The sequence below is a fragment of the Parasteatoda tepidariorum genome, chromosome 6 (genome assembly GCF_982258835.1).
Source record: "Parasteatoda tepidariorum strain Cologne lab strain chromosome 6, Ptep-v5.0, whole genome shotgun sequence".
Taxonomy (NCBI): domain Eukaryota; kingdom Metazoa; phylum Arthropoda; class Arachnida; order Araneae; family Theridiidae; genus Parasteatoda; species Parasteatoda tepidariorum.
This window is the reverse complement of record NC_141760.1, coordinates 23,427,464-23,499,552: the sequence shown is the minus strand read 5'-3', so window position 1 is coordinate 23,499,552 and position 72,089 is coordinate 23,427,464. Positions and strand designations below refer to the sequence as shown.

General features: G+C 28.7%; 1 protein-coding gene and 1 long non-coding RNA gene across 3 annotated transcripts; both read left to right on the top strand.

Moving 5' to 3' along the window:
• Positions 1 to 11,444: 11,444 nt before the first annotated feature.
• LOC107449640 (protein SSUH2 homolog) lies at positions 11,445 to 70,422 on the top strand. Of its 2 annotated transcripts, none has more exons than XM_071178906.2 (13): positions 11,445 to 11,585; positions 27,233 to 27,441; positions 29,535 to 29,711; positions 31,791 to 31,877; positions 33,363 to 33,429; positions 36,879 to 37,008; positions 37,081 to 37,141; positions 39,060 to 39,247; positions 45,916 to 46,007; positions 62,164 to 62,256; positions 64,856 to 64,958; positions 65,046 to 65,150; positions 68,145 to 70,422. In XM_071178906.2, exons 2-13 carry the CDS (start codon positions 27,234 to 27,236, stop codon positions 68,283 to 68,285), a joined length of 1,452 nt encoding a protein of 483 aa, XP_071035007.2. In that variant the 5' UTR covers positions 11,445 to 11,585; position 27,233; the 3' UTR covers positions 68,286 to 70,422. The 2 variants fall into 2 exon arrangements, with proteins under 2 accessions (XP_071035007.2, XP_071035006.2); XM_071178905.2 differs by lacking the exon at positions 11,445 to 11,585 and adding an exon at positions 24,135 to 24,329.
• On the top strand, positions 52,862 to 59,753 carry LOC107445884 (uncharacterized). The gene is made up of 4 exons (XR_006227059.3): positions 52,862 to 52,981; positions 54,163 to 54,242; positions 56,734 to 56,823; positions 59,632 to 59,753. It is a non-coding gene; the product is annotated as an uncharacterized LOC107445884 (long non-coding RNA).
• Positions 70,423 to 72,089: the final 1,667 nt, after the last annotated feature.

The window sequence follows — 72,089 nt, the reverse complement described above, 5'->3', positions numbered from 1 at the left end:
GAAAACGAAGTTAATTACCCGAAACCTGATGAATTTTTACAAGATCTTTTACTTTCATCCAGCAATCAAACTGATTTTCATATTTTTTTAATTTTCCTTTCTCAATAGTTTCGAACTCAAAATCTGAACTTGTGAACTGAATGGTTTTGATTTTTTCTTCCTCTCTGAAATAATAATTTGCGACCTCTCTTAATGTTTACGTTTGTTTTACTTCACTTCAATTTCAAAAGTATTTTGAAAATACATTTATGGATAACGATGTAGAAATGCTGAAGATCCGTGTAGAAAACACCTAAATTAAGTTAGGTAAGAAAAAATAAGTTTGGTAAAAATAAAATTTTAAAAAATTGAATTTCTAATTAAAAGTTTTAAATTAAAAATTTATACACTGCGTTCGTATTATTAGAGGAACATCTTATAAACTATAACTACAGCCATTGAAATTGGATAACTACTTTCAATTACTGGACAATCATCAGAAAAAAACAATGAAAACAAATAATGACAAAGACAATAACATATTTCATAGTAGTCTAAAATTTTCTTAAAAAGATCAAAGAAATATTTCTAATCTAACTAATTAATTTTCTGTAGTTATTAGTTGCATATACAGTACGTTTTGAAAGATTGAAATATTTAAAAATATCTGCACAAACTGGGAACATAATGAATTATTACTAAAATAATGCCCTTGTAAATAATTGATCTATCTATTTTAGGGAGAAAATTAAACACTGAAATCATTATTTAAAAAAGTTCCCTTTTATGGGGCATAATTTAAATATACTAGTTTTTCATTTTATTTCCAGTTTTTCTTTTAAATAGTTAATGTATTTTATTTTATTAAAAACAATTTTATTCTTATAATCTTATTTTAAATTATATTATTATTTAAGAATTATATTTTTGCTACCAATAAAAAATTACTGAAATAATAAAATAGCATGTATTTTAGATATTTAAGGTGAACAAAGTTTTATACTTAATTCAAAAATAATAATAAAATTAAACAACAGCTATAAATAATTACTTTTCCATTTAAGTGATAAAATAACTTCAAACATGAAATATCGTGAACAGTAAGAAACGTCAAAAATTTAACGAGTTCTTCTATTCAAATAAAAAGAATTTCGAAAATTTTGTCTTAACTTTCAAATTTTAAATAAATGTCTGGGATAAAAATAATTAATTCTCATTAATCAAGTCAATATTAAAAATATTAATTAATTTTTTTAACATAAACAACCTATCCATATTTTTTTAACATAAGCAAAATTTTATAGAAATATGTAATGCCAGTACACTTTTTTCTTTCCTTTATAAACATTTCTGAAAATATGGAATGTGAAAACAAATCTGAAAATTGTTTATTTTTGGGGGGGAAAAGTCCCTTTCGGAAGTTTTATTTATTTGTTTACAATTTATTGCTTAAGTCTAAAATTTGCCCAAAATACTATTTAATTTTTTAAACAGGAAAACAAAAAAAAAATTATTATTGATTGCGAAATGGTTATGTCAGATAACTATTAATTAGATTTATCGAAATCAATTTAAAAAATGCAGCAATTCCTTTTAAGAGAAACAATATTTTAACCTAAGCCTTTTTTTAAATATAATAATACCTGTTAAAAAATTCCACTTTTTTGAAATTTCCATGATATCTTATAGTTATTAAAATTGATTTTAGCTGTTAAAATTTCTTATTTGATTCCAAAATGTACTCAAAATACGATTTTTTTTTTACTAAAGAGAAATAATAACAATAACACATTTTTAAAACTGCAATTTCAGATATCTGATAAATTTTTAACTTTAGCACATAATGTAAACATTGGTTTACAATTTGTATCATTGAGTTTAACAAATCGTGACTTTTACAATTTATAAAAAAATTATTTTTGCTAGCTTTCTTGTAAAATGAATAGGTTATAAAATTATCAACAAAAAAAATTTAAATTCCATTATTTGTGTATTCAAAACATGTTCTAAGTTCTAACATGTCATGACTAAAAGTAATAGTACAGTTTTCGATATTTTCTTATTTCTTCTGATATTAACAGCTTATTTTCACTGTTACGTTTAAATTAAGCGTGGCAAATTCAAAATCCATCATCATCACCCATCCTTCTAAATAAATCCAATCACAACATCAAAAATCTTTCAAGGTCATACTTTCCCTTATTAACTAATCATAAGGTCCATTAAAAAAATATTAAAAATCAAAATGAACAAAAAAATTTTAAGCATAAAGAGAAAAGACCATTCCAAGAAAAAGTTATACATTTCTGTGAAATAAATACTAATATTTAATCGGCTTTTTTTAAAATGATGCAGTGAAAGTTTTTTTTTTAAAGTTTTACTCGTATTACAAACCTTTGTTTTGACAAACTTCTTACTTAATTTATAGTAATAAAACAATGTTATACAAGCCATGAAATAAATTGTAATTGTGAAAAAGACAGGAATACTTATAAATTATATATTTTAATCATCATTATATAAAGGATTAATATTCATCATCAAAGATAAAAAAAAAAGGTATGTTTGCACGGTTTAGGATCTAACTACAAAGTATTAAGTTTTACGGCCTTAATCAATTTTGCAAACGTTTCAAGATATATTCTTACATTTTTGCAATTTCAAATGCATGCAATAATACCACCGACATTTACTACCTGTCCACAGTGTGCCCGATAAAGTGGCAAAAAATAAAGATATTGTAATGAATTTATATTTTCTCTAGCTTCAAGCAATGCAATTATTATAGCCATAAGGGCTTTAATAATTGCACATGAGGCCTAATTTCAGATTTTTAGCTTTTTTGTTTTTTATTATGTAACGATCTATGAATTCTTTTAAAAATGGCTAAAAATTCATCCTATACAAAAGTTCCCTGCAGCCGATTTGTGCTTACTTTTAAAGCAAAGATATTAATCTTTTTCTTACTGTGCTTGGACATGATGAAGCCATTCTGGTCCACTTATACACCTAGATAAGAAAATACACCCAGATAACAGCTTTGATTTTCCTAAAACTTAATGGGGTGTTCCGTAATTATCACCCTTAACCTATGTATTAAAGTTCTGTGAAAGATAATGTAAAAAAAAAAACTTAGCTCTTTAGAGCAACGATATGCAAAAAAGGGGTGGGTAAAAAGGGGTAACAATCCCAGGCATCCAGAAAAATGGGGCATGAGGCACCCAATCGACAACAAAAGGCCTATTTTTACTATGAAATCAGACTTTTAATTCGTTGAATGTTTGACCTGAGCAAATATTCTATAAAGAATAAAATATGGTTTTCGAAAAAAATTAATTATGTAGTTAGAAGTTATTAAAATTCAAGAAAAAAAATTTTATTTAAAAAACTTTTAAGATATTCCAATGGAAATAAGAAATTATTTGACATATAATAACTTCCTCATACATTTCCTTAAAAAGGAATTTAAAACATGGATACAGATTTTTATAATTATATATCGCTCCATTGCTCTTTTCCTTTTAATTTTATAACAGTCGTTGAACAGCCACCTAATTCTGGGTTTACAGCTACTAATGTTCAACTCCGTAGCCTTGTTATTTTGAACCCAATCCAGAAGACAAGGGAACTCCTAGATCAAATATTGAGAGAAATTTGCGTTCGAGAAGGAGTTTTTGATGGAACTAACCCGCATTTGCGGTACATGGAGAGGAAAATCTCGAAAACCTCCCACGGATAGGATATTTTACGTCAGCACTGTGGTGGGTGAGATCCGGGTGTGGAATTCGTATCAACCAGCCTTCGCTGGGAATCGAACCCGGTTTCCTCAGTGGAAGGTGAACGCTCTATCCCTGAGCCACCACTGTGTTGTTATGTATTATTTCAGTACATATTAAATAAATGAGCAGGATCTAGCATCTCGCAAACACGTTTAATATCAACTTAACGAGATACACAAACACAAACTGAAACTAAACATAAATGCAAACTGAAACTAAAACTAAACAATTAGTACACAGTTACAGTTAATCTGGCTGATGCCACAACCACGGTTCTTTCCTTTTAATTAAATTATCTTTTATTGTCTGTCCCCTTTATGATTATATTATTACTTTCCTCTTCTCAGGAGCAAACATCCTCTCTCTGCACGGCAACAAATTCGTATCGCAAATTAATATTTAAAAGATGGCATAAATCGTTTTAAATCACTTTTTTTTCTCTTTTTATTTAACTTTTGAATAATGCCATGAACTGTCTCACCTTCTTTGTAAAAATCCTTGATTGCATTAAGAAATCACTAATTACGTTTCAAAAAACGAATGGAAAATAAATAAAATTATTTGCAGTGAGATATTTTCCATTAAACTCATTCCCTCTGAACTTATTAATTGACACTAATTGAAAATTTTATTTGCGTTAAGATTAACTATTATTTTAAAGTGAATAACTTAAAACTGAAGCTTAGCTGATAGTTATTTGACAGTTAAATATTATAAAATAAAATTAGTGTCATAAGTGACATTAAAAAAAAAAACTACCAATCATTTCATGAGACTACTTAACTACCATAAGGAATTTAAAAAATGAAATTATAATTGCAGATAGTTAAATAAAGTGATTGGAGCCTTAAAAAGATTGGCTATTAAGACTTCCAGTGTTCAAAGTGTTCAAACCTTTCAAGTTTCCTTTCAAAGTGTTCAAACAAAAAAAAATCCATCCTATTAAAAAACCGCATTAAAATTAAATACGCTCTATCTTTATTAAAAATGAATTAAATCTCTCAACAAAAAAGAACCTTTAACTCTGAGTTATTAAACCAAGCAAGACTAATTTTTTTATCTCTGAAGACAATTTCATTTTTAAGAAAATACACGATTTATGCGAAAGAAAACTATTAAGTTGTTCGAATTGAATAGATTTTGAAAAGAGCTAAAGTGAAGCAATTACAGTTTATATGCCTGTCCGATCACCGAAAATAAAAATTAGTTTCACAAAAATATACCATCTAAGAAGTTTTTCTAATGCTTTCTTAACACCATTTTTCTATGAAACTTTTTTTTGTCTTAAAAACTCGTTGATGTCGAGCATATTCTTTTTAAGATTTTTATTGTCGGATTATATTTCAACGCTGGGAATGATCAAGCTTAATATTTCCTGTAAAATTTTATATTTTATTGGTCATAACTAAACCAGATTCAATGTTTGAGAGATATAAAATCACTTACCTTTGTGTCTCTGCAAAACTTTTAAAAAGTCGATTCTTTTATGTATTTTAACAGAATGCACATTTCAGAGTATTGTTTTAGTATTATTTTATTTTATAAGTATCGTTGAACAGCCGACCCAACATAGAGTTCACGGCAACCAATGTTCAGATTCATAGCCCTGTAATTTTGAATCCATTCCAGAACACAAGAGAACTCTTGAATCAAGTATTGGGAGAAATGTGCCTTCCTGGAGGACTTTTTAACGGAACTAAACCGTATTTGCGTTACATGGGGAGGAATAACCACGAAAACCTCCCACGGTTAGCCTGACACCAAGAAGACTAACCCATGATCAGTCTATCACTGAGGATATTTTTCGTCAGCCCTGTGGTTGGTGCTAGCCGGATGCGGAATTCGTATCGAGCAGCCATGACTAAGATTTGAACCCGATTCACCTCATTGAGAGGCGAACACTATGCCCCTGAGCCACCACGGCTCATTGTTTTAGTCTTATTTAATTTTATAACCGTTGTTGAACAGCCGACAAAATTTTAGGTTTGCGACTACTAATGTTCAACTCCATAGCCTTACAATTTTGAACCAATCCAGAAAGCAAGAAAACTCCTGGACCATTACCCTCAGAGGTATGATTTGTTATGGGAACAGAGAGGACTTTGCGACCCGGCGGATTTAACGTGCATCAGCCACCATTTACTGTACGGGGAGTCCTGGCCCGGCGGGGATCAGACCCACGACCTCTTGGACATGGGCCCAGTGTCCTACCAATCACGATATCCCAACCTTTGTTTTAGTATTGGTATAATTTGAGATTTATAAACATGAGAAAAAATTTTTTTAAATTTAAACGTGCATGAAATAATTGCACATTTGAGGTTAGTTTCTCCCCCCCCCCCTTCCTAAAAAAACAATTTTAGACAGTTTTTCATCCTGTTTTCATACATATTTTTACAATATGTGCAGGTGATCCACTTAATTCTCTCAAAGTATTTGTATGCTAACAAAGGCCCAAAATTAAAATGCTAGAGTCTAATAATTTATAGCACAACGTTTTATAAAGTACTAGAAACTTGTACAAATTGATAAAACTCTTTAAAATAGAAAAAAAAAAGGCTCGAAATATCATAAAAAGGAGAAGGATAGAAGGAAGTGACAAAATTCACATGGAGACGAGTTTGTCTTCGTCGATAATAAACTTTTTGTTGTGAGACAACCCGACAACTCTCAGCAGCTTTAATTGGGGTCATTATCGATTTAAGAACCACAAGATAAAATAAAAAATAATAAAATGAATCAATAAAAAATCAGTGCCTGTGGCTAATTTTCAAAATGCATCATTGCTAATAGTTAGGAAACTTTTTTAAAGATGAGTTTCCCATTGATTTTCGTTAATAAGGTAGTTAAAATGTGTGCATAAGTATTTAAAAAAGAGACTTCAGAGAAAGTAATTTTGCCTTATCTCAAACTTATGTACAGACATAAATATTATTGCTAATAGAAAGATGTTTCGCTCACACTGCAATTGTTCAATATTTGTCCAACATTTGTGCATTGACCATCATTTATCCAACAAATGTGTATTGCTCAACATTTGTTCATAGACAGTCTGGTTGATTTTCTGCTAAAACATCCATGACAGTAAATACATCTCCAAGCTCTCTTCCCAAATCTTACTGAATCTTAACTTATTGAATTTGTACGAGTATAGTACCGAAACTTTTTTTTCCAATGCATACCTGGGTTGAAATTTCGTCAATTCAGGCGTATTAGGGCAGATTTGTTGGACGCTCTTTCAGGGGCACCATATTAACTGGGCCAACGTTGCTTCCTCAGTAAGGACAGATGGTACAGAAAATGAAAGAACATTCATGCTTTGTCCGGGACTCGAACCCAAAACTTTTCTGATGCAAGGCCAGTTTCCTGACCCCTAAACAATCCTGTCGGCCAGTATCAAATTGATATGCATATGATACAAATTGTATAAATCTGAGCTAAGTGCGGAGCATTAAAGAACGAGTAAGGATACTCTATTTCTGCTGTGCATGATTCCTCCACTAATTAAGAGAAAAGACTAAAGCATGTACATAAACTAAAAGTTGGTATCACACTAAAATGAATTTGTTCAGATTGTTTCCAGGCTATGAATAAAATTATAATGATAATAATCCCTCATCTAATTTTTTTATTGAAACTGTGTGAGAAATTTTCGTACACCCTGTATATAACCAATGCCGTTTTCCGTTGCATAAATATGTTTTTTAAATGTTTATGATTTTTTTTAATATCTTAATCATTAACTCACATTTTAAGTATTTTTATCAAAGACTGCATTCATTGAGTATTTATCGGTAAAAACTGCAAAAATCTTTAGATATTTCTCTATGCAGCGATTATATTAGTAACGTGGGAGCTATTAAATCTTAAAGTGAATCGGTAAAATATTACTGAAGGTTTCATGTCTGCGAGTATGTAGAAGCAAAATTTACTTTTTAAATTTTAACCCCATGAACGCCGTTTTTATGTATGTCTACTTCTATAGCACTGGTATCAAATTAGAAACTTCTAAAATTATTTTTATAATAAAAATAAGTTTAATAATTATCGCCAAATTTATTTTAAATATATTTATGCCATAAAATAAATAATTTATAAGGGTTCGTATCCATTTTATTCCATTTTTTCTTATTTTTGACTGAAAACAAATTGAACATTTCTTATGGAGCATTACTTTATACTTTTCACACCACAGGAGAATATTTTTTTGGATTGCCCTGTGGCTAGAAGTTGTGGCAAATTCAAAAAAGACTTTTAATTAATGAGTGATTGATATACATTTATTGGCAAAAAGCCTTTTAATAATTTACATTTTAACCAAAATTCTTTCAAAAGAATATTAGAAAAAAAATTTAATTTATTAGTTTTCTTTTCTAAAATAATTTTAATGTATTTGATAATAATAATTATTAAAGGAAATTTTATATTATTTTAACAGTACATTTCAATCTATTGTATATTGTTTTAAAAGTCAATTCAAACCCAACTGTCAGATGCATTAAGTTCCGTAAGCTACTTCCCCACTAAAAAGAATCTCAAGAGTTTCTTAAGAAAAATCCTGGGAATATATTAAGTTATTTGGCCCACTTATTCTTAGGATTTTATTAAGAATATAATCTGATGAAAATCTTAAGATAATCTGAAGAAATATTTGAAATATAATCTGAAGATGTTTTTAAAATATAGGTTTAAATAGGTCAAATAACTTAAGCTATTCAACAGATTTTTTTTTTTCAGATTTTCTAGAGAATATATATTTTAGAAATTAATTTTTTTTTTTAATATTTTCCATCAAAATGTGAGCCAAATAGCTTAAATTTTAAAAAATTTTCTTACGGAATTTTATTTTAACTTCATGTATATATATATCTCAGATAAACATAGAAAATAAACTAGTTTATTATATTCTCTTTAAAAGCTATTCATATTCATTGAATATTCGTTAATTCAAAATCTATCACCCGAAATACTGGTTCAGCAAAATAAATAAACTAACTTTTTATAAAAGTTTTATCAGCCACGCAAATTAAACATAAAAAAAAGTGTCAAAGGAGGTGCATAACTTTCTTCGATATTTGTGAAAGAAAATCGATCACGTGACGTACGTAAGCCTTAAGTCCAAGGGCGCCGGCAGGGAGGTGCATTTGCACTTCCCTGGCTTTTTTTTAAGCAATTAGAGATACAGAAAAACAATTTTGTTATAAATTTTTTTATTAATAATACTTTTATTCAAAAACAAATAATTAAGTAATTATTGATACATAACAATTAAAAATTTGTTCAAACAAAAATTGTAATCGTCTTGTTTGCTGATCAGTTTATAACTTTTTCAATGAATTCTGAGTTATCTTTTATTATTTTCTTATGCACAAACTTGGCAGATATCTAAGCTATATTTTTAAATTTCATTTCATAAAATATAAATAATATTATATTTTCTATTAATTATTTTTTTTAAGAAAGGTGTATAATACAAACTGACTTCTCACAACTGTAAAACTTCATCAACACAATAATTACCAATGTTAAGCGTGCACAAACACGTTAGTATACGAAACTACTGTTCGTAGTTATTTATGTTTCAATGCCAGCACCATCAATACAGTTTTTCGTGGCAACATTTGCAAGTACAAGAAATTTGTACTTTTTTTTAAATATCTTGTTAACAATGAAGAAATGTATCTTGAAAAAAAATTAAGAGATGAAAGTATATGTAATAGCAAAACAAAATGTAATAAAAAAGTATTTAAAAATGGGGGGGGTTGTTTGTTAGAGGGTTGCACCCCCTTTCATATTATTCTCCCGGCGCCCTTGCTTAAGTCATTAGTCTTACAATGTACTTCGAGAGCAAATCCGCACTCAGAAGTTCTCAAATGGAAGTTATAAATTCTATCAAATGTAGGAGTATACAAGGGAGGAAATAAGATAAATTAAATAACAAATAAAAGAATCTGATAAATCAGCTGATTAGTTATCTTAAACACCGGATTTCAGAATTGCAACTATTATTTTCTTTTCTTACAATTTCCTGCGGTTTTCCTTCTCGAAAAGACGAACAGATTTTTATAAAGCGAAGTATTTCACATACATAATTAAATCTGATAATACCTTAATGCCATGTAATAATTTTTGCCATTTTATATGATTCAAAATAAAAAATAATTCTGCATCTTTAAGTAAAAATTTGTTGTTGTTGTTGTAATTCATTTACGTCGCACTAGAGCTTCACAATGGGCTATTGGCGACGGTCTGGGAGACATCCCTGAGGATGATTCGAAGACAAGCCATCACAATTTTGATCCTCTACAGAGGGGATGGCACCCCCGCTTCGGGAGCCCGACGACCTGCAAGCGTAGTCGAGCACTTTACGGTCGAACTGTTTAACGAGGACCAATGCCGCACACCCTCGGTCCCTACGCAGACTAAACCAAGTGGTCTCCCACCCGCACACTGACCGCAGCCAGTGATGCTTGACTTCAGTGATCTGCTGGGAACCATGTCTTAACGATTAGTCCACTGAGGGAAGAGTAAAAATTTGTTATTGAAATTGATTCCATGAATTTGAAGCAAATATTTTATTTCTTTTCAGGAACGATTACAGAAGTGTTTTTGTTCCAGAGACGAACAAAGATGATATTCAATTATTAGGAAATGGGAAACTAAAAAGAACTTAAACTCGAAAATAAATTGGAATAAACATTTGCAAACTGACTTTAAGTGTAAGAAATAAACAAACACAAAGCATTATTGTAAAAATCAATTGAATAAATTACTGACAGCTGTTCTTCACTTTCTGAGATTGTTCAAAATGACATCATCAGGGGTAGAGGAAAGAAATTGCTGTTTAAAACAGCTCATAATTTTATAAGAGGACCTACCTGACCGAGCTGTAGCACCCGCCGAACGCTGTGCAAGGATGGAGGTAGCGGGTTCGAATCCCGCTGTTACCCTGGATGTATCTTCGTGCTGTCCTTCTCTTTATTGTGCTATCTGTCTTTCAATTTGACAAAGGTTTATAAGAGCAAATTGAACACACAAGTATGCATGTAAATGTATGTAACTCCAATAAACCATTATAATTTTATAATTATGAGGCCTCCATGATCGAGGGATATTATCCTGCAAAACCCGCGAAATGTGAAGGTAGCGAACTCGAATTCCTCTATAATTCTGTGTGGATCTGTTCTACCGTAAAGTGCTCGATTTCGCGTGCAGGTCGTCGGGCTACAGAAGCGGGAGTGCCATCCGCTCTGCAGAGAATCAAAATTATAATGGCATGCCTTCGGATCATCCTCAGGGATGTTTCCCAGACCGTCGCCAATAGCCCATCGTTCAGCTCTAATGCGACGTAAATGAACTACAACAACAACATTTTTTGAAAATGCTTCATAAGCGTTGTTTGTATTGAGAATACAAATTTAAAGGTTTCTCAACAAATTATTAGAAAAATTAATAAACCTATCATATGTAGAATCATATTCATATTCTGAAAATAAAAATAAAGATTTAAACAATAATTTTGGTTAGAAATAAAAATTTAAACACTTTTAATGGGAATTTATATTTTAAAAAATTCTGCTTTAAGAACTTCACCTGACAATGTTGAATTTGATGTCTTAAAAAAAGCGTTATCATAGTTTTTATAAAATGTTATCTTTTGATAAAAAAGAAATAAAAAAAATTACCTGCTGGTTTAGGAGGTGTATTAATAGAGATAAAAAAAAATATCAATTCGAGCTTCGAGATAAGATTTTCTATCGATTTTTTGCTGATCTCAAAGAAATTCTCTTCCTTGAAAATGGTTTGCTGTTGAGTAGGCAAATAATGGTAAGTTTGCTTTTCTCATAATTTTCAAAATTATTACATCAACTTATTATCTAACCTTTATTAAAGCAAAAAGCCTATATTTCATTGTCTTATAAATATATTAACTGTCATATATTATTTTCACATGATTATTCTTGTTAAGTTCTAAATTTAGAAAGCATACTGGCAATTCGACGTATGAAGTATTGTTCTGATTGTAGTTTTTTATTTTAATTAAATGAGGTTAATTCCGAGACATTAATTATAATAGTTTAAAAAAATTATACGGATATATTTATATTAAAAGTACAATATGTACTTACACTTTTCTACGTATCTAATAAATGAGCTATCGTTACCTATTTGTTTATTTTTTCACTCTGATTCGACTAACTTTTGTTTTAATTCTAAACGCTACAGAATAAGAAAAATATTTCAAAAGTTGCAAGGCTTTTTATATATAGTAAATATTCTGTTTGGCTTTTCTTAAATATTATTTCTTAAGTATCTATAAAAGTACATTGTTTATTCAAACTCATTTCTTTACGTACATTCGCACTGAACACGAGATGATCGATACAAATTTTGTTATAACTATAAGCATAAAAAGTACTAATTTTGTTATTTTACCCACTTTACAATACTATGAACAAGCAAAACATAGTGATAATTGTATTTTTCATACTTAATCAAGTTAGAGCAAGCTCGAGTCGGAAAAAAAATTAACATTTTAGAAGTTGCAATAGTTCTTTTTTTACACATAAAAAGTATTATTTCTGGATTTCACTTCGTATGAATAAAACCATTATAACTTTTACGCTATTTATCGTATCTACCCGAGATGTGTTTTATTAACTCAGCATAAAAAATACACGTAGAAAAATGTGCTGTGCTCCAAAAAAATGGACCAACCTGAATAATTTTTGATCTAAGGATCGGATTTTCGCGCATTATGACTGAATCTTAGTAGTTTGAGGGAGTGCTAATGATAACTTTGTGCTAATTATTTAGTGGAGACGATGTTTTAAATTACGAAATCAGGCACAAAAACGGACTTTTTCTGAATAAACATACCTCCTTTTTCAATGGATTCGGATTTCAACTCCCAAAGAGGTAGCCGCTATTTGAGAAATATGGACACCGTATTTTAGACTGGAAAGCGAGCCAAAGTTAAAGCCTTTTAATGTTAATTTTACTTTTTACGTATTTCGCATAGTGAGATAATTTTTTAAGTGAATTGGAAATTATTTGCGCACAATTTTAAAATTCGTTAATCCAAAGATAATCTCATGCAAAAAATAAATTTTATAAAATATTTATTATTTTTTATCATTTCATTTAATTCCAGTAATGCAATGTAAAAAATATGTAATTAAAAGGTACACATTTTTTAACTTCATTTGAAAGTATGTAGTCTTACATGGCAAAATTCAAAATTTGAGCCAAATCGGTTGAATAGCTCCTGAGAAATCGAATTTTATTTATACGACTTCTTTAAAATTCGATTTCTCAAAAACTTTCCTCTAAATTCCTCTCCAATACTTCCTCAAAAGAACTATCGTCTTCTTCAATATACTTTTCTTTGTTTGCCTTTTCTACGAGTGGACTCGGATCGTTTTCTCCCGGCATGGTCCATCTTCAAAGTGCAATAACTACCGGGCGGTACTGATTTTCAGCGTCATTGATTTGCCAATTCTAGAAAAATCTTCAAAGGCAGCAGGTGGTGATCCAATCGTTATTTTCGTGAAAAATGAACATAAATTGTTCTCCCCCCTTTGCTTTCATATCTAATAAGGTGATCAATAAGGCACGCCCGACATTTATTATCTAAGTTTGAAATTTTTTGTGTCTGAATTCTGATTTTCATATCTGAATTCGGATTTAAATTAAGAAAAATAGTAATTTACTTATAATTTGCGTGTAATTCAATTCCTTTCTCTTTATAGTTATTTGTAAACTAAAGCTTTCCTTTACCTTCTAAAAATTATTTTACTTTCTCCTCCAAGAGAACAAAAAAGTGTCTCATGATTCTATACTAATGTTTCCCCCCGTCAAACTTATCGCCATTTGATTGATTATAATAACGTTTGCTTCGTGCGCAACATAGTTTCTTTCATCTATTTTGCCATAAAGCGTTTACCTGATACCTATGTTCCAAGAATGGAATATGGACTTTGTGTTTGAACTTGGCGAGCAAATAAATTCCGAAAAAAATGTTTGACATACATTTAAAAATTTATTTAATTAAGTATTTTTTTGTTTTTAGTTTTATCTCGTTTCTATAATTGCTTGATATTTTTTTTTATGAATTTAAGATGTTAGACATTATCTGTTAATTTCATTTTACTTTTATTTCGATTTAAAGGAAGTCCTAAGTTTGGAAAACTCAATCTAATACTAACCATTTTTTAAAAGTGTAATCTAAACAGTGCCGAATTTGAAATATTATTTTAAAACCAAATGTTCCATTTCTAAGAAATTAGCGCTTCAGGAGTTCGATTTTTAGATCTCATATGATACGTTGAGTTACATTTCACTTAATTCCCAAGTAGCACATAATATTAGATAACATGGGAAAATCAGTAAAATCGAACGTTATCTTGCATAACTTCTAATATTAGAACGATACAAAAGGTCGCTGTTTGTTCTGCATTACATAATATTAAATGCTATGCAAACTGATATTATCTAGCGTTCGCCGTAATATGATTTTGAATTAGTTTTGACGCATTACAACTTTCTTACGTAAGCATAGTAGGGAATTTGGAATTTGATTAATTGTGCTGACAAAGTGGAAGGGGAGTCCAAAATTGTCAAAAATGTGTTTGCATTATATTTGAACAGTCCCAAAAGTATTTTTCAAAGTGTTGGCTACAATGTTTTTTTTTTCTTCTTTTTTTTTTGTCACTGGCATTGCACATTCTTATGTATACTACTATCAATGTCAACAACTGCGTAAATTTGTAATTCTGAACCCAATCCAGAAGACAAGGGAATTGAGACAAACAAGCCTTCAAAGACTACTTTTTGGTGGAATTAACCCGCAATCGCGTTATCTGGAGAGAAAAGCCACGAAAATTCCCCACGATTCGGTATGAGGATTCTAACCCATGATTTCTCTACCATTTTTGGGAATAATTAACGTCTATACTTTGTTAGGTGCTAGTCGAAAGCAAAATTCGTATCTCTGGGATTCGAACTTGAGTGTCCCTTTAAGTTTGTTACAATGATATTGAATAGATTTTTGGTATAGATAACTCAGGAGGAATTTCCATTTCTCAAAATGTATATTATTTCCAAGATACATTTGTTGTTAACAATTAAGTTTTAAAACATATGAATTTTTTTTTTTTTTATTAACAATTTTGCTTGCTCTCTTAGCAATTTTATGCCTAATAGGTGTCGAACGAGACGAGAAATAAGGTTCTTTTTAGAAACTATTTCTGACAAAAATTTGAAAGATAGATGTAGATACTCTAGTATCAGGAGGAAATATTTCATGAAAATAATTCTGAGCCTCATATTCCGCCAGATGTCTGTAAAATGATGGATATTGTTTTTAAAATTCGCCGAATCTCAGGCCCAAGTGCGAATAAAAATGAAAAAAAAAATGCAAGCCCAAAAATATTGAGGAATAAGACAATGGAATTCGATAAGCCGATAGGACAGAAAAAAAGCCGGAAACAGTTTTGCAAAAATGCACCGAACTCGTTAGTTGTACTTCTTTTGACGGATTTCATAAACTTTCTCCCGAAGAATAAGTAGAATTGTTTGTCGATATGGCATCATTCTTTACGAAAAGGGGAAGCTATTTGTATTTCAAAAAAGGACATTTTTCAACTTCGAAGTGAATATCTTAGTCTGCTCCGTCCGAAGATATGTACTGAAGTACAAGTAAAGATGTATCTGTAATACCCACATTATGCCACTGAATCGTTTCAGTAAAAAAAAAACTGTTAGAAGCCAATGTTCTAAGAATGAAACTTTAAAAATACGCCTACATTTTTTTCGCTGAATATTTTTGTTTTTATTGTCTCAACATAATTTTCATTAACACGTCATGGGGGTCACCAGTGACCGGCGAAGCCAAGATAATTCGCATAATTCGAGTAAACACATAATTCGAGTAAATTTTAATTCTTTTAATTTCTTTATATTATTACCGTTACTAAAATGGTTTAAATAAATTAATGCAATACATACTGAGAAAATCATTTTGGCCAGACGGTCAAGCCATGTAAAATTAGCATGGCATTCAACGTGTTAATAGTGTACTTATAATATTTCAAATTCTTTGGATATTCCTAACTAAATTCGTATTTAAACAGTTCACATACTCGCACTCCACATTCAGTATTTACGCAATTATTAATTTTTACACATTTTCAAATTAACGATATAATTAATCAATTTTTTTTTAATTTAAGCATATCTTGGCAATTTTGTTAGTATAAAAGAGGAATGTTTAGATTCTTGTTAAAAATATTTAAAAAATATTTTTGAAAAGTTAAAAAATGCTATTTATTTTGAAACAATATGGTCACTCTTTTCAATTCCTACTATTCCTTCCTTCCTCAATGGCACGACAGCCCCGGGTGGGCCCTGGCCTTCTCAATCAACTTCCTCCAGGCCTGTCTCTGCCTGGCAGTTGTCTTCCAGTTTGAGACTTTTAAGACTGAAAAGTCTCTTTCCACGCAGTCGGCCCATCTCAGCTTTGGTCGACCTCTGGGCCTTGATCCGATGGGCTGAGCCGAAAAGATTGTTTGTCGGACGCTCTCTGTTCATCCGAATGATGTGACCAGCCCATTTAATTCTTTGAATTTTTACGTACTTGACAACTTCAGGCTCTCTAAGGGCCCGATAGAGTTGTGAGTTTGAACGTCTGTACCAAGTACCATCAACTTGTTTGCCCCCAAAAATGGATCTTAGGATCCGACGTTCGAAGATTCCCAAGGAATTCTCATCTTTCTGTGTTGTTGTCCAAGTTTCTGAGGCATATGTTAGGATAGGTCTGATCAAGCATTTATAAATTAACAGTTTAGTATCTCTTTTTAGTAGGTTTGAGTTTAAATATTTTTTTAATCCATAGAAACATTTACTTGCACTATTGATTCTTCTTTGTATTTCGGGTGCGATATTGCCATTAACGTTGACTTCAGAACCAAGATAAACAAAACTGTTTACTTTTTCAAACTTGTATTCACCAATTTGCAAGTGAGTTGTAGAATCAGTTATTTTGGTGCATAGCATGTACTTGGTTTTCTCCTGGTTAATAGTGAGATGCATTTTTTCTGCCTCTTTTTCCATGGATAGAAAGGCTTGCTTTAAGTCAGATTGTGTTCGAGCTATGATGTCAATGTCATCGGCAAAAGCGAAAATTTGGACAGACTTATGAAAGATATGTCCTCTGGTATTGATTCCTGAATCTCTGATAATTTTTTCTAATGCCAAATTGAAGAGTAGGCATGCCAAAGCATCGCCTTGCCTTACACCATTTTTTACCTCCATTGGTTCCGAGAAGTCATTTTGGATTTTAACTTTCTGCATGGTCTTACACAGTGTAAGTGTGGTGAGTCGTACAAGCTTGTCCGGGATATTGAATTCTCGCATAGCTTCAATGAGTCGCCTCCGGTTTACACTGTCGTAAGCAGTTTTGAAATCCACAAATAGGTGGTGGGTACCAATTCCAAATTCCCTGGTCTTTTCCAGAATCTGTCTTATGCAAAATATTTGGTCAGTTGTAGACCTGCCCCTCCTAAAGCCGCACTGGTATTCACCAATGATGTTTTCTACATAGGGGCTAAGTCTGTTAAATAGAATTTTTGAAAAGACTTTATATGCAGTGCAGAGCATGCTGATACCCCGGTAGTTTGAACATTCAAGAATGTCTCCTTTTTTGTGTATAAGACAAACAGTGCTGTGTTTCCATTCTTCCGGGAGTATCTCTTTTTCCCATACTGATGTTAGAATATTATGTATGGCCTTTAACCCATCTGGTCCTGAGTTTTTTAAGAATTCTGGTGATATCAAATCTGGGCCAGGAGCCTTGTTGTTCTTAAGTTTTTGAACTGCTTCTTCAACCTCAATCATTGAAAGAGGTGCTATACACTCTTGGTTAACGTTTGGTGAACAGGACTCTGTCTGAACGCACTCTACATTAAGTAGGTTGTCGAAGTGTTCATTCCACCTATTGAGAATGTCTGTTTTATCGCTTAAAATATCTCCATCTTTATTTCTGCAAAGGTTGGTTCTAGGTTTGAACTCTTGACGACCAAAGTTAATGCCACGAAAGAAAGCTCTGCTCTCATTAGACCCTCGGAGATGTTCAACATCCTTAAAGAGGTCTTCGTGAAAAAACTTTTTCTTCGACCTATGAACTTTCTTTTCTTCTCTTCTTGCAGTTTTGTATTTCTCTACTGATGCTCTTGAGTGTTTTTTACTGAGCATCATATTATATGCATCGTTTTTTCTTTGGGTCGCGTTGCGACATTCTGTATCAAACCAATCCTTTTTCTCAGCTCTTTTTATTTTGCTTATTACATTATCACATGTGTCCAATAGGGCTTCTTTGAAAGAAGTCCACTTTCCATCTATGCAATCAATATTAATTCCTACTATTAGTTCACCCTATATTTATATATCTTGTTCAAATTTTCAATCGTTAATAAAATATTTCTTTTTTCATCCACTCAAGTTCAAAAACATTTTTTTAAACTTGTAATGGACGACACTTGATGTTAAAACGGTTTCTTTTTCAGATATTAATTCATTAAATAAAAATAATTCATTTTAAATAGGAGAAAAAAATTTCTCTTACATAAGATATTTGGCGGGATATGAATTTAGGAATAAAGTCAGTGGAGAAGCGTGTAGATCGCTAGAAAAAAAAATTGTCTTTTTCAGATTCTAGTTTGAATCAAGGTGGGAACAAAATGGAAAATGAATAAATTAGTGAGATTGAGAGAAAGTGTGTGTGAGAGAGAATTTTGCTTCACAAACGGACAATGCGAAAGGAAAGCGAAAAGAAATTACTACAACAAGCGACGATTAGAGAAAGAAAAAACAAAAGCGCCAAGAAAAGCTTGCAAATGAAAAATAATTGAAACGTTATTTAAAACAAGTAACTGAAATAAAAAGTTTATTGTTGACCTACGTAGGAATTGACTTGAAACAAACTCATTAATTCCGACCACAAGGAATAAATAGTTTTATTGCATACGATTGACAGAAATAGAATAGAAAGATGGATAGATCTAACAGTAATACAGAGAAAGTTTTAAACATTGTCTTCTAAGTGTATTAGAGAATCTATACGCTGCAAAATTTTCTGCATTAATGAATATAAATAAACGATTCCAAACTATTCGAATAGATGAGTCACATTAGAGGTCACCAGTTTGATATTTTTTTTTTTTTTTTTTTTTTTTTTATAATTTTGAGTATATTATTTCTCAGAAGTCTGACTTGTTGAATTTATGACTTACAAACACTCGAACTTATCGGAATATTCCATTTAAATACTGAACTTATTTGAATTTGATCTTTCCCTCTAAAAGGTTGTGAAGCTTGTAAGTTTTTTTTTTTTTTTTATAAAAAAAAATAAACAATTTTGCATGATATAATTTATGTACTTTAATTCGCTTTTATAGAAATTTCAGAGCCCAAATTACAGCGACATTAGCCGAAGTCAGCAAATAGTAACATGGTTTTATTATTTATTTTTTCCTAAAACCATTTCTTACTAAAACTATTTATAAGTGAATGAAACAAAAATGCAAAATTCTTTTTTACTTTCCTAAATTTTTGAAAAGGACTTTATTTTGTTTGTTTTATTTATTATTTTTACATTTTCAAGTTTTATCTATCCTCCGTTCGATACAGAATTGGCAAAGAAATGTAATGCTTCTATTTGTATCGAAATTTTTTTTTTTGTTGCCACATTTAATGTTTTTAAATGCATTTCACGTAACATTTTTTCCAAACTGTATTTGTAACCAAAATTTCGACAAAATTTTTTTTCGAATAAATAATTAAATAATTATTACGAAGAATTATCGAGGAAAGTAAAACATTTTCATAATTCCATAAATTCAGCTAATACTATCCTCATTATTTTATAACTACATAGTTGGCACAAAAAAAAATATTTATGATGCACTGGTGGTAAAAGGAAAAAACAATGTTTAAACTTATAATAGTTCACTTAGTTCTTTTTTTTTTTTTTTTTTTGTTTTTACGTTATTTTACTTCTTTTTGTGGTTAATTTTCAAATTCTTTTTGCACCGAAGTGTATATCACTTTATTTTTAACATCATATTTTATGTTTCGATATATTATCTAGGAGCATAATGATAATATGTTCATAGATAAAAACATCGCATTTAGTGAGATTATTGTTCAGTCTTAAGTATCAACCAACGAAGGGCAATTTCATAGTTGTCCGATTAAAACATTTTTATTTTTTGAAGTTATTGGAAGAATGTTTTTCTTCATTTTTTTTTTCTTTATTTAAGTAATATTGATGCTTATAACTTGATGTTTTATTGCAGTTTGATTTCTACATTGTAATTTAACGTTCAACTTTTTAAAAAAATCGGTTCTATTACATTTTAAAGAGATTACCTAGTGATTTTCCCTTAGTTTTTTTTTTTTCTAAATGAATCAGCATAATAAATAACAACATATTTGCTTCCACATTCCACATTATTCTTAATTTTGAATAAAATTTTAATATTAAGGTAATTATTGGAATTTATAAGCACGTCATACCAAAAAAATATTCATGACTGCTATATTTTTTTTTATTATGTCTCAATACTTAAAAAAGAAAATTTAAAAAAAGGCTAGGAAGCTCAACCCCCTGCTCGTTCCTTTTCACCTCATTCTCATTTCATCATTATTAATTTCTTCTTAAACGTAAATATTTTCTACAAAAACACAAAATATTTTGGTTTTAAAATATGAATTATTTTAGCTTCATGTAAAGTAAATTTCGTTCGCATGTTAATCATAATGACATGGTCAACCTGGATTTGAAAAATAATAATCTAAACCTGAAAAAAAAAAAAAAAAAAAGGTTTAATTCTAAAAACACAGACTGTGTGATTCAGTAAAAAGAAATTGAGAATTCTACTCGTTGACCTAAACTTATAACAATTTTTAGAGGAAACGGTTCTTATATCTCTTTATAATTTTTTTTATTTAATTTCACTGTAAATGTTAAGCTTTATGACTGGCAATACATAATCCCCCTCTTTTTTTTTGGGGGGGGGAGCTTTTTGGTTGACATCTACTCGAGAGCTTGTTTGTAAAGAAATAAGAATCTCGTGAAGTAAAAATTAATTTTCTACAATAAATAGTCAATTTTTAAGCAAAGAAAAAATAAATAAATAAAAATCATAGAAAAACACTTAAATTTTCAATAAGTTTTTAACAAATGAGAATTTCAAAAAATATATATATATTGTTAAAATTATAATACAAAATGGTCCTATCTGTAAAATTTTAACACTGTAGTTGCATTGCAATAGACAGAAGATAAATGTGCATGTTTTTTTAATAAAAGTTTAACAATTGATAATTAACTATCAATCGAATTGCCTTTTTTATTTTTATTTTTTTATTTATTCCATCGAATTCTTTCTACACTTTTCTACACACATTCGCAATTTCAAGTCTTACAGATTTTGATCAGCAACGGATCAGCAGCAGATTTGATTAACGTAAAAAGCTAGTTAAAATTAGCAAAAAGTACTTAAAATTACAACAACTTTCGAACGAATTGGAATTTTGAAAACAACTCTGTGTTAAGTTCATCAGGCCAGAGGCCCTTTCAGCATGCTAAATTTTATCTTAGTTAGTTCCATTCCCACGGTCCATATAGTATTTTTTTTAAAAGAAATTTAATAGTTGACAGTTCTCGAGCAATTTATATCGTATATTATTATTTTTTATATATCATCGTAATTCCTGTTCACTTTTCTACTCACATTAGTTATTTCAAGTTTTCGACGCTTTGTAATTTTTCAGCAGCGAAGCAAAATGCAATGGAAAGTTAAACAACCAACGCAGCGACTGACAGCCACTGGTCGGTGGCTTACATTTTTTTAACATAGTGAAAAAAGAAAAAAAAATATTGTTATTGCCGTCGTCACTGTTTTTGAAAATTTTCAACGAGTGCGTTTCTCTTTCCTACTATCAAAAACTACAAGATGATGAAATTTTCAATGTCTCTGTAGAAATGTTGTTATTGTATGAGATCACTAAATTTTGCGTAATTTTACACCGCAGTTTTTTTCCCCTTTGACATATACTGAGCACCTAGGATAGCAAACGTAACCTCCAATATCATTTAAATAAGAGAACATTATAGTCTGTATCAGTGGCGTACGCAGAATTTTTTCAAGGGGGGTGTTCTTAATTTTCTGAAACTACTAAATGAAATTCGAGTATGTAATAAAGCACTATTATTTCCCTAATTTAGACAGCTAGACAATTTTTACTTTTTATTTAGACAACATTGTTTAGTTAAATTTTGTTTTGATTTTTTAAATTTAAGAACATAATGTAATATCTTCTGAAAAAAGTCATATGGGTGGGAAGTAACACTTTGAGGGCCACTTTCACATTATCAGATTTTGTTATGCTAGAAACATTTTCTTCAACGGAAATATCACATTTCCGTACAACAGAAAAACTTACATTGGTACTAGATGCTGTCACCTCACTAATTTCAGGTCGTGATTTTTTCTCAAAGTAATTAAAAATTGTTAAATTCTTGCGTTTTGACATCCTAAAGATCCAAGAACAGCAAATATATATATATTGTATTGGCACAGAAATATCCGTAACGTTACGATCTCAAAGTTTCGAGCTAAATTGAATAACTTCAACGAGCACAGTATCACCAATGGTATTGTTACTGATTTCTTCACTAGACGAAATAGTGGCGACGACTGGTTCAGCGATTGAATGAACTTTTTGTTAAGACAAAACAGATTTAGCGACAAGCTCCGAAAGACAAGCGGCAGAGATACCTCTTAGCCTGACTAACTAACTCCACTAACTAACTATTCAAGTTTTATCAGAGTACCTATCCAGGGTTGGATATCTGCTCTTTCATCTCAATAGAAAAATAAATTGGAGGATGGGAAGGGGGTTGCTGCGTTAACAGTAAGTTAAATCTCAGAATGTACAATAGTTGAAAATCATAATTCTAGTCTGGGTTATACATAACAATAAAATCGCAATTTGATACATAATAATAAAAACAATTGAAGATAAAAGAAAAGTAAATTATTTACACTATTCTAGGATTCCAGAATCATCGCGTAAAGACCTCGCGTATGACAGCCAGTCTCGTAAACTATCGCGACTGGCAGGACAGAAAGGAACCAGTCCGTAACATTATCACGTGAATTTGGTTTCAAAAGTATAACCCTATTACAGTAAATATTTTTTCAGTATTCAGAGAAATACCGTGAGAAAAAAAAGTAGGCATAAGGCAAATAAAAATATATAGTCTTAAAAAATAATAGCCAGCATAATTTCTACTAAAATTTTCATTTTTGCCATTTTGTCTGAGCTCAAGGGGGGTGTTTCAACCCCTAAACCCCTCCCTTGCGTACGCCACTGGTCTGTATAAAGAAAGAAATCTCCTTGATTTCGTCTGGAGCTGTTACTGTGACTATTACGATGTTTAGATAAAACTTTAAGAAGGCTTTTGGTTCTAGTCGGTAAGAGAAAAGGAATCAAGGGAGAGTGAAGATCCCCTCATTGAAATGCGCTAATTCTTGGTTCCATGCAGTGGCGAAGGGGTTCTTTCTTACAAACTACAGATATTCAGTTATTTTATGTCAATTCTGATAATTTTTTAATGCTTCACGCCATTTAATTTAACGTTAAATATTAACAGTAGAAGGAAATCTCACTTGTAAATGCCATTAATGCATTAATTAAAAGATACAAAAATGGGTATAAACATTCATCATCGGAACAATACCTTTCCTGCAGCTCTTGACGCGTTTAATAGGCGATTAGAACGCTTGAATACGCCATCTGGGGAGAGCTCGGTTTCATGCCTTTGGCTCTTTTCCCCTCCCTGTCCTCCTCCTTTCAGTTGTATAGGAATGTACATACTACGATATTTTCCCTTTTCTTAATATTTTTCCTTTTCATTTAATAAAAATACTTTTCAAATTTTCTTATGATACTTTCCTTTGGAACTATGTTTAATGTAGTTTTTAGTTCCAATTTTCTTATGATACTTTCCTTTGGAACTATGTTTAATGTAGTTTTTAGTTCCATATAGTTTTAAAAATTAAAAGATTTTAATCTACATGAAGATCAAGACAGAAACTAACGTACTTCCTTCCTCTATGACTCTCCATCCGTTAATGGTGAAACCATACAAAGTGTTGCCATAGGTAGAGAGTTCTGCTCTACGCTACCTGCAGCCCATTTCGATCGCCAATTGCTCCAGTAAAAATTTTCCACAAGTCAGAAACAAAATGCTATAAGCGAGAAAAATAATTAGCTAATTTTGATTGGCAACAAGATATTTGTCCAATCACTAACACCGGACATTATGAAACTGAAACTAAAACAAACAATAGGTATATTAAGCGGGCTGTCACATGTTGTCAGAATTCCATGAACATTTTTATTTCTCTTTTTATTAAATCAGAAGCTGTATTTAAAGATCAAAGTTTCAGAATTTCTTGGAAGACATTATTTTGGAAAGTCTTGACTTGATCCCTCTAAAATGTAAGACTTACTGTTTAATATTGAACAAAGAAAATGCATTTTTGCTTGTCCTCTAATATTCTTGGTCATTTTAATTAGAAATGCCCTAACAGAGTATGAATTCGAATTGCTGATAACCCGCTCATTTTGTTTTATGCCGCATTGAAGTAATTTTAAAAATATGTTTGTATTCCAAGCCATTGTAGTTCAGCTTTGGTTTCAGAGATACCCAAGATATTCTTTTTATTTCTTATCAGTATATTAAATGTTAAAAAACTGAAGCATACGTAACTAATATACATAAATGCAACAATATATCAACAAGTTATTTTACTACTATATGTGACGTTTAATAGGTACTATCTATAGGTATTACTACCCTGAAAGTTTTAGTGTTATATTAACTTTGCGAATGTATTTTTATGATTTTGTGCTTGAAGTTAGAATGATAGCAGGAAGACATATTTGTAAACTTTTATCTTTTGCATTAATTTAATTCCCTTTAAGGGGTAAGTCCTTCCTAGCATTTGATTAGTGATACTCTTTAGTTTTGGCTGTTACTGTCTTCCAGATTTTGAATGTTATTGCACCTATACAATTATATGTGAAAGGGAAAAAAAATCATTTGTTGTTCGTTGATATGAAAAATAGTAATCTAAAATTGAGGACTTACAGATCTGATTAAAATAGACTGCTTTTATGATTTAAGAAATATCTATATATTATGCTTGAATTCCTAACAGCAGTCTTGCCTTGGTCCTAGTGAGGCTCAAACATTTTTCCAGTTAAGTTCCTTCGCAATCAAGCACTATTAGATCAAAATTAAGGTGTTTAATGTTGCTTTAATGGACCTGAGTATCTAAACTATGTATTTAACTTTTGTCTCATCTATCTAAAGGAGGTAGTTTTAATTAAATATTGGTCCTATCTTGGCAGAAAAATTTTGCTTGATTCAGGCTCGTGGTATAGGCCTAGTAAGTGGCTGCATAGGGCTCTGAGTGAGTAGGTGCCAGTGTCTAGTAAGGTTAGATTTGTTTCTAAAAATTATGTTTTTTTCCCTTTCTAAATTTTTTTTTGCTTGCTTGTTGAAAAATAAAAGTTAAACTGAACTTATTTTCCTAAAATAAAATGTTGAAATATATCTATTACTCTGGTAACAAAATAACCCTTTAAACTGTGTAACAATCCAGCATTCCTTGTCTTTCTTATTCCTTATCCTATTTCTATATCGTGATATTTCGCTCAAACTACAATCGCCGAGGTGCCAATAGATTTTAAACTTGCAAATTTTTTAATAAAACACTTGTAGATGTGTGTTTGCCTGGGGGTGGCTACGAGTTTTTCCATTTGAGTTGATCCCTTTCTGTGATTTTTTTTTATTTTTTAGTTTCTCGCGGGCCACTGCCCGGAAGTTTCCAAGACTAGGCGATTATTTTGCCACAGGTCACGATACAAAAATCTCCCCCATGCTCTGACAATTTACGATCTGCTGATATAGAGATGACAGTCACTTATTAAGACTAAAGCCTTTTGAGTAATGTTCCTTCGAGAAAACGCTTTGGGGACAATGGGAGTTATTTGAGTATTATAATTTCATCTCCCAAAATGCCCTGAGAAAAATTAATGAAATGGTATGTGTTTTTTCTGTAAAGAAAAATGGGATGTGGCAAATATTGGTGCGACATTGGTCTTACAGAAACAATACAAAATTAAGGTAAACAAATGAGCTAAAGGTGGTTTCTGATTTGCCAGAAAGATTAACTATTATGTACTATGTTAAAGGAAGGGTATAATAGACACTTTTTTAATTTTCTGTTGCGCAGTGCTTTAAAAGAAAGTATCCATCTAAAATTTTTATTAATTTTTGAATTTATAAAGGTATATCAGCAATTTCAAATGTTAGTTTTTTACTTCATTCTAAAAGTAAAGTTTACATTGTATTACTTTCTTTCAGTTAAATAATAATTTTCTAAATTTTCCCTTTTTGAAATGTATTATAAAAGTTTTATAATTATATTGTTTTCTTTTCGTTAAAAAAGATTTCTAAATCATGAAAAAAAAATTTTCTTTTAATTAGTTTGAAAAATGTTAATGTTAGATTATAGCATTCATTGTTATAAATAGTTATTAAATTAGTTCTTTTGTTCTCCATTCTATTGTATTTTCATTTATTTTTGTGTAATTTTAAAATATTTTCAATTTAAATTAAAATTTTTAGTTAATTATTCTGCAATTGATAATTTTATCCGTGAGACTTTTAGCCAGACTTTAAAAAAATTAAAAAAAAGCCAAATAAATATAAAAATAATATAAATAGTAATAAAATAATATATAATTCATTGATGTATTGTTGATTTTTCAGATTTCAAAATATTTTGTTTTTCTATATTTTTGTGCTTAATTTTCCTTGTTTGTAATTTTCTCAATATTCAACTTTAATTTTATTCAAATTTGACATAATTTTAAAATTATAATGTTTGTTACTTCTCACATCGATAAATAATAATCTTAAATGTATGATTTTTTTTTTTTTTGAAGTTAAAAATATTATTATTTTTTTTTAATTTTTCCCATTTTAAAATTTAGTGATTTCATTTATATTTAAGTTATTAATTTTTACTTTCTTACTGTTTTTCTTTAAATAGTAGTACAATTTTTAAAATTTCTTAAATATTTACTAATAAAAGATTATATTACTGCATTTAGTTTTTTTTCTTTCATAATATTGTATTTGCTTTTTTTTTGCATAATAAAATTACCAATTTCAGAACCAAGGTTAAAAACAGGAATGTTTGGAACAACCTTGTTCAGCAAGAAATAGCCTACAGTGGATTGTAGTGCCATTTATAAAAGAATTATTAGGGTGAATCATAGTACTATGAGGGATACTTTGATTAAATCAACATTTTTGTTTTATCTTTCAGCATGTACAATCAACAACCTCCTAATCTAGGATTTATTGGACATTCTAATCAAAGCTATTCACCAGATCAGCAGAATCCATATCCTCCGCCAGTTTCACCTATATTATCAAACTATCCACCAAATTCGAATACTGTCCCTCAACAACCACTTCTGAATTTTCAAGCAATGGGAGATTTTCATAACGCTGGACCTGGCTATCCTCAACAAGGTAATTGGAAGATTAGTAATTAGGAGACTAGTCTTTAATTTATAAACTGTTTTTTATCCTATAAAAATCCTAAGAATATAAGAAAATTTATTGGGGAAGGGTTATGAAAATGTTTTCTCTTTTATAATTTTTTCTATGCATGGTAAAGATGGACAACCAATTTGAGTGAAAGACAACTTGAGGAAGATTTCCATATTAGGTGACAGAATAATCGACAAGTCTTTTCAACTTCCGAGCAGCAGCCTGCGAGGAACTAAAAAAAAACATGACAGTAAAAAACCAATTCAAAGGGTATAACTTGTAGCCACCCCCAGCATATCTCTACATGCTTTGTTTTTTTAAAACTTTTTCCATTTAAAATCAATTTGGGGGCTTAGCAACTGTAGGTGGTGTGGAAATACCCCTGCCACTTGCATAGCAGGATGACTAACGAAGGGCAGGTCGTAACGAGGCGTCATTTTTAAATAGAAATTTGTGTTATAAGCACTAGACTTTTTTAATCAGTCAACTTAGTAATATCTAGACGGAAAATAAGATACTTTTAAAAAGTAAAATGTATTTAAAAACTAAATAATTGATATCTTTTTGAAAATATTGCCTTTTTTACAAAAACAAATTTATGAAAATAAATATAATCGTTGGGGGTTGCTATGCAAATGGTCCTTCACTCAAAATGGTTGTGGACCCCTAATATATAGTATACCCTGCAACATTTTCAATATTTTTGACTTTAGTAGATACTGAGACAGAAATTTTTGCTAGTTGGTCGAAGTTTTTAAATTTTTATCAGTACATTTAGAAATTAATTGTTCTCTATTGGTGTTATTGGTAGAATAAATTGATTAAGTAGTTGTGATCAATATTCTTTTTTTTTTTTTTCAATTTATTAAAATTTTAGCATATTTCATATTCATAAGTTTTAAATAAATTAATACAGTGAAACCTCTTGGGGCAACCATCTTCTATTCTGTCAGGTTGTTAATGGAGGTTGGTCATTTTTAAGGATTACTTTCATTGACTTTTAAATATTATCGAAGTTACATGAATTTTCGCAAGCTATTCCAATTTTACTCTGTCATTTTCTTGGAGCAGAAATGCCACTTGTGTTGGCTTCAAGAAAACCCGATCAATGAGTAAAATTAGCATCAATACAAATGACCTTTACTGATATAATTATGTATAAAAACAAATTTACCAATTGTGAATGATAAAACTAATTTAAATAAATAAACAGTTATGTTTTTTTTTTCAAGTTTGCCTTAAATTTTTTATCATAAAAATTAGTTAGCTTTAAAAAATGAGAAGAGGTTTAAGCTTCTTATGGGCATTATAATTGATATTGTTTAAAAAAAATTCTCAGTGTTGTGGGTGTGTTATTGAATAATCTAAAATTAATGAAATATTAAACTGTTTTATTTATAAATATCAGCATGCCTGAATAAGTCATAATTGACTTTTTTTTTAACATTGCATGTCAGATTAAAGTAACAAGGATGGATTATTGTTTTTATGAAATTTAATATTGATATTTGAATAAAATAAATCCAGATAATAAATATAAAATAAAATTTTGGATAAATTAAACCAGATGTTTTACCATATTGTGCTTATGAATTTTAATATTTGACGTATTATAAATAAAAAAACAATTACATGGATTTTTTTTAAGGTGTCACTATTTCTTGCCTTTACAAATATTTATTATTCAAATTTTTTGTCAATTATTTAAGTGAGGATTTTTAAATAACAATTTAGACCAAAGGTTAAACAATTAAATGTTATGTTTTTAGGAATTGCATATTGTGCGAATGAAAAATACTAAAAATACCATTTATTTTGTTTTCTAAATTAATTTAATGTTTACTTGTATAAACTGCAAAGCATGATACTAATTATAGACGTTAAGTTTGGTTTTCTATTCCATGAACAAATTTCTTTTGGTTAATGAAATTTTGTTTTTGAAAATGTTTAATGGCTCTATAATGTTTAGAATTATCTGAGGAATGAATTATCTAAAATAAGAATTGTGTAGCATTTAGCATTATATTTTGAGTTTTATCTCTTACATATAACTAATGTTTATTTAAATTTAGGATATCCACCACAGGTTAGTGCTGGTTACCAACAACCCCAGGTAAGTCCTGGATATCCTCCTCAACAACCTCAAGTAACTCCTGGATATCCTCCTCAACAACCTCAAGTAACTCCTGGATATCCTCCTCAACAACCTCAAGTAACTCCTGGATATCCTGGTCAGCAAATAAGTCCAGGTTAGCATAAATTTCAATTGTTAAAATTTATATTTTTGTTTTGTAATTATTTAGTTAGTTGTGTATTTATAACGTGTGCTGACCTTGTGCCATATAATACAGAACCGAATTTATTGTTTAATGTTTTAATAATTTACTGTTAAACAATTTTTATAATTTGGCTTTTATGAAATATTATTATAATCTGTTAGTACTTGTAAATATTATTTGCACTTTCAAAGTTTTTATTGCAAATTGTTATAATTTTTTATTGCCGGCTTAGACAAAAGATTTTTTTTTTTTTGATTTGGAGAATATATTTAAATTTTAATAGCTCAAATGTTGGCAAAAAATTTTAATGAACAATAATTTTAAAATTATTAAACAGTGTTATACTCAAGAGCTTCAATTATCATATTGTTAGACACCCAAAACTTCTAAACTTCAAGATCTTGAATATTCTTTTAGCATTTTTTAAACACTTGTTATGAAGTATTTATTTAGTATATTCCAATGAAAATACTTGTTTGATTCTCTGTGTTCCAGATTAATAATATTATTTCTTATTTTCTTTGTTAATAAATGTTATTTTTAACATTTTTTTAATCAATTACATTTAAATTTTATTTTAAAGATATAAAGCATTTAAGTACTCATAATAGCAACTATTTATGCATCAGAAACAAAATATTAATGTAAAGATGAATTTATTTACTGAATGTATTATTGATGAACATTTTGGATACATAATGTTACAATACATGCATACAATACATTCTCAAAAACTATATTACTTAAGTGACACACACACAAATATGTGTGTACAGTACACCAAAAAAATTTACCACTTTAAATAACTTTTAATCTCTATCAGATCTACATGTTCTAGGACTCAATCCTAATGGTCAAAAGGGCGACCTCAAATATGTTAATTTATAAGTGCAGACAATATTTTAAGTTTCGAAATCAGGCATAAAAATGTTCTTTATTTGAATAGACATACCTTTTTTTTCAACCGATTTGGGTTTCTGACCTTCAAAGTATAAGAGGTAGCCGTAATATGGTAATTGTAGTTCCCATAGTTTGGTAATGAGAGCGATCCGAAGTTTGGACCTCTTAATGTTAATTATACTTTTTGCGTATTTCACCATATCTGGAAAACTATTAAAGCGGCTTGAAAAAATTTTTTGCACACAACTGTAAAATTCATTTGTCTAAAGATAATCTCATGTAAAAAATAAATTTTGTTACTTTTGATTATTTTATCTGTATAATTTATCGTAATTATACTTATTGTTAATTTATATATTATCTTTTATGTGCAGTCTAATAACTTTTATATTCATATCTAATATGTGCAGTCCATATTTAGCCATGAAACGCATAATGATTAAAAGTTGTGGAAGCTCTGTGTCATTCTTTCTTCATTGTTTTTATTTCTGTTTTATATATTTAATTCAATGTTTTTGTTCACCAGCACAAGGGTAAATTTACGTGCTATAATTAAAACTATTTTTCATTGTGCCCTTTTAGTTAAGATTGGAAGATTTAAAAAAAAAATCATTTGACTTAAATAAAATTTTGATCATTTTTTTATTATGATTGGACTATAAGCTAAATACTAGTATGAATACTTCGACTATAAGCAAGAGGACAGACAAACTTTAAGTGCTAACAAAGCCTGTCTATACATTAAATGTTTATACACTTATATTATTATAAGGCTTATACATTTTCATTCTCAAAATGTGGGTATTTTTTGTAATTGCTTTGAATCATAAAAATATGGATTAGAGTGTGGCTCTCAAAACTACTTTTGTATATATATATATGTTCTCATATTGGTTGTTTGAAACAAAGATTTAAACTACCTAGTTTGTTTTAGTTTAGGTAGCTGCAAGCTAATGATTTGCCTAAAAATTTAGTTTTATGATATGGTTAGGTATTTGTTTTTTATTTCAAGTTTTTCAGAAACTATGTGAATAATATTACTTAAAATCTATGTTTTACTTAGTTGGAATTTTTTTTATTATTCCTGTTACAGTAGTATAATTACTTCATTACAATTTATTTTAATTTTTATTAATTTTTTCTTTTCAGTTGGTCAGCCAGCTGTCTGTCCTACTGCTCCAGATTTGAGTGGAATACAACCTGTTCCTGGATATGAGGGATTAACATTTGAACAAAGTTAGTGTAATTAGTTTTTATTTATATTTTATAAATTTGTAATTTTTCTATTATGCTTGTAAAATATTGATAATGTATTGTGCAGTGTTTGAATTTAAAATAAATATTTCTTTTACAAGTAATCTTATATTAATAATCAAGGGAGGCATAATTTTTAATGTTCAAAATCCATGCAATATATTTATTTAAAAATCAATAAAATATCGAACTGTGTAATGATCATAATTTTGAAAATAAGGATTGTGATAGATCTAATCACTATAAAATATTAACTTCATTATTTATGCTTTACTGAAATTATTGTTTCATTGGACAATTTTTACTTGAATGAGCAAAGTTTTAATATATTTGGAGATATCTCTTTGAATAAATGAACTGAATACAAGTTTCATATTAGCTGAACCTTAATTATCTGTAGAGAAGTGCACAAAAAAATTTCCACTTATTGAAATCTTAATTATATACTATTTGTTTTATAATGTGTGTTCAGAGATAATAAAAAGTTATTGTACAAGCATTCCTCTATTAATATAAAAGAAAGGTTCTAATAAGTCTTTTCCGAAATGTTATTAAATATCTTATAAAAATATCCCCTTTGTATCAATTCATTTGTTTTAGTATATTTTAACTTATTTGCCTGTCATTCCTAATGACTTACTTAGTTTTATTATAAATTATTTATAATTTTTGACTTTCTTTCTGTAACACACTGCATATTTTTATGTGAGTAATATTTATGCTATTATTTATTGTTATTATTTATTACTATTATTTATTGTGTGTAATACTTTATGCATATTCTCCAAGATTCTACATTTTACTCTTTTAAAGCATGTTTAGTTATAGAGCAGTAGAATCATAATTGTCTATAATAGCTGTAACACACCTGGCTCTCTGTATTATCTGCCAATTAGTTTTAGTAAAGGGTCACAGCAAAAAAAATAATTCATCTTAACAGTAGAGGCAATAAAATGATAAACATATACAGGGGTCTGTCCAGGCCGAATTTTCTACCGTTTTGCGGTATCTTTACAAATTCAACTTTAGGAAAAACCGTAGTTTCTCAAAATATTTTTTCTTGGAATTTTATTTTTGTATCCTTTAAGAAACGATAATCAATATTTTTGTGTTGATTTTTTAATATAGTTTTTAATTTTTCACAAATTATGTCTAAATTTTCACATAATAGGTACCTCTAAGAAAAACCTAGACAGACCCCTGATATAATAAGGTCAATTGCGATACATCAACAACTGGCCAGGATGAAACTGTAGCAGTGTTTTCCCTAAGCAGTTTTTAAAAGGTCAGCCCCTCCCACCTGCCTTTTAATCATTACAAGTGCAACCTCCTCCATTTGTTTGAAATCTCTGTAGTATACAATATCATTTATTATCATCTTGCAATATCATTTATTAATCACAACTAGTCTGTGTTTGGCTGTTAAAATTTTTAAGGCCAATTTTACATTCTTATTATTGATTATAGCTACTTTAATACCTCCGACTGTGCCTGATTGGCAGCCTGGAGAACATGAGAGACAGCCTGTCCAAAAGTAAGAAAATTGAAACACATATTCATATATTATAATTTAATATTTTCTAGTACCTATCTGCTTTAAAAATCAAAACTGTTCTAACAATATTATGTGAATATGTAAAACAATTAAGAAAAAAAGTATTTGCTATTAAACATATTAATTTATTAGAATAAAAATTTTAAATTCCTGGAGATTTCTGAATAATCCAACTATTATCAACTCTAGATGACTAAACTTATTTCAGTATTACTTACTCTGTTGAATATCATTTTACTTATAGACATAGATAAAAAAAATAGTAAAACCTTATATTTTTTTTATATTTTATTCATATTTTACAAGCAGATTAACATAGTTTAAGAGAAATATAATTTTTCTTAAAATCTAGGTAAGCAATAGAACTTAACATTTGAATCTTAAAATAAACTTCAGTGTTATGGTTACATCCTAACTTTCCAAAAGACTATTTGACAAATGTTTAGTTTTTTAAATTAATTAAACCAATCATAGAAATACTTATCTATAAAATAATTTTAAGTACTCTTCCTGTTTGAAGTCTTGTTCATATGCAAAATCATTATTTTTTTGTAATCATTATCTGCTTTTTAACCCACCAAAAAAAATTTCCTAACATATTTCACCATTATATCTTGATTAACTTTTTTGTTTTTATCTTGTTACTGTATTTGACTCTTACTTAATTGGTTATATGAATTAAATGATTGTTTTTCTTTCTATATTTTCTTTTAAAATTTAAGTATGTATTAAAAAATGTAGTTAAATGTATTAAAAAATATGTTTTAGAATGATAATTATATTAGTGGTTTTACCCTCCAAGTATTACAAGTCTAAAATGGAAATTTCCTAATGAGAAAACAATTTTTCCCATCAAATAACACTGAAAAAACCAGTGTTTGTAACTGAAAAGAAAACTGATTCATAAACTGAATAACTAAATTCATGAACTGAATTAAAAAAAATCTTAGAGGGTTAAACAATAAAATATAATGCTAAATATACTAGTTATTTTGTGTAATAATGTAAAATGTTTGTTATTTTCTTAAAACTTATAATATTTTATAGCTATCTGTATTAATCAACTCTTCAGAAGGTATATCTTCTTCATATAAGTATTAGTTTTATAACCCCCAGATGCCCTAGTGAACTTTCCTGATTTTTGTTTCTGTTCTTTCATTTTGCATTGGCCTTAGTTTCTTGTACCATTTAGCTATCTTACTATACTTTAAATATCTAGTGAAATGATCTCTTATAACCAATCACAGAAAAGAGTTGGAAGCCTTGTATTGCTATAAAAATAAACAGCAAACTAGAAATAAAAGCTCGTTTTAAGAAAGAGTTACTTTTTTATAAATTCTGTTGAAAGTTGCAACTAATCTCATTTTACAGTTAAGAGATTTTTTTTTAATTACTATAGCTTTCAGGCTGAGACTTTTGTTTCCATAGTAGCTAATAATTAAAATATTCTATGTGTGTTATAAACAATCAAAATATTCATTAACTTTATGAATTTACAAGGGAAATGTCATAATTAACTATGAACTAGCAGAATTTCGTCAAATGAAAAGAAATGAAAAAAAAATATGGCACAAGTGAGACAAATCTAGAAGAGATTGTAGTGTTCTTCCATTTTCTCTCAACATGATAGATATGCAATATTGTTTTCATGCAAGGTTGAATTGGTTTATGTAATGTATTTAGAGTCCAAATTCACAAGTTTAAATGTTTGACAAATTTCACCTTTAAATAGTTTTTTTGTTGCATTTTTGAGTTATCAATCTATGCATGATTTTTTATTACAAATTCTTCGTGCATGCTACAATTTGTTAAAAGTGTGAGTTAAGACTATTTTATCTAGAGGTCTTAGTTTATTAACCATTGTTTTATTAACAATTTGTTTCATTACATATTTTCCTTTTTTTCTTGTCTGATTCAATTTAAACATATTGTAGTTAATAAAGTATGAATTTTAAACATTACCTGCATTGTGATTAACTTTTGCATTTATTATAAAATATCAGGTTGGTCACAAGGGAGGGAGAGTTGAAGTCAGTGAAAAGGAAATGAGTTTAAGGCATGCATGAGTTTAAGCCTGGTATTTTTTGAAAAAAAATGGCCTATTAATAGTTTTTGAAGGAAAAAAAAATTGCTTATTTTCATGACTTTTTTTAAAAGTGTTAAAAATATTTTTTATCGATGATGCTTTGTGCAGTGTTGTATTAATAAATCCTGTCCAATTCCACACTGCTCTATGCATCATCTATGAGAAATATCAACAAAACAATTATTACAGTTATGCTCTAAAACAGAAAATATTCAATAAATAAAAAATATGTTAAAGGTAGAGTGGTTGAGTTGAATATCAACTAATTAATGCACCATGAAAAGTGCCATCTATGAGAAATATTATCAACAGCACATATGAATGTTTTGTAATGTATTTTGTGTATAAAAATAAGACATAATTGAAAAATTTATGCCAATTAAGGAAATTCAGTCTGGAAAATCATGGAAATTTTTTTTTAGTGCTTTTGGCCACCTTGTTTTGGTTTGCTTAAATTAAAAGTTATTTTTATCTGGTTTTAAATTGTTTACTGTACATATTTTTTTTTTTGACTGATTTAAATAAAACTTATCTTTAGTTTAAAGAATTGTTTAACTGAATTTTGATTTCAATTATTAGGGGTATAAAGCACCATGTATGGGCTTCTTATAAATTTAAAAATGCCTTGGTCAAGGCTCTGCCACACATGCTATAAAAAAGGAGATTAATCTCTTATTCATGTCCTACTATCAAATGCAAATTAATGTTATTTACTTGCTTCATGTCAAATGAAAAGCTCTTATTTATGTAAAGTCATTGATCATGTAAGTAACTCATTTACATGAATCTAATTAAAATTATATATAGATGTAAACAATAAAGCATCACATTAACAATCCATCCAACATTAAATTAGTTGGGAAAAGCCTAAAAAGCAAAGGAAAATTAATCAAAGGGTATGCCGTATGGCAATTATTAGGATGATTTGAATTTGTTAAATAAAACCAGGCAAAAAAAATTTAATTTCATTGTTACTCAGGAAAAGTTTTATGTTATTTTGATAGACAGAGCAACTAAATCTTCTGCCACCTGCCTGTACATTCAATATCTATTTAAATTTATCTAATCATTTAGTTTAGCAATAAAAAAAAGCCAATAGCTAGTCTCCATTAATTATAAGCACTACAAACCTTTCTCACTTTGTCCTTGTAGTCAAATCTGATTAAATAATAAAATTATTTTTGTTTTGACCGAAAATTGTAAGCCTTATCCATCTTTTTCAATTCCTGTGCTCAGTTTTGATAATATGAATCATTCATTTTAGTTGCGCTTAATTGCCAGCTAATATTCATGTTTACCATTTTGTTATAGTTTCATATTAAGAGTATTACACATTTTTTAGTCTACCACGTTTCAATGAGGAGGAGGTGCGAGATGCTGTTACTCAGTTTGCTTCGGAGCACTGCTGTTATAGCTCTGGTCCTGCCAGAGACATGCAAGTGAGAGAGATTCATATGTCCAGTGCTTTCCACGTAAGTAAATTTGATAATTAATATCTTAATTAATTTATGTTTCTAGAGATTAATTTATTTTTATAATTTCAGTACAAATTGGAAACTTTTACTGAAAAACGTCAGACATCTTGGACCTTTGAACCGTATAATGGTAAAAATATGTTATTATCCCACTATATGTTATTATATGTTATTTGAACTATCAGAAAAAGACATGGGTTTACGGTAGAGTCACCCCAAATTAAGCATACAAAAATGTGATAAAATTCAGCACTTGCATTGTTGTAATAAATTATTAAAAATTTGTTAAATTGCTGAAAAGCCAATAAAAAAAACATGTTTTGTGTAAAATCAGAGGGAATAAACAGTTTATTTTATATATGTTATGTTTTACACATGCAAGTACTTAATCAATCTCAAAAGGCCAGGGTTGGCAGGTTTTTGACATGTGACAGTTTTTGACGGTTTAAACCATGGTTTAAACCGTCACGTCAAAAACCTCACTGTCAAAAATTTTGAAAATGTAAAAAACCTATATTCATATGTAAAATTTAATTAATACATAAAATTTATATATTTTTTATAAAGGATAGTGTTTCTAAATATGTTCTAGAAAAAATAAATTTAAAATTTTGAAGAAACACTTATATTTTGAATAGTAACCAAAATCTTGTATCTTTTGTAATATTATGTATTCATTTTCATGTGTTATTGAAAATCTGCAGTGATATTATTAAGAAATTTATTTATAACCAAATTTAGTGTATAGTATAGATTATACTAAAAATTAGACATTTTTAAAGATAAACATTAGCAGTTTTGTACATTAGACATCTTTTAAAGAAAAATCTTTTTAATATTCTTTTAAATCTTCTTAATAATCTTTTTAACATAAGACAATACAAATTTAAGTGCTTTCTGTTAAATACACAGAGTAGTTAGTGTCGATTTACAGTATATTCAGCCTATTAATTTACTATGCTGAAAATTTAGTTTATCCAAATACTTGAGAATTTCATTTTGCTGAATACTATATAGTTTTGTTGAATATCTAAATATTCAGCTGTTGAATAATTACTTCTTGCTTGCAAGATATGCATTATTTGTATAATTAATACAAGTGGAGAAAAAAAAATTAAGAGGTAAAAATTGTTTTAAAATCATAAGTGTAATAATTATAAATAAATATAATAAACAATATGAATTATATTTATCATTATTCACAAATATAACTACTTTTAAATTCAAATTAACATACTGGATAATAAAGATATTCGGTATAACATTAAAAAAAATTTTATACACTTGTACCAAGTTTGTATTTATACAACATAACTTGTAAGTTTCTTATAAATATTAGTTATATGTTCCTTTTATGTCAAAAATGCATCATAATAAACTTTTAATTTTCTTAAATATCAAAAAAAAAATTTTTTTTTTTCAAAATATAAATATTTAAAAAAAATTTGTGCAAAAGTTTTCTGCACATGCATTTCAATATAAATTTCTGAGATTTTAAATCTGTTATTTTACCTTAATTTTAATTAAAAAATGTTTTAAAACCTGCTGATTACCTATAGTAAATTAAATTTCAATATAATGCATGGCAACTGTTGGTAGTTTTGAAGTTTATATATTTTCTTGGCAAACTTCAGTTTTTGACGGTTTAAACCAGTATTATACCCTTGTCATGTCAAAAACCACTTTTTGACGTCAAAAACCCAACCCTGCGAAAGGCACATGGGAAGGAAATGTTTTTTCATCCAGATTTTAAACAGGACAGTGCATTGCACACTTCTCCAAATATGTATTATTTATTATATCTAGAATTTTTATCTTTTGATATGTTTTTATTATCAGGGGATACTATTAAAACTACTATAGTTTTTTTTTGTGATAATAGTACTATTCGAAGTACCAATTTTCAGCTATGGGCTTATTATAGCATCTGTTTTTTCTTGCTATCTTTAGTGTAGGCAAGGATTGGTGTTTTCTGATACTTTGACTCTTCAAATCAATTTACCTTAGGAATTTGAATTGATTGATTGATGATTGTGAACATTTTGCAGGACAGCCTATTGATGGTCCTCATAATGGTCCAGCTCCTCGGCCTTGGGATGTGCCAGCTGTCCCCAGTGTTAGTTTTGTTGATTCATTTGCTAAGATTGAAGTGCCTCATACTGCATTCACAAAACCTTGTCATACATGTGTTGGAAATGGCAGGATTCGCTGTGAAACATGTTTTGGAAATGGAAGGGTGAGTGATGCTTCTACTCTATTTTTTTGTTTTAAATGTTTAACAAAAAGAAGAGAAAAAAATCTAAATCAAAACCGCAAGCACTTCACTTTTGACGTACATTGTGCAAAAAAAAAAAATTTGACCGACCACCCCGAATAACTTTTGATCTAATCAGGGCCGGATTAACCTATAGGCACACTAGGCACGTGCCTAGGGCCTACGAAAAACTTGGGAGAAAAAAATTTGTTGACAAAAATAATTTAGTTTTAAAAACAACAAGTGTATTTTGCACAAAATTATGAAGATACATATAAAAATATAATATTTTTCGGTAATAAATTATTTTGCAGAATCTTATGATCTAATATATTACTTTTTCGCGATTTTTGGATTCAACGAAATTTTGTATTAGCTGTCGAATTCCAAGACTACGCAAAATGTCGTATTCAATAGACATAAGTGCGAGCGATGCTAAACGATCATTGTTGAACACAAAATTTTTTTTATCAATTTTAATCTGGAGAAAGATCTTTCTCCTTCTGCATTTGATCCAAGAATCGACAAATATATTCTTAATGCAATGTGACAGTTAGGAAAAGTATTCTCGATTGAACTACCGTAATTTCGCACGTATAGTCCGCACCACAGTATAGTCCGCAGGTCCGATTTTATAGTAGAAAAATTTCAAAAATCGTCGGATAGTCCGCACCACCGGATAGTCCGCGGACTATACGTCCGAATTATTTTAGAAACAAAGAACTAAGTATAAATAGAAAAAAAGTACTTACTTACTAATATATCTTCTGAAATAAAACGCTAAATATAAATAAAAAACAGTGCTTACTAATTAATCATATTTTAATTAATCACACATTCTACTACATTAACGAAAACCTTCAAAGTCCGATTCATCAGTATCAGAATTAAACAGTTCTAATATATTTTCGGAAAGAGTGTCCGAAAGTTCGTTTTCAGCATCACTATCTTCACTGTCAGAGATTTCCTCGCTTTCACTAACAATCCCGGCTTTTATAAATCCCGATCGGATGGTTGACACTTTAACACTTTTCCAGGATTTATCGACCCATTCGGCAACTTCAGTGTATGAAGCGCGTCTCATTTTTCCTCCTTTTGTGAAAGTATGTAAACCTTCCGACATCCAGTTCTCCCAGCAAGCACGTACGTGGGACTTGAAACTTTTGTTTACGCTAATATCCAGAGGTTGCAGGATTTTTGTTAAACCTCCTGGAATAACGCTAAGTTCAGCACCGATGTTTTTTTTCTTAGCTTCCGCCTTTACACTGTCCTTTATGTGTGCCCTCATTGAATCCATAATCAGTACTCCATTGGAATTGAAAAAGGCACCTTCTCTTTTCTTCCAAACTTCTTGAAACCAATCGAGCATAATGTCCTCGTTGCACCAACCCTTTTCATTACATCGTATTACGACGCTTCGAGGATAATTTTCCTTCGGAATTGTTTTTCTCTTAAAGATTAAGAGCGGCTTCAACTTTGTGCCGTCAGCACAGCAGGCGAGCATCACTGTGAAATGGGTCTTTTCTTGACCAGTTGTTGTTATGGATACTGTTTTCACTCCACAAGTATCGACGGTGCGATTCGGTAGACAATCAAATGTTAATGGAACTTCGTCCATATTTATAATATTTTTCAGGGAATACTTCCCTTCTGCAATAACTTTCCTTGTAAACTGAAGGAAAGAAGCTTTTTTTTCATCTACATCGTGCGGAACAGCCTGACACATTGTCGTTCTGCTGCGAACTCTCAAGTTTTTACGACGCATGAAGCGGTAAACCCAATTTACTCCTCCCTTGAAATCCGTTATCTGCATCTCATCTGCCATGGCCTTCGCTCGGAGACGGATTTTAACTGTTGAAATGGAGCGTCCGGCATTTCTTTGGTCGAGAACCCATCTTAGTAAATTTTCCTCTAAAGCTGGCCATTTTACTTTTCCGTGCCGATTGGATAGCTTTCTTCCCATTCTTTTTAACACATCCTTTTGTTTGCGCCAATTTCTCACCGCTTTCTCGTCCACTTCAAAATAACGGCCCGCTTCTCTGTTTCCATCTTTTTCAGCTTTCACAACTACCTTGAGTTTAAACTCAGCAGTAAAACTCCGGCGATGTTTCACAGACATAATGTTGGATCAACGTTAATGAAGATGAAAAACAAAATACTGTGCATTAATAAGACAAAAACGCATCAGAATTGAAGATACAACGATTTGAAAAAAATAATAATAAGCTGAGGACGATGGTCGAAATCAGACAGAAATATGAGCAATGAAGAAAAAAAACAATAAAAAGCGCTCTCCCAAGCATTTAAAACAAGTTTCTATTTTTAGCGATTCCTCCCCCTATTTTTGCTTCTCCAATCAGGTTTTTTTTTTTTTTTTTTAAATAACTCCGCCTAGGACGGTCTTTCTTTTATCCCCTGTCTAAAATTCTCACACACTTAGCTTTTTCCCCTCTTCACTGACCTTCAGTTGAAAGTTTGAAATTCTTCTGGAACATAAGATTATTCAAGGTTATTCCAAGTTCATCAGCACCCTTTATTCATCAAGCATTCACATGTTTTTAACAAGCAGCTGAAGAATAAAGGGGAGTGGAGAGAGGCATTCATGACAAGTGGAAGAGACATATTTCCTGAAAAAAGCGGGGGGGGGGGAGAGTGCTTGTTTTACAGTTGACGTTATCACTGGCCCCACCCTGATTTCCTTCATTCATTCCTTTCTGATTTATGCTTCTCTACTCCACGCCCATTTCCTACACTCAATAGCTGTTCATATGGCAGAAGGGAAAGAGAGATTAAGTTCTCTTTGATTCCAAGAAAGGTCTCGCGCTGTTTATATTTGATTATCGGCAGTTCACGACAGCGCAGGGCTCGAAAAAACTCAGAAATTTTACCCGTCCTCCTTTGAAACTAACCCGTAGCTTCTAAATAAATAAAAATATAATTTTCTCTTATTTATTACAAACATTTATATAAATAGCACAATGAATTAGTAGTTACTAGGATTACATTATACAGTAATAAAAGAAATACTAGGTTACTAGTAGTAACCTAGTATTTCTGTTATGAAATAATTTCTTTCCTTTATGAAATAATTTAAATGACAAAGGTCAAGTTATCTGGAATGTCAATTTATCCGAGGGTACTGCGTTTTTTAAATGAATAGAATATGACGTTTGCCAGTTCCACAATCAAGCCAATGATTTACAGAGGTTTCTGCACAGAAATCTGAAAGGGGTTTTCCATTTAGATAGATGTTCATAATTGCGTTTAACGCTTCTTGTTTAAGACCAGTACGTAATGTGTTTTTTTTTTTGTTTTGTTTGTTTGTAAGTTCATTGCTGAAAAGCCCCTTTCAACCGCTGCAGTACTCCCAGACTGAGAAATCATCAATTCCAACATGCGTAGTATGTTGCTGTATTGTGGGTCATTTTGCTGCCTTGTAACTTGTAGGACTGTTGTAAGATAATGAAAATTGAAAATGTATCACGAACATTAACAGGAAAATGGCCGTCCGCGCGGACGTTGGATTCGGAATTTTTGATCGACGAGGACGGGCTGTTTTTCGAGCCCTGCGACATCGTGTTTTTTAAATTTCAACGATTTTAACCGTGAACAACCACCGTATTATCCGCACTGGTGGATAGTCCGCACCTTCAAAAATTCGCATTTTAAACACAGATAGTCCGCGGACTATACGCGCGAAATTACGGTAATCATAATGGTATTATCGATATCTACTGCAATATCGGCAGTATGTCGGTATTGCAGATAAAGTTCGATAAGCAAATTTGTAAATTAAAATCCATATTAATAAAAATGTAAAAAAAAATATGCAAGAAAATTTTAGCATATATTTTGAAAAGAGGGGGGGGAGTGGGGGAAGGAGGGGGGGGGCCAAAAACGGCTATGCCTAGGGCCCACGAAAGGTATAATCCGGCTCTGTGCCTAGGGCCTACGAAAGATATAATCCGGCTCTGGATCTAATGATCAAATCTTAACAGTCTAAGAATCACTCCTAATGGTTCAAGGGGGTGACCTTAAATATGGTAATTAATAAGTGCTGATGATATTTTAAATTAGAAAACTAGACACGTAGCCGTACTTTCATTGAATACATATCTCTGAACTCCAAAACATAGGGGGTAGCCACAATCTGGGAAATACAGTTCCCATAGTTTTCTGATGAGCGATTGAAAATTTAGACCTTTTTATGTTTATTTTCTTTTTTGCGTGTTGTGCCATATCTAGAAAACTTCTAAAACAAGTTGTAAAAGTTTAAAACGCAATTCTAAAATTTGTTTATCGAAGGATTATTCCATGTAAAATATAACTTTTAGTAAATATTTATTATTTTCTTTAGTAGTGTTTCTTTTAAATGTTGACATAATAGCTTGGTTTTTAATAAATTCTTTCTATTTTAAATATAATTTTCCTATGACTGCAAACTTTCTTTTAATGACCATATAAGCTAGAAGGTAATTGGAGCTAAAATTCTTGGTAAATAGAAGTAAATCTTTTTTAAATTTTACATTTATTTAACTGTAAACTCTGAAAATAGTTTTTTTTTTCATTACAGTCGGATTTAGTTCAATTTTTTTATAATCATTTAACAAATGCAGTCTTATCAAAATTAATAAAGTGTACTACTACTAAGCTATACTTGAGTGAATTAATGAAGTGAAAGAAAATCATAATTTTCTAGTTTCAAACTTCTGTAATAAAAGTAGCCAACTTCATTACTTACAAAGGAAATACACATCTGTAACATTCTTATTAGAATTAAAATAAGCTTAAATTAAAAAGCATAGTAATAAACATAATATGACTTAGATTATCTGTGAATGAGGCCCTTGTTCAAAACATGACTCCTCTAAGTTTTATTTAATATAATATTAAAATTGAATAACCTCTTGAGCAATATGTATTCATGTCTGAATGGTTAAGATGTCTGACTCATTGTAGAGAGAATGCCAGTTCTCTCCCAGCTAATGGCAGTAAGTAATTGTGCATTTATTAAAATTGAAAAAAAAATTTTTTTTTTAATCATCTATATTAAAAGACTATTTTTGTGTGAAATCTTTAATTTTTTAAAATGAAAAATGTTTAATTTTATCATTTGAATACATTATTTTCTGAAAGAAATTATTAATTTTAATTATAAAACCAAAAAGTTTAAAAAGTAATGATTTTTCTTGTGAAATACTTATTTTTCTTTTGCAATTAAAAAAAAATAAGTAAAAACATTTTTAATTTAAAGGAATTGAGAATTAAAGTATTAATTTTTATTATAGTGAAATTAGAAAAAAATATAAAGTATCTTTAGTAATTTATTTTAAATTTTTCATTTTTTATTATTTCAATAAATAATTTTGGTTTAAAAAGTAATTTAATTTCTTAATAATTATATATGAAAAGCCTCTATTTAGCTAATAAAACAAAAATGTTTAAAAGTTAATAATTTCTCAAATAAATATTGCTAAATTAAATAAGTATTTTTTTTTTAATATATATTCTTCAAAGGAAAAAAAAAACATTTTCCAGTATTGTAGGGCTTCCAGGTGTTAGGTAGAACAAAGAAAACCTGGAATTGTCAGAGAATTTTATTTCGACTCTAAAAAGGAGGGAATTGTCGGGAAAAGTTGTAATTTTATTATAAAAACCTGGAATATCCCTACATTATTCCAGCAGGGGTGAAAGCCCATATATATCAAGACGGAAAAGAGTAAAAACTGGTAACAAATAAATTTAAGTTTTAAATTTTTTTTCGGGAATAATGAAAATCTATAACTACCAATTTTTTTAATGGATACAATTTTTATAATGATTTGCTTCTTCGCCGAGAAAAAATTAATTACAGTGAATTGTTTATTGTTAAGAATAGATTAACTCCTTCCGAATGTTATCTAATATTGAAATAGTTCTCCTACCAGTATTTTCTCATTTCCGTCTCGCTTTCAGGCCTGTACCAGTAAAATAGCCAGTCTCAGAATTGTCAGTTACAGTAATCAGTTATTGAGATTAGAGTTAAAGAATTCAAACATCTATTACAATTATTTGTTACAAAAATTTCTCATATTACCGAAACTTCTATGTTTCCATTCTAATTAAGTCTTGTTTTTTTTTTTCTCATAAAATCTAATATTTGACATGACAACTAAAAAATTAAAGTTTCCTGATGAAAAATTGCATGGTATGAATAAAATATGGTCTGGATTTTCATTGAAATTTCCCTGATATACCTGGAAAAGTCAGAGAACTTTTTTTTCTAAACTTGAGTGCTTGAATGAAACCAGTGACCTCTCAATTTAAAGTAGAATGTTTTAGCCATTCAGCTATGAATACACATCTACTTTATGAATTTTTATTTCAATGATATATTAACTAGAGCTATGAGAGATCCTATTTTGATCCAAGGGTTGCATTTGTGGCAAATTTTTATCCCATCCTATGTTTTTACCCTTCCTCTTCAATTTAAGTTTGATTTCGAGTCAATAGGAATTTTACAGATGTCTGCTTTCCTTGTTAGCGAAATATTTATTAATTGTTCAAAATATTGCCTTTTACGTGTGGATGTTTTATATTCGTTTGTGACAATTTTCTTTTTATTCATTTCTCCCTATGTGATTGTCTTTATATATAGTAATAAATTTTAGAAACAATGTACTTGGTGTAAAGGAAGAGGAAGAGTACATCGATTTGACAAAGATGAAGTCTGCACATCTTGTAACGCTACTGGATATGACAGGTAATTCTTACTCAGCTTTTTTGTTTGTTCGATAACTTTTTATTTTCTTCATATTCTCACAACTTTTGATTCTTACATTTTTCTCCCTAACATGAGTTGTCTAAAATAAAGGATTGGTTATCTATCTACTTATCTAAAGAGCATTGAACAATTCCCACGTCAAAATTCATGCTGGTACCAGCAACAAAAATATGCTAGTTTTTGCTATGTATTGCTAGGTCTGCTAGATTTTCATGCTAGTGTATGCTTGCCAGCATCCCATGCAAGATACCTAGCATACATCTTACCAGCATGATAAGCTTTGTACGAGCATCTCATGCTTATTAGCTGTTTAAGCTGGCTCCCAAGCATGGGGAGGTAGGTACCTTAACAAGCTATTATATGCTTTTTTATGCTTGCCAGCATCACATGCTAGATACCTAGCATACATCGTACTAGCATGATAAGCTATGTACAAGCATCTCATGCTTATTAGCTGTTTAAGCTGGTTCCCTAGCATGGTGAGGTAGGTACCTTAGCAAGCTATTATATGCTTTTTTATGCTTGCCAGCATCACTTGCTAGATACCCAGCATACATCGTACTAGCATGATAAGCTATGTACAAGCATCTCATGCTTATTAGCTGTTTAAGCTGGCTCCCAAGCATGTAGAGGTAGGTACCTTAACAAGCTATTATATGCTTTCTTTTTGCTTGCCAGCATCACATGCTAGATACCTAGCATTCATCGTAATAGCATGATAAGCTATGTGCAAGCATCTCATGCTTATTAGCTGTTTAAGCTGACTCCCAAGTATGGAAAGGTAGATACCTTAACAATCTATTACATGTTTTTTTTATACTTGCCAGCTTAATATGCTCTACAGACAGCTTAGGCGAAAATAGCATTTTTTATTTTTGTCAAATATTTAGACCTTGTTATATTTATTTAAACTAGGTCCCCAGAACTTGTTTAAATTTTATTATTAAGATTATGAAATTGTTATTATGGAGAGTAAATTAATATAAAATTTGTAAAATGTAAGAATAAAAAATGCAAAACAGTTTGCTTCTTCTTAAGGTCTCTTCCAGATGGTTATGTGTTAAAAGTAAAAACCTTACAGACTTTATCTTTAGTTGGAAAAAGCGGTAAAAACTGTTCCACTTTGTTGTTATCAATCCAAAAGTATTGTTTGTATATTTATTAAGTCTCATATAAGGCAAAATTCATGCATGCTCATCAAAATTCAGACTGGTACCAGTAACAAAAATATGCTGATTTCAAACCCATGCTGGAATAGCAAAAATTCGTAGCAACGGATGGTAGAATTCTCTTGCTGGAATAGCAAAAACTCCTAGCAACGGATGGTAGAATTCTCTTGCTGGAAAAGCAAAAATTCCTAGCAACCGATGGTAGAATTCTCATGCTGGAATAGCATAGAAAACTAGCAAGTGAAGGTCGTGATTGTTGCTAGACTAGCAAGATATTCCAGCAGCACAAGCTGGTATCTGTATACTAGACAAGCAAATAAAGTGTGCCAATACACGGTATGGCAAGCTAGTTTTTTTGCTGGTACCAGCAAATATTTTTGCTAGATCATGCTGGGTTTTTTTTCTCTTTTTTTTTTTTTTTTTGGTGGTATATTGCATTTCAAGCATGCCTAGCAAATAAATAGCAAAAATTTTAACCTGAATCTAACTTTAATACAAGCTCATTATTGCTGGAATAAATAACGTATTTAAATTTGCTTCATTTAGAAATATTTTTGGGATTACATTGAAATTAAATATTGCATTCGCCATGATTTCACCAAAGCATATTATTAACAAGGTTTTCTGGAAACATGAGGAAGGTTAAGAACATAATAATGATATGGATTTTTTTTTAAAAATTAATTTAGGTTTTCTAACCGAAATAGTCAGCATTTTCATATATAGTTCTATTTGAGAAATTCTAACAGAGATTTAAATCAATACTATACATTTATAACTGAGTCATAAAAAATAATCAGTAAAATATATAGCTTGACATTTATTTATAGTCAAATAAATTTCTTAGGCAGCAACAGAACAAGGCCCGTGACTTTTTACATTGCATAGAATATCACGTTAAAAAAAATTTAGTCAATATTACAGAAAAATATATTCCCTTAAAATTCTTTCATTCAAATTTATGTCCGACTTTAATTTGAAGTGATGTTTCTGAATTGAATAGCAAAAGTTCCTAGCAACCGATGGTAGAATTCTCGTGCTGGAATAGCAGAAATTCCTAACAACGGATGGTAGAATTCTCTTGCTGGAAAAGCAAAAACTCCTAGCAACGGATGGTAGAATTCTCTTGCTGGAATAGCAAAAATTCCTAGCAGCCGATGGTAGAATTCTCATGCTGGAATAGCATAGAAAACTAGCAAGTGAAGGTCGTGATTGTTGCTAGACTAGCAAGATATTCCAGCAGCACAAGCCGGTATCTGTATGCTAGACAAGCAAATAAAGTGTGCCAATACACGGTATGGCAAGCTAGTTTTTTTTGCTGGTACCAGCAAATATTTTTGCTAGATCATGCTGGGTTTTTTTTCTCTTTTTTTTTTGGTGGTATATTGCATTTCAAGCTTGCCTAGCAAATAAATAGCAAAAATTTTAACCTGAATCTAACTTTAATACAAGCTCATTATTGCTGGAATAAATAACGTATTTAAATTTGCTTCATTTAGAAATATTTTTGGGATTACATTGAAATTAAATATTGCATTCGCTATAATTTAACCAAAACATATTATTAACAAGGTTTTCTGGAAACATGAGGATGTTTAAGAACATAATAATGATATGGATTTTTTTTAAAAAATTAATTTAGGTTTTCTAACCGAAATAGTCAGCATTTTCATATATAGTTCTATTTGAGAAATTCTAACAGAGATTTAAATCAATACTATACATTTATAACTGAGTCATAAAAAATAATCAGTAAAATATATAGCTTGACATTTATAGTCAAATGAATTTCTTAGGCAGCAACAGAACAAGGCCCGTGACTTTTTACATTACATAGAATATCACGTTAAAAAAAATTTAGTCAATATTACAGAAAAATATATTCCCTTAAAATTCTTTCATTCAAATTTATGTCCGACTTTAATTTGAAGTGATGTTTCTGAATTGAATAGCAAAAGTTCCTAGCAACCGATGGTAGAATTCTCGTGCTGGAATAGCAAAAATTCCTAGCAACGGATGGTAGAATTCTCTTGCTGGAAAAGCAAAAACTCCTAGCAACGGATGGTAGAATTTTCTTGCTGGAATAGCAAAAATTCCTAGCAGCCGATGGTAGAATTCTCATACTGGAATAGCATAGAAAACTAGCAAGTGAAGGTCGTGATTGTTGCTAGACTAACAAGATATTCCAGCAGCACAAGCTGGTATCTGTATGCTAGACAAGCAAATAAAGTGTGCCAATACATACCATGACATGCTAGTAATTTTGCTGGTACCAGCAAATATTTTTGCTTGATCATGCCGGTTTTTTTTCCCTTTCTTTTTTTGCTGGTATATTGCATTTCAAGCTTGTCTAGCAAATAAATAGCAGAAATTTCAACCTGAATCTAACTTTAATACAAGTTCATTATCGCTGGAATACATAATGTATTTAAATTTGCTTCATTTAGAAATATTTTTGGGATTACATTCAAATTAAATATTGCATTCGTTATAATTTAACCAAAACATACTATTAACGAGGTTTTCTGGAAACATGAGGTTGCTTAAGAACATAAAAATGATATGGAATTTTTTTAAAAATTAATTTAGGTTTTCTAACCGAAATAGTCAGCATTTTCATATATAGTTCTATTTAAGAAATTTTAACAGAGATTTAAATCAATACTATACATTTATAACTGAGTCATAAAAAATAATCATTAAAATATATAGCTTGACATTTATAGCCAAATGAATTTCTTAGACAGCAACAGAACAAGGCCCGTGACTTTTTACATTACATAGAATATCACGTTAAGAAAATTTAGTCAATATTGCAGAAAAATATATTCCCTTAAGATACTTTCATTCAAATTTATGTCCGATTTTAATTTGAAGTGATGTTTCTGAGGTGCAGATCAAAATTAAATTAACCTATTTTTCACGTGTAACGAGAAAAATAAAAACATAGTCCATCTTTATTACATACTGCAAAAATATTCATTTGCATATAGTGATGCTGAACATGAATTGAGCAAATATTTTTTTTTAATTTTATATAATGCCTTTTAATTGCGCAAAATGTGCATTTAATAAAAATTGTAAGTATTTTCAGAATGAACACACATAATTATTTTGCGTAATAATTTTATTTATGTAGTATTATTATTATCTGGGTTGGCTGTTCAAAGACGAATATAAAATAAAAATATATAATATGACAAGCCTTCGTTTATTCGTTTGAATCACCATGTGACATACAACATCCAATTTATTTTTATAATGTAAGTCATAGATATTTGTACGTCACCACAATTAGTTTATAAAGCATGTAGTTAATGTTTATAAAGACAATGGGCTACGTAACAAGTGAAACGTTAACCCACGTGGTTTTTCTTGCTTGGTCAGTAGAGCTACTCACGCTGCATGCGCAAAAATTACATATGCCAATTTGATGGAAATTCAAACAAAACCTTATTAGTAAATTCTTCGTCGGAAAAGATATTTCACTAATCAGTTTCTTCTTCTCATAACCAAAAACCATTAAAAAAAAATTTTTTTTTCAGTAGGAATGGTTCTTGAGATTTTCCACCTGTGTCAAGCATATAGTTGAGATAGTATTTCAACTCTAAGGTGTCAATATGTTCCGCAGTTACTCTGAAATGAATATTGTGCTTTTTCGATTATTAAACTAGTTACCGTTTAAGGAATTTTGCAATTGAAAATAAAATCTAAAAAACTAAATGAAAAACAATAAAAAACTTTCTCTCTCATCCTTTGGGATGTTTCTCAAACAGTCGCCAATAGCCTGGGGTGCAACTCTGGTGCTACGACTCTGCCTGAATCATATTTTTGTTTCCTATTTAGTTCTTTTCAAACTAGTAAATATAACTGTTGTGTTAACTTTATAACGAAAGTAATATTTGATAGTTCACGTTTTCACTATTAAACATTTAAACTATTTTAACCAAAATGAAAATGCCCTCTGGGGTCAATTCTAAAGATGCGGTAAAGTATGAGTGCCTGTTTGAATTGCCATTGTGTCGTAAGAAACAGGGGTGTCTTAACAGTTGGGAAAACAGGACAATGCCCAGGGGATCCCAAAATAGTTTTTCAATAAAAAGATATTTCATTACCTGTTAAAAGTATTTGGTATCCAGAGATTGAGGGTGTTCCACGTGTTTGCTCCGCCTAATGTGTTTGCCCTGGGTGCCCCAAAAGTAGCTACGCTAATATTTAGAAATCCATAAAAATCACCCACAGCTCTCGTACAGCTTTAGAAATCAAATGCTCAATACCTTGAATTATGTAACGTTTAAAATAAATTTGAAAGACCTATTGATAATGAGCGTTGCTTGCTTTTTCGGCAAATCACACCGTAACATAGGAAAATTTTCGTGAAAAAATTAGTAAAAGTACTTAAATTTTTATTAAAAATGTGTTCTTTATTGTTCAATTTAATTAATTTTCGAGATCTTTGCAGTATCCAGTTTTAAGTTTGATCACTGTGATTTTAAAAGTGTTATTTCGTCAATAAGCTTTAATAAAATCTTCATATTAGCCAGTATTTAATTAATGTGCCAAGTACATAAAAAAAAGAGAGAAAGAAAAACTGTTAGAACAATGTTGTCCTTATTTTTATTTATTTATTTTTTTTTCCATAATTGTTGTCATTGTCACAATTCTGTCATTATTTTCGAAAGCAAATATCAAAAACTGTTTTTTTTTTACTGAATGTAAAGTTAAGAAATACAGTACATTTTTGCGATAACTAGATAAAAAAAATTATTTATTTATTTATTATCTATATGTATTTTATTAAATATGTTCATATAGAGTTATTAAATATGTAGATTTATTTTAAAATATTTATTTATTATTACAAGGAACATAGAACCCTTAATTATATATAAATAACTGATGGAAAATAACTCGGAAATTGATACGAGATAGTTTAAAAAAAAGAAAATAAATAAAAAAAATTATGCTTTTTTATTTTTTAATAAACTAAATAAATAACTGAATGTTATAATAAATTTGTGTCATAATAAAATAAATAAATAAAAAGTTGAATATTTTATTTAATCAAACTATTTTCCAATACACTACATTTTATTCACAAACAAGTTTTTAAATTAAAAGTATACTTTGCAATAACTAGATAAAATATATAGATTTATTCATTATCTATTTGCATTTTATTAAATATATTTATATAGAGTTATTAAATATATAGATTTATTTTAAAATGTTTATTTATTATTACAAGGAACATAGAATCCCTAATTATATATAAATAACTGATAGAAAACAACTCGAAAATTAATACAAGATAGTTTAAAAAAAGAAATTAAGTAAAAATAAATTCATGCTTTTCTATTTTTTAATAAACTAAATAAATAACTGAATGTTATAATAAATTTGTTTCATAATAAAATAAATAAATAAAAAGTTGAAAATTTTATTTAATCGAACTATTTTCCATCGATTATATTTAGTTAATTGCGTTAATTTGTTTGTTTTTTCTATTTGTTGCTTTTCTCATAAATATTTATATACGATATAAAAAGCGAATAATAACATAAGAAAGAAAAATAGCTGTACATTTTCATAAAATCCTATTAAAATGCGCTCTCTGGGACTAAGTAGAATAAACGTTCTTTTACTCCTTTCAATTAGTGAATTATCACTGAACTTTTTCAACTTTTGATCCGTAAAACTGGTGCGCTTTCTTGATGACTAAACTCGTTTGCACCTTGCTCCGATTGTTTACACGCATGGCGGCAGCAGATTCATGTGAATGTGGTAAGTTTTCTTTATGTTATTTACTATTATCACTTTTATTTGAACGTACTTTATCTTTATTATTAATAGTTGATTTGAGTTTCATTTAAATAATGTGTACACATTTATTATCTATATTATAATGTTATTATTAGCATTGAATTGCAATCAAGATAGGCTTAGCAGTCTATTTACATTTTGAATTCTTTTAAGAAAGATTCTGTTTATTTTAGTTTACAGTAAAAATGTTACATCTTAAATATTTATATTACAGTCCTAATTTTTTTTTGACGAAATTAGCTTTTAAATCATATATAATTTCTCTAATTGCTTACGTCATGTAGTATGATAGTTTTAGCATTTGAAGATAATGTTAAAGTAACGTTTGTATAATTTCTATTAAAATAATTTTTTTATTATAAAATTTATTTATTCGCAGTTGTGATTAAAATTTTGGCTTGCTGTTAACCTATTCTATTGAAATGTAATGTTAAAATAAATGCGTTTTGTAAAAAGAAAAAAAAAATTAACTTTTAATTTATTTAAGATAAAATTTTCTAATAGAAATATTAAGTAAACAAAACTTGTGAGTTTTTAATTTCAGAGTATTTAATAATGAACAATATATTTACTAATTTTCAAATTTGTGATTTAGAAACAAAAATATATTACAAATTAAGAGTCTATGAATGTTTATCAATTATTTCTAATATTTATTTTCAATCTAACTATTTTTATTTGAATCTTTTTGAAAAACATGCTTGATATGTGTCAATGGCATTTGTATAATTTTAAATAAGTAAATACATTTAAAAAAAAATATTTTTAATAAATATGTAAGAACTAAAACATTTTAAAAATCATTAATTTTGTTCAGCATTGTTATATCAATGTAATCAATATTTTTTTTTATTTTGTTCTAGCTAACATTAGAAATGTTTCAATTGATTTATAATAAGTTCACGAATTCACAGCAGGGATTTAAAAAATTATTTAGCAAAGTAAACAAAAAGAAAATGTAGGAAATTTTAAAAAATTTAAGTTGGTTGCTTAAAATTGCTTAAAATAAAATCGCTATCACTAAAGGTGTTTTGAATTTATCTTCAGCTTTTTCATCTATAATTAGATTTCTTTTTATTTGTGTAGGTATCTACTTCTAATTTTAATGCTGTATCTTTTGCTCTATATTTGAAATATTATAGTGGTGCTCAGCCTGCGACTAGTGAGCCAGATGTAGCCTGCTGACTGTTGATATGACACAAGGGAAAGCTTCTAAACACAAGTAAATCTATTGCTTTTTCCATTGTTATTGCTGTGAAATTTCAAATGGTTTTAAAAAAGCAAATATTTTTAATGCAAATTTCAGTGATTACGCTTAGTTTTACCTTATTTTCTCTGATTTTTTTATAAATTCAAATGGGGTTTTGACTGCTTTTAGACAGTTCAAACTACTATCGCCATGTGGTCATTAAAATTCTGATTACATTTAATACGATATTCAGACTCTTGAATTGTGCTTTTAGTTATAATAACCACTTCTTCATGCTCTTTATTTTGTGTCTAACAATTGAAAGTATTTGATTTTCTGAAAACATATTATCAAGTTTACTGATAAAAAAATTACACTGAATTTACTGATAACAACTCGTAGAACATAAAAATTAACATATATGCTGCCTACATGAACATGTGTGGCTCTTAGTTAATCTAGGGTGACCCGGGGTAATTCATGATCGCTCTGTTTCTGGGGTAAATTATGATCACCTAAGTTTTATTCAAAAAAAAAATTTTTTTTTTTTTTTTAATTTGAGACATGGACAAGAATGCTTGTACACTTTACTAAAGTATAACTACAATTACTAAATAATAGTTTTTTGTTTAATCTAACAAAATAAGTATCTTTTAAATTGCTTTCCGTATTTTCCACTTGAAAGATGGGTTTCAAAATGTGCACATTTCTGCAAAGATCCCCCTCCTTTTCTTAATAATAAATATTTTGAGTTACTTTCTTTTTCCTTGATATAAAAATAGTGTACATTTTTGTTTAATTGTTTCTCATCTACTGTAAACATTATAATTGATTATAGGAAACTATATCAAATGTTGTCCCCTACAGATGGGATAATTATTGATCACTGGGGTAATCCCTGATCATTGTCATTTCTTCTTATAAATAGTATAATAAATACCTAATTATCTTGTCTTAAATAACAGTTCATATTTATTAACTGGAACGACTATAAAATATATTTAACTGTAATCACAAAATTTGTTTTTAACTGCATACAAGACAAATGTGTTCTGATTTGAACCATTTCTAGTTTGTCTTACCATGCTTCTATCTTAATTTTTCGTGTGTACATTGTTAGAATAATTTTTAAGTTTATAAATTAGCCTAATATAAATCTGGTGAGAAATTATAAGCCTAAAAGAATGCTAAGCTTCTAGAAAGCAAAATTAGTGAATTTCTTTAAATGATTGAAAATGAAAATTTCAGTGTGAGAGCTACTGCCAGAGCTGTTGACATACCTTACTTAACTTTACACTCTCACTTAATGAAGTTAAAAAATCCAGCAAACCCATGTGGAACACTTTCTTATATTCAAGCAGAACATGAGAATGAGTTGGTTGCTTGCCTAAAATGTATGGCAGATTTTTGGAAAATTTAAAGTGTTAGTCTTTATTCTTGCTTTTGAAAAAATCGTTTTATTAGCTGCTTAAACATATCTTTTTGGTTTATTTGTTTGATCTTGATGTCTTATTAGTTAATTACCATTGTATAATTATTTTTAAACAGCCCCTTTACTATTGAAACTGGTGATCAGTAATTACCCCAGAAGTGATCAGGAATTACCCCAGAAATGATCAAGAGAAGGGGTAATTCCTGATCACTAAAAATTTAAAATCTTTTAAATTCTAATTAGATTTTCAAACAAAAGAAGGTAGCATAGGACTAATCTCATATAGTCTCAAACTTCCAGTAAATATTTAAATTCTATCTTGAATAGTTTTTTCACAAAATAGATGTTCGTATTTTTTGATCAGGAATTACCCCAGGTCACCCTACCTGCTGTATTTTCACTTAAAAAGGTAACATTCCTACATTATAATGAAGATATGGTGTATAAAGATTGTATTTTATAGGAATTAGTTGAAATGTTTTTTGCAAAATAAAATTAAATAATACCGCTCGCTAATACCTCTTTTAAATAATACCGCTTTTTGTAATGAAGACGTAAATAAAGGATGGGAAAAAAAACATGTTTTTACTTTGTTCGTAGTTCTAAAAAATTTTTACCAAAAATTTATTTCTATTAAACTGTTATTTAGAAAATGCTATTATTTATTGCCGTCCAAGTATTAATGCAATTTTGCTTTATTAACACAGCAATATATTAACAAATATTTTAAAGCTATGAATATCAGTGGATATTTGGAAAAACTTGTATACAGGCATGCTTCATGAATTTTGAAATTGCAGATTTCTCTAAAAAAAATTTATTTAACTTGAGACTTAAACCAATGAACAATACTTTTAAATTTTAACACTTATTCTTAATGTGTTCATTTGCTCTAACCGTGACTTAACTTAGAGTAACTAACTTATGTTTTCTACTTACATTTCAGTTAGAAATATATATATTCTCTCACAATATACAATTCCTATTAAATTTGGTTTATCACCCATTTTCCAATAACTATTTATAAAACTTATTTTTTTATGAATATTTATAACTTTAAATTTATAATGTGAATGTTTTATTTTGATTTAGTAAATCCATTGAAGAGGACATTACAGGAGCCAATAAACTGACAGCATGGACAGAAGGGTCTGAAAATTATGGTGTTAGAATTGGCAGGAAGTAAGTAAAGTACTTAACTACCTTAAGTATTTAGTTTAAAATTATGTGTTAATCAAGGTTTTGATCATGCCATCTACTGTTTGTGTTGGAGGGATGATTGTTTTTAATGAGGGGTTGCTTTGCTTAAGGAAACTTTAAACAAAATTATGTTGTGGAAAAAGAAAATTCTAAGATTTGTTTCCCCCGTGTTTTTTTCTTTCTGTGATTGATAGCAATAGGTCCTTTTCATTTAGACATTTTTTACTTAGATTAAAATATATTTTTACAAAAGATTCATATTAGAGATAATATGACTATAAAAAGTTAATATAACAATAAAAATATAAATATGTGAAAAATTAGTTAAACATACTAAATTAAAAGAACTTTTTTTTAAAATATTTGGAGAGGCAAAATACATTTAATCTATTCCTTACAACTTTGAAATATGGGAATTGTAATGGAACTCTCCTTCCACATGAATCTTTCCAAGCCAAATTGATGGATACTGAAGGATCAAAATTTTGATCCATCAGTAAAATTTAAGTTATCTGCAACAGGGGTCTGTCCAAGCCAAATTTACTACCGTTTAGCGGTACCTTCACAAATTCAACTTCAGGAAAAAACGGTAGTTTCACAAAATATTTTTTCTTAAAGTTTTATTATGTGTCTCGTAAGGAACGATAAATCCATATTTATCATAATTTATCATATCATAATTTTGTGTTGGTTTTTTAATATAATTTTTAATTTTCAAAAATTATGTCTAAATTTTCACAAAATAGGTACCGCTCAGAAAAAGCTTGACAGACTACGGTTCAAGTCATAATGGAGACATTGAATTGAAAATTCTATTATCTTGAGTCTCAATATTGATGTTTTTAGATCATTAAATGGTTATTTGTATACTATATGTATATAGCAATGGGGAAAAGGTACTAGTTTTTTTATTTAAGTTACCTCTCTCTCTCTCTCTTTTTTTTTTTTTTTTTTTTTTTTTTTTTTTTTTTGACTTCCCACAGTGGTGAGTAGTAATTTTTCAGGTCTAGTTATGGAATTGAAACAAAATTTGCGATGAAAAGTTACTCCCATGGTATGACATCCTCTTAAAAACACAATGTAGCATTAGATTAAATATAAAATGGAAAGACAAATGAATTTTAAATATTTTTTGTTAAAATATCTTAATGTGAAAAAAAGCATTTTGAAAATATTAAAATAATTTAAAACATAATGTTTGTATGACTTTGTAATTAAAAAAATTAAAATATCTAATTTATACCAACTAACCTTAGTATATACTAAATCAAGTAATATTTATTTTTCTTTAAATTTTACTTTTATTTTGAGAGTTTATTACTCTCAAAATATTATATTTTACAGAAAATCTTTTAGAAAAAAAGGAATAAAAGTAATAAATAGGTAATAAAATAAGAGTTTATTACTCTCGAATTATTATATTTTACAGAAAATCTTTTAAAAAAAAAAAGGAATTGTAAAATAATTGTATTAAAATTACCCGCTCTGGGCATGGATGTTTCTTTCTCTCTATCCGTGTTCTCTGTCCTTTCTCCTTTGTGTGTGAATGAGACCCGCCCTATAAACGGGTTGTGGTAGTGTGACATGGGCGACACTGCTCCACCACCGTGGCATCACCACAGGTGCCCACTGGGTAATGAAAAGACAGTTAGCAGTTCTGGCACTTTCTGTGGCCAATGGACAATAGTTCGAAGTGCCCGCCATTAAAAAAAAAAAAAAAGTTATTTCATTTCAATTTGAAAAGCGCAATGGGAAATAATACTTCAATTTTTTACAGATGCGTAGGATTTTCAATTTAATATATTATTAGAAAATTTTTTTTTAAAAATGACTTTTCTTTTTTATTGGCATTAAACTTTAAATAATTGAAAAAAAGCATCTGCAATATTAAGTAATCGATTGTTGTTGGGCCTAAATATGATAGCAGGTGTTAAAAATGTTTTTTATTTTTAGACTGCTTGAATTCTTATCACTTGGATCACTTTCATTCTTCTAGGGTTCTGCAGAACAATGTTTAGGAACTGCTGGTATTTTTAATAAGAACAAGTTAATTATCAATTCTGATAAATAATTTGCTAGATAAATTTTGGTGAATGAAAGTGGCAAATCACTGAATAATCGCTTTCCCCAAAAAATACCACTTTTTTGTAAAAAAGAAATTTTACTGCAATATTTATAACAAATTTGTTTTGTTTTTCTAATCGTAACATATTTTTAATACAGTTCTTTTAATAATGTTGGCAACAGGGCAAATCGTTAGGAATGAGCATGTTATGGAATGGAAAGTAGTGTAGTAGTTTTCTGCGTTTGTTAAATTTGCTATACTGAGTACCAGCTTTTATTCTTTAGTCAGTCAGGTGCCTGGGAAATTGTATACTCTTACTTGCTACTCCTAGATTATATGCGTTTAGTTTAAATCTTTGTTTTTGAATCTTTATCAAAATCAAGATAATGTTAATAGGAAAAGTCAAACATTACTTGCGAATTCCGTTGCAGCATATTTTATGCAGCAGCCTTTTTTGCTAACATTTTAGATTTCCTATGATTGTATATAAAATCATGTCTTTTCTTACCAATACAAATGCATAAAAATGTAATAAGACAATCAGGTTTGTTTAATATGTAAGGAAATATGTGATGCTATCTTATAAAAAATATTACTTTGATTTAATTTTGTGCAAAACGAGTAAATATATTCAAATTTATTTTATAAAAAGTAGTAAGTTTAATTCTGCAGTCTTATATGAAATTGTGATTTAATATTGCTTAAATTTTATTTATTTTTTTAAGGTGCAGCAAAGCTTTATTATAAGGAGGCCATAACGGCAGAAATGTAGATATTGAAAATGAGGAAGAAAAAATATTGTATTATTAGTTGCATTGTATTTTTCTAAATAAATGTCTTTTTTTTATCTTTGTATTTTTATTTTTAAATAAATATTTTACATTTTGTTTAGGAAAGCAACAACAGAAAGACCTTTAATTAATAAGCTTGGCATTTAAAATTAGTTTGTTTACAGTTACAATATTTAGTTGTAAAATTGTCCAATTTAAATTTTTGTTTTAAATTTGAAATTCCATTTTCTTATTTCCTCCCTTTATATGTAGAATTATATCAAAAGCAAGCTTTACCATTTTAAGTGAAATTAGACTTTAAGTAAAATTATAATGATAACCAATAAATTATATTGCATCATAATGGATTTATTTTTTGTTAGCCCATTTTAAAAATCCATCATACTATATAGAATATTCTATGTTGGCCCAACATGAAAGAGTGCCAATTCCTAACTTTGGATGATGATCTCATCAAGCTATATGTTGGTCTTTAATGAGAATTCAAGATGGTAACCATCAAATTTATGTTGGTCCATCAAAGTTTTTTGCCTTGGATTGGTGGTAGAGAAATAATCTAAAAATAGCAAAATTTGAAAGCAACTGATGGTAATATTCTTATGCTCGAATAGCAAAAATTAAAAGCAACGGGAGGTAGAATTTTAACAACTGAAAAGCATAATTTAAAAGCAACTGATAGAATTCATGCTGGAATAGCAAAAATTCCTAGCATCCGATGGTAGAATTCTCTTGCTGGAAAAGCAAAAATTCCTAGCAACCGATGCTAGAATTCTCTTGCTGGAAAAGTAAAAATTCCTAGCAACCGATGCTAGAATTCTCTTGCTGGAAAAGCAAAAATTCCTAGCAACCGATGCAAGAATTCTCTTGCTGGAAAAGTAAAAATTCCTAGCAACCGATGCTAGAATTCTCTTGCTGGAATAGCAAAAATTCCTAGCAACCGATGCTAGAACTCTCTTGCTGGAATAGCAAAAATTCCTAGCAATCGATGCTAGAACTCTCTTGCTGGAATAGCAAAAATTCCTAGCAACCGATGCTAGAACTCTCTTGCTGGAATAGCAAAAATTCCTAGCAATCGATGCTAGAACTCTCTTGCTGGAATAGCAAAAATTCCTAGCAACCGATGCTAGAACTCTCATGCTAGTATAGCACAGAAAACTAGCATGTGATGGTCGTGATTGTTGCTAGACTAGCAAGATATTCCAGCAACACAAGCTGGTATCTGTATGCTAGACAAGCAACAAAGTGTGCCAATACACGGTATGGCAAGCTAGTTTTTTTGCTGGTACCAGCAAATATTTTTGCTTGTTCAAGCTGGTTTTTTTGCTAGTACATAGCATTCCATGCTTGTCTAGCAAACAAATACCAGCAAGAATTTTAACCTGGGTTAACACACATATTTCTTCATTTGCAGATTTTTTATTATTATTTATTACCTTGAAATAAGAAATACATTTTTATAATATGTATTTCTTATTTCAAGGATAAGTTTTAAGGTTTTTTTGTGGTTGTTGTGTAAAGTGTTAGGCCAACCTTTTTTTGTGTGTTTCAAGAAAATCTCCTGAAAAAAAATTGGATCTTATATCAGGGTTTGAAAAGTTGGTCCCAGCCCAAAAAAACCCAGTGGGTTTTTTTTTTCACATTTTTTTTAATTTCTAATCAATTTTCTTGGCAACTATCAAATCAAATTGTTTTTTGAAATTCAACTTATTGTTTTATAAATTCAACTTAGTAGTTTTTTATACAAAATTGTATGAAATAAAAATAATCTGATGTTTCAAACAAAAGTATGATGAACAAATAACCTAAATTCATGAAAAAATGTCTGATTAAAAAATTTCTATATATTATGCTACTTATCTGTAAAACCAATTATGTGTAATTGCTATACACATGCTATTTATTGCATAATTTATTTAGATTGTAAACCCTTCACCTTTTGTTAAAATACATCAACGGATATATATTACATATATCTAATGTTTTAAAATGAATTAATGAATAAGGTTTTTTTAGACAAAGCATGTAGAAATATTTATTGTTTCAGTTTAAACAAAAAATTGTATTGTGTATGTTAAAAGGTTAGACCAAAAAAGACACATTTTATATTGAGATATCTATAATACCTCTTTCCATCTACTATAACTTTTGTAAAGAAATCTATATTTAAATATAAAGTTTAGAATGTTGAACCCAGAATTTGGCAATAAGTTATAATTTAAAATCTCAGTTGAAAGCTTGAACATCTCATCTAATTACTCAATTATTCGCTACTTCTCTTATGATAGCTTTATTAGAAGGAATATTTTTTGATTTAAGATTAGTTCAGTTCAAACTGGGAATATCTCAATAATAATAAATAAGGATTTATAATTATAGATTATAAAATTGTTGGTCATATTCCATGATGATAAAAACCTAAATACACATTTTATACTTTTATTTCATTCTGTAATTTTTATTATACAGATGCTTCAAGTGTTCAGGAAGTGGACAAGTCAAGTGTAAAACATGTGACGCTCGAGGCACTTTGAAAGGATATGTCGAGTTAATAGTTACTTGGTGAGTGTTAAATTATAATAATTGAAAGCATATTGCAGATTGTTCATGTTTCTAATCAAATATTAATGAATCAATATTAAGGTCATATATTACAGTAAGTTACCAACTTTGCTATATTGAAAGGAGTTTTAATAAATTTCTTTTCCTGAATAAAACTAATGTACTTATAAGGGTTTTAAAGGATGGTTAAAATATTGTGAAAGGCCATAAGAAGAAAGAGCAGTTTGCTTATTTTGCTGACGTGTGGGGAAAAGTTTAATCAATGCTGATGTAAAAGAAATTGCTTTCAAATTTCTTTGGGGAAACTTATGAACAACAATGAAGTCACTTGACTTAGTGGAGACTTTGAATAGATATTACAATGGAATAGAAATTATTTGAATTTGCATATTTTTCCTGACAAGCCAAACCGGATATATACTTATTGCTTATGAAATATTTGATCAGCACTTATTTCATTTGTTTTTATTAATTTCAGTATTGGCCCTTACTAAAACAATTTTCTGTGATTTTGTTCATTAAAGAAATAGTTATATTTTGTTTGAATAAATATCTCAAAATTAGATACAAGAAAAATGCTTCATTTTATTTATTTGAAGAACAGATTTGCTATTCAGAGTGTTCCAAAAACACCTGAAGCACTCTCTTTCTAACTATCACTCTCTTAACTGATTAATCACTCTTAACTGATAAATCACTCTCTTTACTGATAAAATTTTTTAATAGTATTTGCTATTACTGATTTATTCTTATTGAAAATCATTGTAAAATTTTTAGATTTATAACTTATTACATACATAAATTGTTATTTCAGTACTGGGGAAAAAAATTTATTAATTCTACACTGGGGATTCTTCTAACTTTTCGGCAGAGCTTTAAGCTTCCTAATCTGAACACTACATAAGTCTTAACTTCCGACTTTTCTTAAGAAACTGTTCTTAAAAAAAATTATCACTACTGCTGATATGTTTCCCAAAGTTTCTCTTGCAACTCAAAAAAAAGTAAAATCAGTTTCCTTAAAATCAAAAGTATTTTATCAAATTTTTTGATAAAATACTCCATTGCTACATAGGCTGAAAAAAAAGTCAAAAGTAAGAATTTTAGCTTTATCAAATAGGTGAAAAGTTTTTGGGGATTTCTAAATTGTTCATACATATATCATATATTTGTATACAATTATTAAAAATTGCAATGAAATATTACGGAGAATAAATGTCTATTTTTTCTTAATATTTCTACATTAATTTGTTTTTTATTTCATTATTATTTTATTCTTATTAATTATGATTTATATATAAAGCTTAATAGTTTGTCAGACCCTCAATGCACGCACACAAGGAAAAAAACTTTATGTAAATAATTAAAATGTTTTTTTAGGGGGAAAAATAGTTTACACGCTTTTTTATTTATTTTTTCAGGATTTCCCTCTCTTGTGTCTGCATATCAAAATAATTAAAAATGAATTAAATGGCGGAAACAAAATTTTGCATAAAATTTTTTGGGAAAAAATTCTTTGCATAATAAAGATTTTCTGGAAATGTTTCGAATATGTATCTTAATATTTAGGAAGATATTGTATTAAAAAAAAAAACTATTTTATTAAAAAAGAAATTTTATTCCAATTTAAAATGTAAAATTTCCTTTTAATTAAATTTGATGTATTTTATTAATCTATAAATTATTATGTATTTTATTAATCTATAAATTAATGTCAACCCAAGCCTATGTATGTAATTCATGTTTTTTTTTTTTTTTTTTTTTGCTTGTTAGGTATATAAAATTTTTAGTTGATTTTTTATATAAAATTATTGCTTTTATCAGAGTTTTCTCTAAGAATAAAAAAGGTCTAGGTGCTTCTTTTCTGAAAAGGCACTTTGAGTTTTGAAAGGGCTGTCACTTAACAACATAAATATTTATCAAAATATGTAATATTATGTGATAATTCAATTTTATGCTCAACAATTTTTAAATTATCTTCTCATAATCAAAATAAGAGAAAAATTTGTAGTTTATAAAAATAATTAAAGGCATGCTAACTCTGAGCATATTTTTTTAAAAAAAAAGTAAGCCTGCAAAAACTTATTAATTGATAAACAACTTGAAAGCTTTTTTCTATAATTTAAATTGAAAATTATTTGCAAATCAACATTTAACAATGCATTTTCTTTTTAGAAAGGTATTTACTTAAAAATTAGTTTTAATATTTAAAATCACTTAAAAAATTTTTTAATATTCCTCCCCTTCCCAAAGAAGATAATTATGAAAATTTAATCGGTTGAGAATAATCCTAACAAAGTAAATAATCTTAACAAATTTGTAGTTATCAGAATTAAACCTATAAACACAAATAATTTTACCAGTGTGTAATTATTATTTAAAAATGAATAAATTTTTTTCATGATGAAATCTGAATAAAAAGGCAGTGTTTCAAAAAGATGGCAGTTTACTTAAAAAGGCAAAGAGAGTGATTTATTGGGAATCAAAAGGCAAGCAGGGCAGGCTGCCCTTCAAAAAATGCATAGAAAGAACACTGACTTTATTACTTTAAAATAATTACTATTGTTTACCAATTGATTCGAATCTTAACTCTTAATTTTAGGGCCAATCATGTTGATAATTACATTTCAGAAGTTAAGTGCATGCCCAAGGAATTAATTCTAGAAGTCAGTGGACAGAATGCTTATGAAGAAGAAAATCCAAGGGTAATTGCTGCATTTTTTTTTTTAAATAACTCAGTCGTTTAATAATTATTGCATTTTTTTTTACTTAATCCTCTACATGTTTTATAGGTTTTTCCAATTGTTCAAGGAGCAGAGCAAGCTGTTTGCAATGCATCCAGTGATTTAATTCGAAAGCATGGCAATGCCTTTACAAATGAGCGGATTTTGAAACAAGTAGGTTTAAACATTAGTATGTTTTAAAAAATATTTCTTATACTGAGCTCAAAAATTTTATTGAAAGAATTAAAGCAGTTTTAATATTTTTCAAGAAATATGCAAATACAGATATTAAAAGTTTTTTTTTTAGTTACGTGAAATGTTGTATCAATTAAATGTTTCATTTCTGAGTTTTTTCATTTGTAAAATTTTATTTTTAACAAATTAATTTTTTCGAATAAAATATTATTTAAACTAAAACTTTCTATATCATTAACTTATGAACAGGTATGCGATTTTTCTGCTAACTCTCAATCTCATGACCATTGAGTCGCAAACTTCTGCGAATCAATAATTTATATTCTGGCAAAATTTTCTCGGAGTTCCACTAATCTAAAAGTTAAATTTCATTATTTTGTCAAAATCTCATTAATGAGACATTTATTCCACCCTTACCTTCATTCTTTTCTTCGTAAGTTCTCGTTCACACCATGACTTTTTTTTACACTGATTTGTTGGAGAAAAACGCAATTTCAGATAAACTTTTTTATTTTCTAAAAGTAAAAAATAATCCATAATAACTTCGGCTAGAATAAATAAACTACTGAGGCAAACACAAAAATATAAAATTGATAATCTAAATGCGGATTCAGTAATAGCAAACATTTAAAATATCGTTCGTTAGAAGAAAAAAAATTTCTCATTCTTTCAAATTTATATTTTAATGAGTAGCAATTTTGTTGCAAATTTCAATTAGAAACCGAAGTATTATTTAATCAATCTGATATATTTTTATTTAGCTATAATTAGATTGAATTTATTTTTAATATAATTTTACAACATGAAAATTTTGAATCGCACAATTCAGTAGTCACTTTTCAGGGCGGTCCATACTATTGTAAATCTGTGTTTCAATCTTTTTTGTTCTTTTACAGTTAATGCTATTAATTTTCTTATGGTTTTTAAAATTCTGATATTATTGATTATGACACAAAATTTGAATCACCCAATTGAGTAATAACTTTTTGAAGCACCTGATTTGCATTGATATTATCAAAAATCCATGTGGTGTTTTGAACATTTTATCGACTATTATTGCTACTAATTTTCTCAATGTTTTCTTTTGCATCTTAATATTTTTTGTAAATCTCAATACTTTTTAATCATTATTATTACAACATGCAAATTCAATTTGTGCATTTATTATTCACTTTTTTATCTACTCTTTATCAGTTACTGCTCATATCCTCTTGTTTCTTTTTAAATTCCGATATTTTCATATGTTATTAAGAAATGAGAAATTTGAATCACAAATTTAAATAGATACTTTTTCACATGCTCTATTTGCATTAAATTATTTCAGCGTTTTGATAGTTTTTTTTAAAAAGTTAGTGTTGCTTATTTTCACATGATTTTAAAAAATCCAAATATTATCATGATATAGGAATTTAAATTACGTACCAGAGTATTCACTATTTGATGAAGAATTTCTAACATTTTTTTTTCTTTTTCAATTAATTTTTCGGCAGTTACCACTATTGATTTACACATTTCTTTAATTCTCAATATTTTTATTCGGACATTATTTATTGCAACACGTGAATCTTAAAACATTCATTTAATTTACCCCTTTACTTCTTTTTTTTTTCAATTATTGCACTGGCTTTTGTGGTTTTAAAAATCTTTTTAAATGTAATCGCTACTCACAAAGTATGAATTTTCTTTCTTTAAATTTTATGTTTGTTACTTTTGTGCATAAAAAGATATACAAAAAAACATACTTTTATCTCCTATGTACAAAAAAAAATCAAGTACTTAAAATAACAACACGTTAGGAGTAAAAAATTCAGATAATTTCCTCCAGCAATCACATGTTTATATGAATTATCTACGTTTTGTTTGATAAACATTTTTTTTTAAATTCTGTGTTAAAATTTATTTTGATTGAAAACCAAATGTTGACTAGATTAATTATAATCATGCTTAAGTATGAATAAAGAAAAATATTGCATGTTTGGCAAATCACATAATGGATATCACCTATATGGCAAAAGTGGTATTTGATTTGCAAAGAGATAATCAGGGCTGATTGTGCTCAGGAAAAATCCGTATTTTTCGCTAACAGTGATCCGGAAGTTTCCAGAGATCAAAGGTCCAGATTTTTCAAAAAATCATTGATCACAGAAGTTTCAGGAAATCAAATTTTCGAAAGTGGAACTAAAAAAAGCAGTTTATTTTATTTGTTTGTAAGGGAGAGCCCGAGAGAAACTTCATAAGCTTATATTCCTGATTAATATTCATTTTTTATCAGTAAATAGTTGTTATGATCATAAACTCAAGAAAGAAAGACATATTTGTAAATTTTAATTACTTCTTCAGGTCATCATAGGTATGTGTAAATGGTATAGGTGTGTGTAAAATTTTAAATATATTTTAAGTAAACTAAGAAATATTGAGAAAAGGAGAAAAACCTTCTTTAAATTTTTTTTTCAATTTAAACTTTTTTCTTTCTTTTTTTTTAACTCAAGAAATTTCCGGAATTTTGATTTGGGTTCACAATCCCCCCTGGATAATAAAATTTAAGATGTTTGCACTGTTGTTTCAATTTTTATATTTGTCTGGTTCATCAAAAATGAATTAATAGATAAATTTCAACTTTTTATTTGAATAATTGGATGCTCATGACTCAAACTTTTTAAATAAACACTTTTTTTCCCATTAGAAACATTTTTTCATTTAAAAATTTTTCAACTACAGAAAAGTTTAAATCTTCTGAATAAATTTTTTTCTTGTGGACTTAGTATCTAATATCAGAACTATTAGATGCAGCAGATGCATGTTAAATGCAATTTTAAATCATAGAAAGAAGGTAAAAATTCTTAAAATGATACAGTTAGTTTTTTTCAGTTGTTAATTAGGGGTTTAAATCTAGAATCATGAATATTGATTTATATTATATATAATTTTATAATTAAATTACTTTTCTAAAGTAAAAAACTTGTTTATTTGCAGCGCCAAAGTTTGCGTATTATTCCTGTCGCTGATGTAAATTTTCAATGGAAAAGTAAAACTGATAGGTTTTGTGTTTATGGTTTTGAACACAAAGTATATTTTCAAGAGTATCCACAAAAATGTTGCTGCGTTGTTTCATAAAAGGCTTACCTTAATATTCAATTTTTATTCATTGTTAAAATGGTTGTTGTAAAAGCCTAAAAAATCATATTGTGATTGTTATAAAATTGATTTATTTTTGTGATTGTAAAATTCATTTTCTTTTCTGTTCTATGGAACAAACTAATAGTAATACAAAAACATTCTCTTATCTAAGAGATTTAGTTTTGAACTTCTTTTTCTATCTTTTCTATTGCTACAATTTTACAATGTCTGGTTAATTTTAATGTGATGTGTGTAATGTGTAAAGAAAAAACTGATTTAAATTTGTGATTTTTTGAGAGAATTATTTTTCTAGTCTAACTTTTTATTTTATAAGATAAGTCTAAATAGTGTAATATACTTACTTTAATTTTAAACTTCTTACCATCCTTGATTAATTCATTAAATGTTTATTTGTTATATTATTTTTTAATGAAAACTATTTCATGATTATTTTTTTCACTCTATGTTAGGAAACAAAAAAATCAGTATTTTACAATCATTACATTTTGTCGAGACCAATATTTGACAAATATTATTTTTTGTGTGTGTGTCTGTGCTAATAAACAAATCCAGATTTAAAAAATAATAATTTTATTTCTAAAAAATAGTAAAAGAAGTTAGTTTTAAGGTAACAGTTTCATTATGCAAGAAAAAAGATGAAAAACGTAACAAAAAGTTGCTTGCAATTTATTTTTCCATTTAAAAGTTTAAATGTAGAACTTCTTTAGCTTGTAAGTTACGAAAACAACTCTTTCAGTTTGTGGATCACCCTATATGTTTCTTATAAACTCTGAAGTGCCAGTTCATATGATATTTTATGTGTTGTTTTTTAATAAAATTTTGCTGAATGAAAAATTCCTTTAAAAGTGCCTCAAACTGTAATGCTAAGTACCTAACTCATAGTCTGCAATTAGTGTAAAAACAATATATCTTTTGCATGAAGAAATCTAATCTTACTTTTTAAGACATATTTCTTTGTATAAAAGAATAAGAATAATTTTTTTGTCTTTATATGAAAGCTTTGAAATGTTTTATTATGAGCAAATTATTTTCAAAAATCAAAATTCTCTTGAATAGGGTCATATATTTCTACTTATACAGTTTTATGAAGAAAAAAAATTTCTAAGCAACTATTTTTATCAGTATTTTGATATAATATTTAATTACAATTTTAAGTAAATGAAAATTCATTGTGAGCTGATTTATTATTTTTATAATTAAGGAAAAAATAGAATATAATTGATTTATAATAATTATTTTCTAGTGCTGGAGTAATATAAATATAAATTGATTTATAATACTTATTCTTAATATTAAAACAATTGTCACAAACTTAAAGTGCATTTTAATTTTTTTTAAATATATATTTCATACCATCAGAAATTTAAATTAAATCATTTTTAACTCTTAAATCATATTTTTAATTATAAAATAATTTATTGTGGTCACCTTGGAAAAATTTTGAACTTTTGATTTTGAATTTTTGTTACCTGATTGTTTTGTATTTGTAACTCATGTTTTGTTTCCAGAAATTGAAACCTGGTATAAATGGGATCATATATTTTATCATAAAAATTTTTTATTGAACTAAATGTTATTTTAAAAAAAAAATTATTATAAGCTATTACAATATTATTTTTTAAATTAGAAATAAGTAATAAATTGTGTCACAATTATTTATTGATTTGTATTTGTTTATAAAAATCTCTTGTATTTTAAAAAATCATTACTTTTTTTAAATCCTATTTTCAGTTGAAAGAAAATACATTTTTTGAAACAAATATTTGTTAATTGAGCTTGTTTTACCATGACACTTATATCTCTTACAATTGCAATTATAAATGATAATTTTTTTCTGTAAAATGATTTGTCATTTTAATTGTGAGCTATTACAAAGTGTTTAATATCTACTGTAATTTGCATTTTATGATTAATGACATTATTTTATTTAGTTATGTTTACATTCATGTGAAATGTTCTCTGTATTATCGAATGGTTCCCTTTGTATATGCGTTATACTTGTTGAGCAATATTTGTCAATGGAAATTTTTTTTACAAGTTATAGTTTTCATAAATGTTTTATGTGCTTACATTAAAATGTACCTGTATTGAATTAAAATCTCCTTATATTGGATAAGAATCTTATTTTTACATCATGTTTAAAAAATATATTTGAAAGAAAATCGAGAAAAATTTATGTGACATAGACTTGCGAAAGAGCTGCTAGTTGAGGACTTAGCGTTCATTGGCTTTTTTTTATATTTTTAATGATACCCTTTAAATGCATTTAAATTATTTCAGATAATGGACCCAATTTTCTTTTAAAAGAACCTCTGATAAGCATGATTTTAGAACACAATTAGAGTTCAATTTCTTTTTGTATTGTTTAAATAACCCTCAGTGTCAGGGACAGAAAAAGCTGCATTTATTTTTTTTTTTTAAATTTAGTTCATTTTAAAGTATTTTTAAGTCTGTGTAAATTTATTATCCTTTATTTTTATTCATTTTCTTTTTCTATTGCATATTAATTAATACATTGAACACAAGCCGTGATGACAACATCATTTCATTATTTAGAGAACTTTAGAAAACCAATTAATCGATAATCTTTGCTAAATTAAAGAGGAGTTCAAGACACCTCGATTCGAATCCATATATAAAAGCTATCAAAACAAACATATTGACAATTATTCTAAAGATTAATAAATCCATGTTTTTAAAGAACAGAATGGATACAGTTTGTCACCTTATTATGAATATGGAATTACTTATGTACAGAAAAGTTGAACGAATCATATCTGCTGAATTGCGTCGTATTTAATATGTATAGAAATTTTCGGATTCTGTCCAGGACAAATAAATTTGCTACTGTTAAGTGGTTCCTGATACCTTCACAAATTCAATTTTAGGAAAAACAATAGTTTTACAAAATTCTTTTTAAAAAAGCAAGTTCTAAGATCCCCGCCTCTTAAAATTTTGTTTTTGTAACGCCGTACAAAACGATAAATCCCAGGTTAATTACACATTTCGACTTGCAATGTAATCCCCCCCCTGCAGATTGCTATTATGATGTAGGGGAAGAATTCGCTACTTAGATTAGTGCTTTTCCTCCTCATGCCTGGCTGAGAGCATGCCGAGATCCCAAAACGCTGTGGGAGAAAAAGCGTTAGCGGCTGTGATCCTTAATTACGGTGAAAGAAAAGTTGCTAGTGCCATGCAACTCCTCCCTCGCTGCAACCTATGAAAATAAAGGAGCTTTTCTGCCAGCTGCCTTCTAGGAATAAGTAGCACGTGTTTGGTCAGTTAGTACAGTGTGGTATGCCTAGCTGTTCTTTACGTCGTGTTATAGGAAGCTTTTTTTCTCGCAAAGTTTTTTAAAATTGAATGACAAGGCGCTCCCTCTGTAAACCTTACAGGAGGTGGAGATTCAAACTATTATCTTAAATGTTATTCTAATGAGCTTTTATTTTTTTATGAAAATTTTTTTCTGTTTGAAACTTTTTTCTGTATGAACCAGTCGAAAATGGACAATGATTTTTAAGAATTTTTAAATTTGGATACAATTTAAGGCCAGCAATTTTACAATAGCAAAATTGTTTTGTAATGTATGGGGAAATTTACCAGTCATAAATGATTTTATTTGTACTGACAATTTTTTTAAATATTTTCTTTACTTAACCATATTTTCTTTTGAACTTAAGGTAAAAGTAAGTAAGTAGGAAAAATTAGCATTAAGTATTGACTTGAGACTCCTTCATGTGTACTACAGCATAAATAAGTAAAATACATTCAAATTTATTA

Coding starts and splice junctions, on each gene's coding strand:
- LOC107449640 (XM_071178906.2), top strand. CDS start 27,234: ATGTACAATCAACAACCTCCTAATCTAGGATTTATTGGACATTCTAAT. Junction 31,878..33,362: donor GGGATTAACATTTGAACAAA/GTTAGTGTAATT, acceptor TATTGATTATAG/CTACTTTAATACCTCCGACT. Junction 46,008..62,163: donor AACGCTACTGGATATGACAG/GTAATTCTTACT, acceptor TTTATTATACAG/ATGCTTCAAGTGTTCAGGAA.